Raw genomic sequence first — 71318 nt, forward strand, 5'->3', positions numbered from 1 at the left:
ACTGCCGAAAGAACATCATTGGCCAAAGAGCCTATGCCTTCCTCTGCCAAGCAAACGCCTCCTACCAGGACGGCCGTGGAGAAGATTCCGGTGTCGAAGGTTATTCCTCCTGGCGATGCCCCTACATCATCGGCCTCCCGTGATCACGTAAATTTTCATGTTGCCTTGTTTTGCTGAATTTCTCCTTTTATCGACCGAGTCTCCCTTCTTCCTTGCTGCAGCCGATTTATGTCACAGTCGACGCTATGGCAGATTTTGCCGAGCAGTTTACTCGACTGGAGGCTGAAAATGCCCAGCTTCGGAAGAGCGTCAAGTCCTCGGCTGATCAGGTGTTAGAAGCCAACAGGCTTGCCACCGATGCCGAGAACAAAAACATCTCGCTGAAGAGGGAGCTGTCGAGGCTGAAGCAGCAAATGAAGGATGAACAGGAAGCTAGGCGAGCGGCAGCGGTCGCAGTTGATAAGAAGGAAGGCATCCTCCGCGAATCCATCAAAGGCTTATTGGGTGAGTTCTTTGACACGTAACTTCTTTTTTGGTATTTTTTACTGGCTGCTGACATGTCTTTCCTTCAGAGGCTGCCAACATAACCGTCACCCGACGAGACCAGCTTCGGGAGGACTCCACATCCGATGCCTTGTCGCTCGCCGCCGAGTCAAACGTCCAAGTCCTTGGCCTTCTGCAAAAGACCAAGGGAGCTCTGTCGAGGTTGTACTCGATGATCTTCCCGAAGGTGAAGCAGGACAAGTCCCTTGGCGAGATGGCGGATGCTTTCCTTGTCGACTCTTCAGAGCCAGTGGAGGTATTGAAACGCCGTTCCCGATTATTCGGGGCGGTTCTTACTTTCCAGCTGCTAATGGGTCATGGGCTGGGGTCTGACTTGGAGAAGTTGTCTAAGGCATTGCCTGTGGATGATGACAACCACCTAGTCGACCTTGAACCTTTTAAAAGATCGGCAGTGACTTGTGCCAATCAACTGCTGAAGTTGGTAGACGAATCACAAGCCAAGCCCACTCCTGAAGCTGCCCCTGGCTCGTCGTCAGCGCCTCCTTGATTTTGTTTCTTCACTTAGTTGTAAACAAAGCCATTCGTGGCTGAACTTAGTCCTATTTATTTCGGCTCTGTTGCCAATTTCAAACAACCTTTTGGATGTAATATAACCGTCGACACTCCCGATGGGAGTTTTATGTTAACGTCTTTCTGAATCGAAGATTGTGCTGCAGATTCCTTCATCCTCTTCTCGTGCCGAACTTTTCTCGAATCCTTCGGCTAACGACGAATCTGACCTTGTTCGCCGCTTACGTGATCAAGTATCCCGTTTAAATAAGGACATTGCTTCCATTCGGGCTATGGTGGCGGTGGTGAAGAAAAAAGGAGAAATAGCGACTGCTATCGAAGAGTATGCTATTGATGGTCTTCAAGTTGCCACCGAAAGTTTGGGCTGTGAGTATTTTTCACATCTCCTGCTTCCTGGCGTAGCTCGGATGCTCTTTTTATCTGATATTCGTTCCTTTCCAGTTGTGTCTTCAGACAAATCCGAGGAAGACAGGAAAATCCACGAGAAGGTCGAAGCAATGACTGATACTGCTCATCCGAAACACGATCTGTGGCTACATCGTCCGAAGGCCGTGATCATGGCGAAGTTTGAGCATCGGGTGGAGAAGGCGCATTACTACTTCGACAAGTTCCATGCCCATCTCACGATGGTCTGGAATACTTTGTTTCCCCTGGATCAAGGTCCCGAAACCTTATCTGCTCTGTTCACACGATTCAAGTCGCCAAAAAGAATTCGGCAGTTGGTGCGGAAAGAGCTTCTAGCCGGTGCTGAAATTGCCTTTGCTTTGGTATTGGCGTGTCACCCATCCTTAGATTTAAGGGCCGTAGCGAACACTGATAAGAGTTTGGGCCAATATTATGATATTGCTAGAGGCCCCGCATATACCATTATCTCTCGAATGGAGTCTTGTCTTGAAAAGGAAACGAGGGGTCAAGGGAGCCAGGGAGCCTAGTCCTGAATGTAACATCCTTGTACCTGCATGAAATTGTTTTGTATAAGTTTACTGCGTGCGTTACACGCTATACCAGTTTGATAATTTATTGTCGAGGGCGGCTGAGTGATCAGTTCAACCTGCTCTCTCGACGACTTCGTTGAATTTTTTGCAATGTTATTGCGAAGCCGATATGTAAGTTTTTGTAAGAGCGAGACCCGTCAACTTAGTCGAGGGAATTAAACGCTTTGGCTTCGTCACACGGTGCACCGGTTTGAGCCTCATTTTGTGATAATATAACCATCGACTGCAGCACTCGAAATTTTTTCGAGGCCTGGATTGGTTGTTTTGGTTCGTCATTAATCTTAGCTCTCGTTGAGAGTATTTAATCAATGGCACTGTGTAAGCGTGTTCTTCAGGCCAACGCTCCCGATGGGAGTAAGAGCCGATTGTTTAGGGCCCCGAACGATATGGTCGGGTGATGGGGCCTGATTTAAGAAAAAAGGTAGAAAACCTGATTAGACTTTATTCATAATGCAAAAGTAACCTTAAAGGCTATAGGATGAGTAGAAACAATTGCTTCCTATGTGTAGAACCGTCGCAACTGTGCGATGTTCCATGGATTCCCGACGTCTTTTCCCGAAGCTGGATTTTTGAGCCGGTATGCTCCTCCTGGTATCACTTCAGTGACGATGTATGGTCCTTGTGGCACCCCGGACCAACTGTCCGAAATACCCGTTATGCATTCACTCATGATCCCATGATCAGTGTAACATGAGCACATAACCGAACTGATAATCAGAGTTACAACATCCATTACATAGTACCGAAATAATAAATAGTCTTACAAACGGTCTTATGACCAAGTCTTACACAAATGGCCACATCGGGCTGAATTCAAACATCCAAAAGCAGCGGATACAATCAACTTCGTCGGGCCCAAGTCATGCCTTAAACCCTACAGGCAGCTAACCGGGAAACGTCCTAAGTCGCATAGTCGTCCTGATAACCTCCATCATCTTCAAAATCATCTTCATAGTCTGGCCAAGTAAATAGCCAGGGACAAAGCCATGAGTACATTTTGAATTGTACTCGCAAACCATTCACAAGTAACATATAAAAGGGAACAAGGTACCGAGGACTAACTAGGAGATCAAGAGGGAATGACCACTTCTACAACAAGAATATGTTATGGAAGAGAAGAAGTGTTTTTAGTGGAGTTATCATCTCGACTTCATGGGTGAAGGAGATGAGAGATTATATCTACGACATCACTACTAGACTTATTTTAGGAAGATCTTTCACGACATAAACACTTAGGAAGGGTAGACCCAATTTTTAGCAATTTCTATCCGACCACCTCATTGTGGTCATCAACCATTTTTCCAGTACTCCAAGTACTCCAACACAAAATCCCGTTTCTTTCCTTTGTCAAACATTTTCATAAACAAAACACATCAGGCTAAGCAACAGCCAATCCAACCGTCCATGACCGCGGACACGGCTATTCGAATAGATTTAACTCTGTAGAGTGTGCGCACTTTCCCCACAAGATCTGATAAATCCGCCGGGATCGTCCCCGGGCCATCATACGAAAGTATGTGGGTATCGGATAACCAGTCAAAGCCTTTCGCCCATTCTAATTAGCAAGAGGTCCTACCCTATGGAGTATGTACCTCCCCGGCACCGTGACAGCTCACCTCCTTTTGAGCGTGGCTCCACCGCCAAGCCAGGAGACCCATAGTGTCTTCCGGACGGGTCAGCCCCGAAGGCCTCCCGTTATACTATTGTCCCAACTTCGACAACCCGGACTCGGGGGTAACCGTACCCTTGTATAGTTATGCGGTGCCTCATGCTAAAGAGAACGAACGTCGAGCTAAGCCCCGTGCCCATGTTGGAGTAATGTGGTTGCGCTATTTTGTTGTCATGGGTGAGTACTTAGGCGCCAAAGTTTTCGTAATATCCCAACCACTTTCTCATCCCCATCATTTTTACCAAATCCTTTCCTTTCTCAAATTCTCACTTGGGCATAACATTATACCCAAGGTTTTAACAAAAACTTTTACAACAAGGTAAAACCTTGAGGGTTTTCCCAACCTAAAGTTTATGTGTGAACTAAGATGTATAAATAGCATAATGATTGCCATCATAACATGAAGGGGTGTCAAGGTCATCCATACTCCAATTGGGCATGAATGGAGATGATCAAAAAGTAGAGCCATTTTTAATGATATTATCCCAAGTGCTTACTAGAATTAGGGTGTCAAATGGTGGTGAAAGGTGATTCACATACTTAGAGTAAGTACGCAAAATATCGAGATGGGACATTACACACTTGGTAGCAAGTATGTAAAAGAATCAAATTAAGCGAACCCAAAGAAACACAAGAAATCAAGAAATCAAGGATAGAAGGATCTCAACCAAGAACATGGATAATCAAGGAGTCAAAGTAAATGGCTTGCCTTGGCTGGCTAGTCCCTGGTCTTCTTCAACACCTTCTCCAAAATCCTCTCCTTCAGCTTCTCCCACGTTCGTATCTAGCGTCGCGAAAATAGAAGAGCAACATACAATCAACACATAACTCAAAATTCAAGTTTTAAAAGAATATGGTAAAGCATGCAGGGGTGTATGTTGTATCAAAGTAAAAACATGCATTGGCCAAATTTATAAGAAAAGGGTTGGGGTGGGAAATTAAATAACAAATTTTTAATGAACAACATTTCATGCGACACACCATTTTTACAAACGAACCAGAATTATTTCTTACAGGGACCCATAGTATTTTTCTGAGATGGACAACATTAAAACAAGATCATCACACTTGGAATCAGTCAAAAATATTAATTCTATGATTTTAGGATTTTTGTGGAGTATGCAGAGTACATAGAGCAAGTTTAATACACTAAAATTCGTATAAAAATCCTAAAAATACGAGGTCAGTGGCATGTGAAAGATATTGAAATTCTGGTTCTAACGCAGTTGGTTTCATTTGGTTTCGAGTTGTAGATCCCTGGTTATAAGTAATTTGGTTCACTGGTTTTTAGATACAAAAACTGAAAAGTTTAAACAGATTTTTAAACGAAAAACTGGGCGGGAAGGAGTTGGGCCGTGCCGTGAGGGAAATGGGCCAGCCCAGAGAAATTGCCACGCGGGCAGGAGGAAAATAAGAAGAAAATAAAAGAAAAGGGGGGGAGGGCCCGGGGTGGGCCAAGGGCATGCAGGCCATGCCAACTGCATGGCCCATGCAGCCATGCGATCGGGATCCGATGGCCCCGAGCCATCGTTTCCGTCTCGCCACGCAGGGGCACGGTCGGGCGGCGTGGCTCGGCAGAGAGGAACGGGCGGCGGCCGGAGAACTCACCGGCGAGCGGCGGGTCGTCGACGGCAGCAGCTGGGCGGTGTGGGAGCGTCGCGGGCTGGTCCAGGGGCGGCTCGACGGCGTCTACACCTTCTTCCCGGCCTCCGGCGGTTCCTCCTTCTTCACGGCGTCCGGCAGCAGGTTTGGACGCGGCGGCGCTCTCCGGTCGTCCTGGCACGGCGAGGGAAGGTTAGGGTGTCGAAGAGAGGGGCAGGGTGGAGCTAGGTGGAAGGGAAGGAGGGAGCAGCGGCCGATTGCTTGCAGCACCTCCGTCTTCTCCGTCGACGGTCGTGGCAGGGGACGGTGGTGGGGAAGTGGTGGCCAGAGGAGCGCCTCGGCGCCCTCTGGGTGATCTCTGGGTGGAGGAAAGGGAGTGGTGTGAGGGGTGGAGTGGCGTGGGCGGCCCCCTTTTATAGGCAGAGGAGGGCAACGGGCGGGCGATGGGCGGTGGCGCCGGCCAACGAGAGGGCGAGGGCTGGCGTCATCGCATGGGGCCGTGGTGACGTCGGGCTGCTGGCGTCAGCGGGGAGGGGAAACGAGGGGGCGTGCGTGGTTACGAGGCAGGGAGGGAAGGAAACGAGGCGACGGGCGTGTCGGGCGACTGCGCGCGCGGGAACGTCTCCAGGGCGTGCACGTCCGTGGCTAGGGTTTGGTGGGCTGGTGTCTTTGGCCTTGGGCCTAGTTGGAGAGGGAGGGGGAGTCCAGGGAGGGTGAGGTGCGGCCAGATGGGTTGGGCAGAGGGAAGAGGTGGTGTGTGGCCTCATGTGCCGGCCACATATGGGAGGGGGCATGGGCTCCCAAACCCCCGGCCATGCACAAGAGAAAAGAAGGGAGAGAGGTAGGAGAGGGGGTAGTGTCCCTCTAGGGTTTGCAAAGAGAGAGGAAAAAGAGGGGTACAAATTGGAGGGGTCATGTGGCCACGGCCATATGAGAGAAAACAAGGGTGCAAAGAAAAGAGAGGGGGAAGTGTTCCCCCTTCCTAGGGTTTCCTCCAAAAGAGAGAAAGAGAGGGTGACATGGTGAGTGGAGAGATGAGAGATGTCATGCTAATGCATGTGCACTCATGTGTTCAAGTATTTGGTGAAAAGGGCAATTTTCTAAAGAGAGGACAAAACAAGGTAGTCGGTGGTGGGGGTGGTGATGGTGTCCTACTAGTGATGTCATACATAGAGGAGACCATCCCCCACTTATAAAAAAAGATTTTGGTGCTAAAGGTATTTAGAGCGAAAAGTGATTTATTTACACACTACCAACAAAAACTTAGGCAAAACAATATACTATGCAACACTAGGTAGCAATGTATGAAAAGTTTTTGTTGGCCCATAATTTTAAAACTAGCAAATATGCAGGGTATGAAAAATGGGTTGTGACAGTCCTTCCCACGGGGATTCAAGTTTCAGGGGTCTTTCTTGCTTCAGCTGAAGTACCATATCTCCAACATTGAAGCTTCGGCTGCGTATTCGTCGGCTGTGATAGTTCCTCAACGCCTGTTGGTACACCGCCGTTCTTTCTAAGGCAATGTCTCGTGCTTCGTCCAGAAGGTCCACAACGTCCTGCAGCGCGATGTTTGAAGAGGATTCTGTGTATGCTGTCACCCGAGGAGCTTCGAACCGAACGTCGGCTGGTAGGACTGCTTCGGCTCCGTGCACCAAGAAAAACGGGGTGTACTGAGTTGACCTGTTAGGTGTAGTGCGCAAGCTCCATAGCACAGATGGTAGCTCCTCTTCCTGTGCTCCGCCGCGCCTGTAAGGCGTTTCTTGAGGCCATCCCCTATTAAACCGTTGATCCTTTCTACCTGCCCATTGGTCTGAGGGTGGCTAACTGATGCAAACTTCAGTTTGATTCCTCCGTCGTCGCAGAACTTCCGAAATTCTTTGGAATCGAAGTTAGATCCGTTGTCCGTGACGATGCTGTGGGGCATACCGAACCGACAAGTTATTCCTCTGAAAAACTGAACGGCTGTTTCAGCCTTTTGGTTTCGAACGGGCACTGCCTCGATCCACTTGGTGAACTTGTCGACTGCGACCAGTAAATACGTGTGCCCCCAGGCGACGACCTCGGCAGTGGTCCAACTTGGTCGAGTCCCCACTGAGCAAAGGGCCAGGCTAGAGGTATTGTCATTAGATCTGTTGCGGGGGAGTGCGGTTTTGTGGAAAAGCGCTGGCAGGGGTCACATTTCATGACTAGGTCTCGAGCATCCGACGCTGCTGTTGGCCAGTAAAATCCTGCCCCGAAGGCTTTTGCTACGAGGGCCCTGCTTCCTGCATGGTGTCCGCAGGTTCCTGCGTGTATCTCGCGTAGTAGTGCTTTTCCATCGTCAATGGCGATACACCTTTGGAGGACACCCGAGATGCTGCGCTTGTAAGGCTCGCCATTTATCACGGTGAAGGCCTTTGACCGCCTGATGATCCGCCTTGCTTCCACAGAATCCTCTGGCAGCTCTTGCTTCATTAGGTATGCTAGTAAAGGTTTGGTCCATAGCGGCTCAAGGAGGAGGACTTGCTCTGCTGACGATGGTGAAGGTTCTTCGGCAGTTTGCTGCTGGCCCGCCGCTGGTTCGGCAGTCGATGGTTTTGGAGGTGCCGAAGCTTTCTCCTTTATCGATCGTTGGGTAATGACTTCGTAAAAAACTCCGTCTGGAATGAGGGAGCACGTGGACCCTATATTTGCCAGAGTATCGGCTTCTTCGTTGCTGGCTCTGCCGATATGTTTGAGCTTGCATCCTTCAAACTTGGCTTCCATATTTTGGTACAACTGTCGATAGGCGATCATGTTGTCGCTGACCGCGTCGCACAGGTTCATTGACTGCTGCACCACTAAGTTTGAATCTCCATAGATTTCTAGGCGAGTTGCCCCGCATGCTTTCGCCATCCTCATTCCGTGCAGCAACGCTTCATACTCTGCTTCATTGTTCGTCGGCAAAGGGAAGTCCATACGTAGTATGTATTTCATCTTATCTCCCTGCGGTGATATCAATATCACTCCTGCTCCCGCGCCTGTGCTCCGCTTTGACCCGTCGAAGTACATTGTCCATGATCCCGACATGTCGGGTGCTGCTGGCGTCTGCGACTGGATCCAATCTGCCACAAAATCCGGGAGGATTTGGGACTTTATCGCCATTTGGTTAACGTAAGTTATGTCGTGCGGCGCTATCTCGATGGCCCATTGGGACACCCGACCTGTGGCTTCTGGGTTGGTCATTATGTTCTTCAACGGTGCTTCACTTACGACAACGATCGTGTGCTCCGTGAAATAATGTCGCAGCTTACGAGCCGACTTCCAAACTGCATATGCCAGCTTCTGGTGATGAGGATATCTCTGTTTTGCGGGTGTGAGCACTTCACTGAGGTAGTAGACGGGCCTTTGAACACCGTGGACATGTCCTGCCTCTTCCCGTTCCACAACCAAAACACTGCTAAAGACTTGTGCTATTGCGGCTATGTACATAAGCAGTTTTTCCCTTTCGCGCGGGGTGACGAGGACTGGGGACGTCGACAGGATTTTCTTCAGGTTGTCGAAGGACTCTTGCGCTTCTTTGGTCCACTCGAACTTCTCCGACTTTTTCATCAGGTTATAGAAAGGCAAAGCTTTTTCTCCCAGCTTGGCGATAAACTCCGTCGAGCGTCACAAATATCTCGCTAATCGCCGCACTTGGTGCAGATTCTTTGGCGGCTCCATGTCGAGAATAGCTTTGATCTTCAGAGGATTAGCTTCAATCCCCCTAGCCGAAATAAAGTACCCAAGCACTTGTCCCCCTGGCACTCCGAAGACATATTTTTTGGGGTTCAACTTAATTTTGTACTTGTCCAAGTTGTCGAAGGTTTCCCGTAAGTCGTCGATGAGGGTGGCGGCATGCTTTGTTTTCACCACAATGTCGTCGATGTAAACCTCAATGTTCCTCCCAATTTGCTCCCCAAGGCAAGCCTGCATGCAACGTTGGTACGTTGCCCCCGCGTTTTTCAACCCGAAGGTCATAACGTTGTAACAGAAAACGCCGTGCGGGGTGATGAACGCGGTTAGCTCCTGGTCTTCTTTCTTCAGTTTGATCTGATTATACCCGGAGTAGGCGTCAAGGAAGGAGAGGCGATCGTATCCAGCTGTAGAATCGACTGTCTGGTCAATGCGGGGCAGTGGGAAGTGGTCCTTTGGGCAGTGCTTATTAAGGCTGGTGTAGTCGATGCACATGCGTAGAGCGGTGGTGTTCTTCTTAGGTACCATGACGGGGTTAGCTACCCACTTGGAGTCCTTGAGCTCCCGAATGAATCCTGCTTTGCAGAGCCGACTGATTTCTTCGCCAATTGCTCTTCTCTTTGGTTCGGAAAAACGACGCATTGACTACTGCACTGGTTTGGCTGTCGGATCAACGTTAAGGGCGTGCTCAGCGAGTTCCCTGGGGATACCTGGCATGTCGGATGGCTCCCATGCAAATATCTCCCAGTGCTCACGGAGGAACTCGATGAGCGCGCCTTCCTATGCGCCGGTAAGGTCAGCCGACGTGTTGACCGTTTTCTTCGGGTCCGTCGGATGCACCTGTAGCTTCTTGACTTCCTTTGTAGCGTCAAACTCATCGGATCTCTCGTTTCGATTGTCGGCTGGTGGTTGCGTGTGATCTGTAACGGTGTCAATTGCGTTGATCTCTTCCCTGACTCCGAATTTCGAGGCTATCTTCTGGAACTCCCGGTCGCAGTTGTCCGATCGGGCAAACCTTCCATGGACAGTTATTGGGGTCCCGTTGTTGCCTGGCATCTTCAGCTTCAAGTATGCATAGTGGGGTACGGCCATAAATTTGGCGAACGCGGGCCTACCAAGGATGGCGTGATACTGTGACTCCCAGTCGACTACTTCGAATTCGATCTTCTCTTTCCTGAAGTTGCTAGGCGTGCCGAAGACCACATCCAATGATGTTTTTCCAAGAGAATAAGCGGGTCGAGTCGGTATAATGCCGTGAAATCCTGTATCGGATTCTCTTAACATATCGACTGTTAAACCGATTGCTCTCATGGTGCTGGCGAACAATAAGTTCAAGCCGCTTCCTCCATCCATGAATACTTTGCTCATATTGTATCCTCCGATCTGTGCTTCGAGTACAAGGGCTGCGTGGCCAGGCCTCGGGACGGCTTTCGGGTGATCCGCCCTGCTGAAGGAAATACTCTGATATGACCAGTTGATGAAGTCGGGTGTGTCGACCATGGCGACCTCCGCGTATTTTACTTCTCGAGAGAATTTCTTGATCTCTCTCTTTGAAAAGCTGGTTTTGTGGATCATATTAACTTGCCCGCATGGTTCCGGGAACACCTCAGCGGTGCGCCCATCCCGAAGCTCGTCTTCTCCTGATGGTACGTATGGCTCCGGTACGTACGGCTCCGGTGCATAACTGTAAGATCTTGCCCTTCTCTCCATTGCATGAACTCTTGATATGGCCTCGGCTCTGAGATCATCGCAGAACTGCCGTATCTCCAGAAAATGTCGACAGTTCCTTAACAGGTGGCTAGACTTCTCTCGACCGCCCTTCAGATCAATGTAAGAATGGAGGTAACATGGTGCCTCGAGCTGCTCTGTAGCCGATAGATACGGCGAACGGGTGCGTCCCTTGATTGATAATGTATCGTGGTATCCTTGCTCGACCTGCCGAAGGTGAGGTACTGTTCGTCTTTCCTCCCCATGGTTCGAGTCCCTACGTCTTTTCCTTCGTCCTGCTGCGACGTCGAGACCTCTTTGGTGATTTTCTTGTACGCTCCTGGATGGAATCCTTAGGGTTGCCACTGGAGGGATGCTTTCTGGGGCTGCGGCCTTCAGACCGGATACGCTGGCCCCGGGGAGGCGAAGGAAACCTCCAGAGTCGATGATGAAGTGAACACCACCGAAAGTAGCATCCATATCGCCAGTCGATCCTGCAGGGATCAAGTGAGGCACTTCGCGGTGCGGCACGAATTCGAACGATCCGCAGCGGATTGGATCCCTTCGTTCCACTGGCGTTGGCGACTCGAGCACGAACGCTGCGGACGTGACTGGTACTGCCGATGAATTGCCTGGTGCTGACAGGGTTCCCACAGACGGCGCCAATTGTCGAGGGTACTCCTCGGCAATGCCCTCCGTTTGGGGCTTAGGGTTAGCGGAATCCTGCAAGCTGACACGAGACATCGGTTCACAGACAAGCGGGGAGAGCGATTTACCCAGGTTCGGGGCCCTCGATGAGGTAAAACCCTTACGTCCTGCCTGTCTGTTCTTGATTATGGTGATAATGGGTCACAATGGGGTGCCGAATAGTTCGGCTGAGATCTCGTCGAGAGGCTAAGTGCTATGGTGACCTAGCTCTAGACTTTCTGGTGGCTAGTATTGCTACGATTGGTTCTGTCCCTCGGCAACCCCTCTCCTGGCCTTTATATAGGAGACTAGGTCTCAAGAGGTCTAACCGAGTACGACTAGGTTTACAATAGTTTTAGATATAATCTTTCCTTGTTCGGCTGCTTCCTTGCCTTGCCCGTCAAGGATTCCTCCGGTTCACCGTCCAGGTGGCCCATCTTGCCTCCAGGTGTCTTCATGGGCCTCCGATTAGTCAATACAGGATAGGGCAATATCGGTTACCCGAAGGGTAATGCCCACGTCAACCGTACCGAGGACTCTCCGCCCGATAGCCCCTACTTCTTCTTCCCTCCATGAGGATCCCTCCTCTGGAGTACCGTCGAATAGGCAACGACAACCATAGAGAACCAAATTGACCAAGTGAATAGTAGACTCACAAATGATCCACAACAATAAATTAATCGCAGTTTTTATCAAACCACCCTCATTTATGAAGCAGAGTAAGGAAACTAGACAACAATAATAAACTAAAAAGTAATCCAGGTCAAGAATAAAATGCCAAACTCATTGGAGTAAAGCAAAAGGCAAACAGAGCAATGGAAAGTAACCTTGAGACTAACAGTCAAGACTAGTTGCAATAATCATAGGTTTACATTCAAGATAAATAGCAAAAAAGTATAGTGGCAGCAATACATAAATATACAGCAATTGTATTTACACATCAAACAAAATAGGCTACCCAGTGAAGCAAGTAATCAACCGAGCCAATCTACAAGGGGATACATACATAAATGGTGGAAACTCAAACCAAAGGAGGACCACATGGAAGCAACATAGTCACAATATGCATGCATTGAGGTGTCAAGCCCAGAACAATAGTCAAAATGGTATAACGAGAAACAGTCGACAGCTGAACCAAAACAAGTACAATTTTCACTTTTACTTGTCAACCAATGCAGCAGGAGCACCAGAACCACTATTGGTTTACTCAAGAACACATCTCTAATCCAGAGATTATTTCCCAAACACAACTAGACCAAACCACCAGCCAACATGGTTACATGGATCATAGCAGGTGAAGCGGCTAGGAGGAGATGGCTATCCACAAGAAGCAGGTTTACCAGAGCCACAAGATTTGAGATTCTCTAAAAAAGAGCATGTTGAACTCAATCTAATAGGAATAAAGGCACTGATGTTGATCAAATGGATCACACACCATGAAATAGAGGCATAGTACTTTTCCAACCTATCTGGTGGTTGGAGAGGTATTTGGTTAGCATCATTTGATCATAAGAATCAAAAGCAAAGCAATGCAATGCAAATAAAATCACCTACTGAAATTATTTAGTGAAGCACTAAAAGCTTGTAGCACATTATTCAAAGGCATCACAAGCAATGAAGCACCAAATCTAAAAAAGGGCACGGAAGAAATATAAGCTAAGCTAAGTTTATCACCTTATAATCATCAACAAGTTATTTATTATCAATACGGTTAAGCAAAGTTGTGTAATTTTTTTATAGAGGCGTTGTAGAGTTGCTAATCTTTAACAAAAGAATTTACACCTAGTAAGAAAACCTCACTAGCACAAACACAAGTAAAAGGGGCACATGACAGTGAGCTAAGCAAGCTCAACATTTAAGAAAATAATAGCACAGTAGGGCAAATCAAGATTTACAGTGACTGTGCATTCAAAGCTATTGATCTGAACATATAGGCAAACAAAAGCTGGATAAAAGCCTCAATACATCAATTATGCATCACTATGGAGATGGAGATATACCAGATAGACAAGAATTATCATATGAGCTTTAACCAGATGAATCAATGAAGCATATGATCAGCAATGAGAGCATAGAAGGAAATTAAAGCTAAGTAGGGAGCTCAGCATATAAGCATAAGTTAACTAATGAAACTGAAGAATTTACACTTGATGTAATGAACACATGGGGCCACTTGAGCACGTCATTAGTTCATCAAATGGAGGCACTAGGATAAATTAAGCAGAGAGGTAACACAAACTAATCAAAGAGACAAGAACAAGCATAAAATATAAGTTGTTGGTGCACATAGGTGAACCCTAGTTTACATGTTTTGTGATTGACAAATTAAATGCTAATTTTATTCTGCATTTGTTCAAACCCATCTCGTACAAGTTTTAAACCGCCTATTCACCACCGCCCCCTCTAGGTGGCATCTTTCTGTGTGTGATGTGGTTCTCCTCTTGTGTTGTTATATCTTAATTCCCATACTTTTTTATAACTAGATCTTAATTTTCATACTTGGTAATTAACTACATATAGGGACTTTCATCATCAGGTTTTATTGTCATATATACCGATAATTGGGAGCATGGGCCTCAAAGACGACCATCTTGTTTTCGCTTTAGGGCCCATGGAGCCCCATAGAGTATGAGTTTATCAATGGCCCATAAAGCAAACCATATCCCCACTCTCATTCCTATAGAGTACATGGAACACTGCCCCATGGCCCCACTACCAATTGCCGCAATCACCTCTTCCTCCTCTGATCCCTAGATCTCACGCACTCATCTATCATCTTCAAACCGCACATATATGTGGATATCCTCTCCTATTAGTAGTATAGATATGCCCAAGCGGGCACTGAGAGGTCCCTAACACCCGATTTGCTAAAGATGCACAAGATACCTCCACCTCTCAGGTACATGTTCATTAACCATCGTGTTTTTTTGTTTCTTCTTTCATGTTTTAATCGCGCTTGTCTTTCTTTTAGATCCACCTAAACAAAGTTGGCAGGCCAAACCCCCATAGCAAGGATAGTGGATCAAACCCCCGCATGAAGAACGAAAAACCAAAGCCTGCACAAAGGATAGTGGGTGGGTCATCGGTGAGGTCATCAACTCATGTCAAGTTGAGGATGGCGGGCAAAACTGCCTCACAGGGAAGGGCGGGCAGGTCATCGGCGAGGTCATCAAAGCATGGCAAGTTAAAGCTGGCAAGAAGTAGAATAGGAACTAATATATATTCTAAAGAGGTTGTAGAAGATAGTTAATTTGATGCAGAAACATTCAGTTTAGTTTCATGTTTCAGTAGCTTAGCTACCCTATATTAAAGATTACCAACATTCGTAGTGTATTGTAATGATTTTTTGTGTAAACAAAAATATATTTTTGTATCTAAATGACATGGGAATCAGGCATGTGCCTCGGCGTTTAAAACCTCCAAGGTCGGCATGTGTTGTTATGTTATAGTGATCCGTATCCATTGTAGAAAGTTAAAGAAGGGAGAATAAAAACACGTGGAAGATCGTTTTGGGATTAAGCCTAGTAGTTGGATAGGTAAGACATTATCATATGGGGATCAATTAATTCTTATTAATTCAGTTCTGATAATTATGTTATATTTTCTACAATTGCCTAATGGGTACGGAACAGATCAGATTTCTACAGGTCTGGCCACAAAAAAGTACATACATACTAAGTGGAACATCATTTATCGTTCTAAAGAGCAAGGAGGCTTGGGTATTGAAGTATTGAAGTTAAAATATAAATGCTCCCCATGGCGACACTAGGGGCTCCAAACCCTAGCGCCGCTAGCGCTCCCCCCGTGTCCTCTCTCCCTCCGCTGATGTCGTCGGCGCTGGCCACGGTGGCAGCGGGACCCGGCACCAAACGTGCCCGGGGGGAGGGTGATGGAGGCGACGATCGATGGTGGCGGTTGGGGTGGCGCCCACCAGTTTCGACGGGCTCTGCGTCTAGGGCGGCGACCCTGGACGAGCGGCGGCAGCTCCTCCTCCAAGGCCTCCGGCAATGGATGGTGGTGGCGGTTGTTGGATCTTGTGCCCGCCGAGATCCATCGACGGCTTCAGCTGGCGGCACGAGGAAGGGGGCAGCGATTTGTGGGGCGAGGATGGTGTGGTTGTGGCGGCCGCCATCCACCGAGTCCTCATTCGTCATCGTTGGCCAGCGGATGGCGGCGTGGGGGCATGTTCGTCTGCTTCGGGTTTGAAGATGGTGATCCTATGGTTCTTCTTGTGCGAAGATGAAGACCTACGGATGCCGATCCTTTTTCGTATAGCCGGAGTGTTGAGTTCCAGAAGGCTCCGTCGGCGAATGGAACATCACATCTTTTGCCTGGAGTTTGCTGGATCGGGTGGTATTCGGTCGCGTCTACCCATGCTTTTATTCCGACCGTTTGGTTCTGGAGGGAGCGACGAGAAGCTCTTTTCTGTGTTGACACCAAGTGACATTGGATCCATGGTGAAAATCAGAAGAAGAGAATATCATGAAGGCATGATGGGAGGACTAGCTAAGGGAGACTCAAGTCTCCGCGTTGTTCTGTGACTTGCTTGGTGTTCTGGACTTCACAACATTGGTATGAAAGTAGGGGCGATATCACATGTGAAGTTCAGAGTCCTACCTTTTAGGGTGAAGAGCGGGGACTCTCCAGGGTGAAAACCTAAGATTGTTGGTCGAGCGACGACGGTGCTGGAGCACTGTTTCCTTCTTGGAGGCGTCGCTTTTGGAGAGTCTGTATTTCAGGTGTTATCTTGGTGGTGGATGTATTGCTGTTGTTAGGCCTGGGATACTGTAGGCGGACTTTTGTTTCTTAGTTTTCTTTTCTCTTTTTTAGTTGTGTGCATCCGTACTGACATTAGAGTGTTGCGTTGTTGCAGAGACTAAATGTAATTGGTATCTATTTTAATATTAATATATTCCCTTTATCGGGAAAAAAAAGCTCGTACAAAGCAAATACATGCGCTCGAAATCTCTATCTCAAGTTATTACACAAGTACGCAACCAACCGACTCACCTTTTTTGGAAAGATCTAATAAATAAAGGAAGATTTATCTAGAGATGCAAGTGGGATCCCGGCAAAACCTCACTTCTAGTTCATTTCGTGATGTTTTTGTTCTAAAGTTTGTCCCGAATTTTAAACTAGAAAATACAAAATAAACTATAGGCGTGACGATGGTGATATCTCACTTGACACCTTAGACCACATACGAGGCCCGCCAAAATTGTCACACGACCTGGTTCAAGCGAGGGTGGAGGTGTCACATGCTTCAGTACTCGCCAACGATAATTGCATGCTGCAATTAGTTGCTCATTAAGTAAATCACGTGTAAACAACGCTGTATTTCCAGTTTCAATTATGAGCGGATAATGACGAGGAACCTCTGCCTGCCCTGCAAAACCATGTACCGCTATGCTGGCAACATTTACTAGAACAGCAACGACACGATCCGGCCCCAGTCGTCTCACCTTTGTACACAGATCCATGGCGCTGCTGCAGGTACACGTGCTCACTATGTTGCTAGCCTACACATAATACGCCACACGCGAGGACCAGATGGTTGGATGTGCATGGTCCCAAGCATGGCCACATAATTCGTGGCATTACCGGCCATGATATCCATGATCCATGATTATACCGTACCGGACATCGCTTGCGGCTGGGTAAAGAGGCCAAATTTTCGAGATCGACGCGTGCAACGCGATTTCTTCGGGAGCTGTTAGCCGTGCCGGCCGGACTCCCGTGTGCCAACGCCGAGAACTACCGGACGATCGGTCACGCGCATCGCCCGCCCGGGAAACGAGGACAGTACTCTTTCCAGGCAACGGAAACAGATCACACACAATAGCCTGGCCAGCTCCCGTGTGGGCAACCACACGTACGTCCTAGCGAAGATTATACCGTACAAACATATTTCAGAATTTTAGAAATGAAATAAAATGTGGATGTAGTCAATGACGAACATGCAAAATATTCTTTAAAAAATGCAAAATCTCAATGAGAAATACTTTATATTCTATGTAAGACAAAAAAAGACAAAATTGTGAATCTATTTTTTTGTAAATAGTGCACATTCTAAAACTATAAGTTTTGTTATATATTTTTCTCTTTTTTGTAGCCCTGACTATACAGATTTTCTTTGAGATTTTGCATACTTGTAGGATACATCATTAATTAAATCCACATTTTTAGATTTTTTTTAAAATTGTAAATATTATTTTCATTTAAAAAATGTAGGGGTCCTAGAGCTCGGCCTTCGTTTATAAATTCTTTTAATAAGGTAATATGCATGTTATTCACGATCGTAGCAAGAGCTAAGAGAAAATCTAACATGGTCCACTGAAAACAACCTCCAACAAAGTTTTTGAGTCAAGAGCGGAAAATCCACTCAAAGAGGGGGATCCTCCCAACCCCTACTTGGCCCATCTCCTTCCTCCATGACCTCCCAACGCTACCATCCACCTTCCTCTCGCTTGCTCCCACACAGATGCCTACCTCCCACCACCCGACCCCCTCCTTGGTGTCGAGCCACATATGTCCCCCTCCTATGCTTCTTGACCTCCCCGAATCCTTCGGCTACCCCACACATCTCATGGGGCTCCCCTGCTCTACGACGCACCTGGCTTAGAGCTCTTATGAGGTATTCTTTTTTTCCTTTTTCTTTTGAATTAAATTTGACATTTAATTTGTATGAACAATGTATGTTGTATGTCAATGAATGTGTAGGTTGTGCAGTTCTTAAAGTAAAATTTATGACAATAATTTATTTGCATTTTCATGCAATAGTAAATTGTAAAGATGGTCATGCACTACAAGAAATTCGTTAACTAGTCACCCTTCATATTGGTCACTAAATTGTCACTGTTTCCAATTTTGACCTTTTTGTGACCAAAAACATTTGGCCACCAGTCAAGGTTCACTAGGCAGACTACAACAACCTTATTTTGTGAAATGGTCATAGACTATTATGACCAAAAGTTTAGTCACTAGCGATTTGCCTTGTCCACGTCAATTCAAACATGGTAAATCCTACGTGGAAAATTTGTGACCAAATCAAATGATCTTAAATCAAAGTTAGCTCGATCCATCTCTAGGGTCTACATGGGGAAATCCCAACAATTCTGACCTTTTCTTTTCTAAGATTTGGCTTTACAATCCATTCATTTAGTGGGCCAATCCCAAAACTTCAGACCATATATTTTTGGGTCATCGCATTTTCTTGGGCCTAACATTTTTGTTTTTTCGCTTTTTTACTTACAACATCTCCCACATGTCAGATGGTTCCTAGTTATAAATGTTAATTTCCTAGTGGTCCCACATGACATGTACAATTTTCTCACGAGTCATACTCGTCAAAATTCGATTTCTAGGACTAATCTTCATATTTCAATTTCCCATATATCCACATTGTTAAGTTTTAGTTTCCATGATTTGACAGTAAATAACCAATAGTTTCAAATGGACAAAGGAAACATATAAATAAATTTGAATAATAACAAATCAATGTATATTACAATCATTCGAGGGCTCCTATCAATCATGGTACTGTTGCAACCTCTAAATAGCTCTAAAAATACATTATATTTGTTGCGTGGCACTACATGCTTCTTTAAACTTCAGCCTTGAGTTCACATGGAAGAGGAACAACAATCCATAACTGGTAACAATAGAAAAATAAAGTACGAAAATAACAATACAAGTACTCGAGAGTAAGATCTATGAGGAATAAAGTTCACACAAATGAATGACTTCATAATATATCCATAGTCCAAAGTTTTACCGAAATCACTCCAGAAAAAAAGATAGAAAAAAATGAAGACTAAGGTTTTAGCTAAATAGCATCAGCTGGCTTGAGTAAGATTGACAGCAGAAAAATGAAGAAAGCACAAACGAAAACTTGAAAAGTTGAATCAAGATAAACTATTCCAGCTAGAATAATATACAATAACTGGTGAACGGCTCAATGTGTGGGTTCATCTGTCAGTGGTAAGTCAAACCTAGTGCTATCTAGACACGTCAGAGGCACTTGACACATGGACATAACACGCATGCGAAACTACTGACGTGGCCACCTGTTCATTTCAGGTCATCAAAATTAGCAGTAACGACCATTTAAATTATTCATAATCGGCTAAATTTAAGGCTGTAAACTGTATCATCTATTCTATGACCATCTGTGTTATAAAAGTACAACATTACTGACTAAAATGATTGTAATGATTTAGAGTTTGGGCCCTTCTAAGCTGCTTATGATTGTTTGTTGCTAAATGGCCATACATTTATGAACAATTCACTCACTCTCACTATAAAAATGTCACTAGTTAACACATTTCTTGTAGTGATGTTCGACTATATGACCACATTGAGCAATGTTGAGGAGGATTATGGAGATAATGATTACTACATTTCATCTACTCTATTTTTAACATTGAGCAAAATATGGGCAGAAGGAAGCTGAAAGGATCGTACGTGCGAATACAAGGTCGAATAGGTGCTACCAAATTTAAGTTTCTTCTCAATTTAAGGCTTTGACAAGAATATAGATTATCTAGATATGCAACAATATGGACAATCCTATATGGAATGATACAAGCAAGCAAGTAAATAACAAGATACAAGAAATAAAGGACATTAAAGAATAGAGGTAACCTGTAAAGCACAAGGTGACACAAGGGTTAATTTCCATAGTTCCTCCCTTTTTAGAGAAAATATGTCTAAGTTGAAGGGGTGTGTGCCACGAAGGCCAATCAACACCACAAAGGTCTCACTCTATTTTCCAGTGAGCATGCCACAAAGGTGGGCTCATGCTCCACTACACGATGACATTTAAGGTGGAAACCAAAACCTTTACACAAGGTTGAGGCAATCTCCATAACTCAATTGGAGGCTCCCAACAAAGACCACGAAGCTTTACAACCAAGCTCAAGCTTTAGGGAGACCTCTTCCATCTAGGGCACCAAGGCACCCAAGAGTGAAAAGATACACAATGAATTTAGATGGTGGTGACAAATCAGTTTAGTAGGATTATATGTCAGGGGCTTGGTGTTTGGATCGCTAGGGAGAAAGATTTACAAGCTTTGGGTGGTGTATTATTAGGGGAGAGAGGTAGGTAGGTTGTCCAATTCGAAATGGGGAAGAAGGAGAATGTTAGTTATAGGTGGAGGAAACTACTAGCCATTAGGAGGCAAAACAAGATTTTTCTCAATGCGCAGACTGGCCGACCTGGCAAGAACACTCCATCTAGGATAGTCTGGCTGGCGGGTAATGTACCTGGCCAGCCTTGACCACTACGGCGGGTGTTCCATGGGAAGGCAGGGGTGGCAAACCCTGGTCAGAGGTAGCCCATACTGGGGTTGGACAGCTCCAGCTAGGCCAGACTGATCAGCCTTGGCCGGACCACTCGGGTGGCAGGAAACGACCTTCCTAAAAAACATATTTCGCGACACCCAACAACATGAAATCGCATGAGACTTTTTGTATGGTGGCAAAAAGAGTATATATGATTTTTACCGACCATGAACCACCATGCCAAAACCTTTATGCGTACCCTCTTAATAGTAAGAGAAACCTAGGTACAAACCCATAAGAAAAGAGTTGGGCTTCCTTCTTCATTTCTTCTCAACTTAGGAGATCCTCCATTCCATTTGCTATTTTAAGATCGTCACACCACACACCGAGCGCCACGAAGGTGCCTCACCTTATTCTCCAGTGACCCTCACCACAAAGGCCTAGGTAACGGTTCCACTAAGGGATTTCCTTCAAGGCGGAAAGTTATTATCCAAGTGTTGTTATTAAATACCAAAACAAGATTAGGGGACAAAATGCCCTTTTATAAGTGTTTGGATCAGTATATTGAGTACATATAGTTTGAAGGGGCATGTTTGATGCTAGTCAACACTTTATGGATAATTAATTTGCAAGATCATCCTATGCACCCATCAAAATACTTACAGGTGAGGTCGGTAAAAAGAGAGAGGAAGGCGGTTGGGAGAACATATGGTGTTTTACAAGCTTGCTTTGCAAAGGTGAAGGTTCTTGCAAGATTTTGGAATAAAGAGAACCTAGACGGTACATAATGAAAACTTGTGTCGTCTGAACAACATGATCGCTTAGAATGAGTGAAGTGGAGAGAAGGACTTCGACTATGATCAAGAGGATAGAGAGGTGCCAAGGAAGGATGACAACCAACAATGTAATCCACTTCCTTCACAAGAGTTCCTTCAGATACATCAATGTATTGAAAGTAGGCAGGCACATGAGCAACTTCGAGATGATCGTGCGGATATTTTATGGTGCTTAGTAGTTTGTTTCTTTGCATCTTGTATGAACTACTTGTCTTGGACATCTTGTTGGTCATTCCGTGTAAACAATACCATAACATTAAGCAAGCTCTTATCGACTGCCTTCGAGCAGCCATCCAACATCAAGATCATTTTAATACGAATGGAGATTTTTGTTTCACTAAACCACTGATATGGGGGGATCATGTGTAGTGGATCTATGATTTAGTTATGTGAGGTGCATATATACTTCTCATACATATACATATTTTATTTAAAGGGCGGCAGATTTTGATGTGTTCTACAAAATTTAGGGAGCCACACGTGCATTTTAGAACCTAAAGTACTAAACATGTGGCACCTCACAAGCTAAGGTACCATGAATGGCCAACCTAAATGCATTTTTAGGCGTATAATTTTTTTCCCGAAGTCAAACCATGTAAAATATGATTAGATTTATAGAAAAAATTATCAACGCCTATGACACTATATAGATATAGTATGAAAACATAGTTATCGTGGTTTTAGTTCAGATTTCGGTACATTTAAACTAAAACTATAACATTTATTATGGATTGGAGGTAATGCCCCGCTGAAGCAGTCAATCACTCAATAACGGACCACCCATATAATTCAGTTGATTCAGTTGGTTTTGGGGAACATGGTATTATTTCTCAATGTGTTCTCAACTAGTTTTCGCGATTGTGTATTTGTTATTGAGACGTTGGGCTAGATTAAACCAAGCATACACGAGTATACACGAATTAGTAAAATTCATTTTCAGACTGTATGGACCACGTTGAGCAGGAAGGCCCGACGATCTGCTCTGATCGATCTAGGCATCTTGCCTTGCTAGCCAGGCAGTCAGATCTCTGTAGAAAGTAGTAAGCAGTTTATGTCTGCGGCTGGTCGATAAAAGGATGAACCAACCAATCGATCAAATGGTTGGCATTTTGCCGGCATGTAAGAACATAATACTGGGTGTTTGCCCCGGATCGAACTCCATTCCACTCATTTTCCTGCAGACCACAGGTACAGCAACAGTCGCTTCTTTGTCCCCGTGGATTAGATTAGCCCACAATTCTCCTCAACATTTTAGTACTGCTCCTATATGAGGAAGTTAGTTGGGGATATTGGCAGTTGTTGACTCCCTTGCTGGCTTGGCTTTGCTGCATCTGCAGGCCACTGCCCTGGATCATAAAATCCTACCCAGAAATCTTAGCAACGCCACACACATGTTGCAGTCCATAATTCATGGACTTCGATGGTGGTGGTTTATGGGCATTGAATCGGAGCACTGCAAAGTCTGCAATTGCATCGCAAGGACAGGTTGCAGCTGCAGTGCTTGTGCACCTGCTTTCTTCTGCACCCATTTACTCACGGTGGCAAGCTTTGCCTTGAATGCACCTGATCGACTCAACCAAAGAGGAGAAAATTAACTCTTGACTTGACTTGTCGTCCGTCGACTGCTTGCGGCCATTTGCTGGTGCTTACAAACATTTCATTGACCTCACAATTGCACTATGGCTTTCATTGTGTGTAGTGATTTCATCACAAACCTAACCTATGAACTATTTAGGTAGCCAAAAATTGTAAGACTAACCGAAATGAATTGAACTAAATTTAGGTAGCCAAAGATTTTGGTCAAATGTTGGCAAGAAGAATGAGGTAAAGTGAGCAGGGTGACATATGTATGACCAAACTTCGGCAATGAAGATGTATATTTAGTAGGTTGATTTTGGACACCAACCAAACATAAGCTCAAAAGCCCCTTTCCTTTAGGTAATAATAATTCAGGCATATTGAAATTGGTGTGTGTGAATTGTGAGCATGGTGCATGGCTTTGCTCTCCTTTTCTCCCGTGCCAACGCATGGAGGTGTTTTTAGGACTATACTTCCCTAGCACATCTGCGAGCAACCTGCTGATACTGCTACGTTTCCTCCCAGTCGTTCTCACAGCATTGATGCGCCGCTAGAGCACATCGTTCTCACATGCTTCTTTCCAGAAAAGCAGAGGAGAAAAGGATGGCTCTTATTTCCTTCTGACAGATGGAAAAGAATATTTCTTTTTTGGATCACAGAACGGTGTTAATGTCACGAGCATGCAGATGGCATATCCCTGTGACCGCTCAGTGTAGCGTACGTCCGATGAAACGGGCTGAGAGTGACTGGAGAAACTGGTAACCTAAGTAAGCTCTGATGTCTCAGCATCATGTTATCATGTTGTAGAGAGGCAATTGAATTTGCAACCACTGGCCAGTTAACAATCTCTGTAAGCCTTTTACAGGTGGACTGGTGACATGAGTATTCAGGTTCACTAGTTTCATTCATCAGTTATGTCAGCTATATAAAAAAAAAACACGTGGGTGCTTGCGATCACGAGTATGGAATCAGCCCGAAAAATCATACTAGTAAGTGTCAGAAAAATTTTGAGATAAATCAAGCAGATAAATTATGCATACCAATTTTCAAGGGAAAATATATATGTATCTGGCTTCCACAAAAGAAGAGAAATTGAAAAACTTGCACTGTAAAATCCTTTAACTTGGATTGTTCATCTGCTACTTTATCTTTTTTACCTGTAACTTTTGAATTTAAGCTTGTAACTTGGTACGCACATACCTACATACATCCTCTACATGCAAAATTTGGTTCTGTATTTTTCTGATTGTATTTAGTTTCTGTTTCATTTTTACTATTCATGCACGTACCTATGTTCCAAATATTCCTTCTCAAGAAACAGCAGTTTTCAGTTTTTTTTTTTTTAAGAAAGGAAAAAAGCTTTACTCAATTGTATTACTCCCTTCGTCTATAAAACGATGTCAAAGATTTGTTTAAATTTGAATGAATTTATACACTAAAGAGTGTCCAGATGTATTTAAATTTAGAGAAATTTCCGTCATCCTTTATGACAGAGGTAGTAATTAAATTAAGGAGTTCTCAGTTTCGAAGCTCTGATGGAAGTAACTGCGAGGCAAACCAACGCAGAAAAAGACGTTCGATCAAGCTCAGCAACATGTCACGGGATCATGCTATGGAGAGATAACTGGATCTACAACCACTGCTGACATAACAATCTGCGGGGCCTTTTAGGAGGTTGGTGTAACTTGGGCGACCTAGAATTAAAGCAGTGTGTCACGTTGATTATGCATGAATACATTGTCTGAAGCATAAATATCTAGATGTGCACAATAACACGTGTACCTTTTCTCGAGAGCACTGTCAAATATTTAGGTTTAACCGGTGTAACCTGTTGAGGTCCCGGGTTCCGTGTTATATAGGCTGGAAGAACCCCAGCCGTGGTGTTTACATGAGATACGGGCTGGGGCGGTGTACTACACCGTACCCAGGCCCATACAGATATAACAAGATCTAACAGCCCCCCTTAATCTAAACTACGAAGAAGATTTAGATTACGTCTAAACTCATGAAGATTCTTAACTGGAAGAGCTTTAGTAAATCCATCAGCTACTTGATCCTTGCTAGACACAAATTTTACTCTTAGCTTCTTGTTTGCCACTCGTTCTCTGACAAAATGAAAATCAATCTCAATATGTTTAGTACGTGCATGGAAGACTGGATTTGCAGAAAGATAAGTAGCACCAAGGTTGTCACACCATAAACATGGTTTTTCCTTTAATTGAACTCCAAGCTCTCTAAGCAGTGCTTCTATCCAAATCATTTCTGCAGTTGCATTGGCCAATGCTTTATACTCAGCTTCTGTACTTGACCTTGAAACTGTAGCTTGTTTTCTGGCACTCCAGGAGACCAAGTTTGGTCCTACAAAGATTGCAAAACCTCCTGTAGATCTTCTATCATCAAGGCAACCAGCCCAATCAGCATCAGAAAAACCACTCAAGAGTGTAGATGATGATGGCTGAAAAGTGATGCCAATATCAACAGTATCTTTCACGTAGCGCAGAATTCTTTTAACAGCAGTCCAATGGACAGTGGTGGGAGCATGCAAAAACTGACAGACTTTATTCACAGAGAAAGCAATATCTGGCCTTGTAAGTGTGAGATACTGCAAGCCTCCAACAACGCTGCGATAATTTGTGCTATCATCGGAACCAAGAGGGTCTCCATCCATGAGGGACAAAGGATCCGAGACTGACAATGGAGTAGGCGCTGCCTTGCACACACGCATCCCAAGTTTCTCAAGTAGATCAGTTGCATATTTCTGTTGAGTTAACAGTAACCCATTCCGTGTTCTTTTCACCTCTATTCCCAAGAAGTAGTGTAAGTCACCAAGATCTTTGATTGCAAAATTATCATTGAGATCTTTAACCAGTCTAGTTATAGCCAAATCTGAAGAGCTTGCAACAATAATGTCATCAACATAAATTAACAAGAACATTGTGATACCTGGCCTTTGAAACAGAAATAATGATGTATCTGCCTTTGATGGTGTAAAACCAAGACTGTGCAGTTTGGAGCTAAGCCGAGAATACCATGCTCGAGGGGCTTGTTTAAGACCATAGAGAGCTTTGTCTAATTTGCACACAAAACCAGGGGCTTTGGGATTTTCAAACCCAGGTGGCTGTCTCATATAAACCTCCTCTTCCAGAACACCATGTAGAAACGCATTCTTGACATCTAGCTGCCTCAAATGCCAACCTCTGGAGACTGAAATAGCTAAGACAGTTCTTATAGTGGCTGCTTTAACAACAGGGCTAAAAGTGTCCTCATAATCAATACCATATCTTTGCCTAAAACCCTTTGCAACAAGGCGAGCTTTGTACCTGTCAATGGTTCCACAAGACGTCTCTTGATGCGATACACCCATTTGCAGTCAATCACATTTTTATTGTAGCTGGGTGGCACCAAATGCCAGGTCTTGTTGTGAAGCAATGCATCATGTTCCTCCTCCATTGCTTTGCACCAATTCGGATCAGCAAGAGCGTCAGTGAGAGAGCGAGGCTCCTCTGCAGACACAAGCATTCCATAGCAAACAGTTCCATCTTTATAAACTTTTGGGTTTCGAATACCTTTTTGAAGTCTGGTTTGGATTCCAGACACAGGAGCGGCTGCAGCTGTATTTGGCGCAGAAGATCCAGTGGGCGGACTGGGAACAGCACCAGACCCCACAGCAGGCCTCGTCACAGCTAGATCCCGTGATGGACCAATGGGAGAGGAAACCTGGGCGCTGCCAGTCGGCGACGAAGCTCGTGTCGGAGAGAGTGTGCGTGGAGGGACCCGTGACGGGCGACGCGTGTACACGCGCAGAGGTGGAGACAAAGCAGGGGACCTCTGGTCGCCCTGCTCACCCTCGGGAGCAGCATCATCAGCAGAAGGCGGATCCTCCTCGGGATCGAAGCCGTTAGACTGGGCAGGATCTTCCTCGGGATCGCTGTCCAGGTGGTTTGTGTCGTCAGATTGAGGAGAATGGCTATTCTGACTCGTTTCTTCACCGTTTTCACTCAAATTTTCACCAGAATCTTCACTGTTGATTGTAGTTTCAGCCAAGAGAGGTGTTCCCTGTGTAGTATTAGTAACAACAGGAATAATAGGCAAAGACATATGATCATCATGTTGAATATCCTCATGAGTACATGCATTATTTTCTGTGGGTAGGAGAAGAATATCTTGGCTAAGACGTCTACCAGCATTTGGATGCAGGGATGCAAAAGGAAAAACATTCTCATCAAAGACAACATCTCGAGAAATATACACGCGACCAGTGGTGATGTCTAGGCATTTCACACCTTTACGAAGGGGACTGTATCCAAGGAACACACATTGTGTAGATCTATATGCAAGCTTTCTTTTATTGTAAGGACGAAGATTGGGCCAACAAGCACACCCAAATATCCGAAGAGAGTCATAGTTTGGTTTAGTATGTAGGAGGCGTTCAACAGGGGTTTCTGAGTTGATTACTTTGCTAGGGAGGAGATTGATTAGAAAGGTGGCTGTAAGGAAGGCTTCATCCCAAAACTTAAGTGGCATGGATGCATGTGCAAGAAGAGAGAGACCTACTTCCACAATATGACGGTGTTTGCGTTCAGCGGAGCCATTTTGTTGGTGAGCATGAGGACAAGACACATGATGAGTAATGCCAATTTTCTGGAAATAGCCATTAAGTTTCTCATACTCGCCTCCCCAATCTGTTTGCATAGTAATGATTTTCCTACCAAACTTGCGCTCAACATAAGCTTGATAGTTAAGGAAAACTTGAAAAACATCAGAACGGTTTTTAAGCAAGTAGATCCATGAAAACTTGCTAAAATCATCGATAAAGCTTACATAGTATGAGTGTTTGCTTACAGAGGCAGGTGCTGGACCCCATACATCAGAGAATACAAGTTCAAAAGGAACTGTGGACACACTGGTAGACACAGGATATGGCAACTGGTGACTCTTAGCTAATTGACACGAATCACAAACATAAGGATTTATTTCAGGAGTGTATGCGAGCTGATTTTTCCTAACAATCTGTTGAACCACAAAGGAGGATGGATGTCCTAAACGGCAATGCCATGTAGATGAAGAAGGCTTTATTGTAATGAAGGCTTGCTTGGATGATCCAGTAGACAAAGGCACTAGCGGGTAGAGACCACCATGGCATGGTCCTTTAAACAGAGTTCTTCGCGTTGCCTGATCCTTAATCAAAAAGAACCATGCGTGAAATTCAATATAGATATTATTATCAAGGCAAAGTCTATGAACGGATGCAAGATTTTTGGAAGCATTTGGGACATGAAGGATATTGTTTAAATGCAATGTACTATGAGGAGTATGCAACAAGGATTGACCAACATGTGATATAGCCATACCATTTCCATCAGCGGTGTGAACGCAGTCTCGGCCCTTGTACTTTTCAGAGGTGTTGAGCTTGTTCAATTCGCTTGTAATGTGATCAGTGGCTCCAGTATCGGAGTACCAATTGCTGTCGACGCCATAGGATGCAGCATGGGCACCCTTCTTCCCTCGTCCAGAATCATCATCATCACTGTCATCCTTCTTGAAGCGCCACCAGCAGTCGGAGGCGCGATGGCCATGAATGGTGCAAATTTGGCACGTCACATCCACATAGGGGGTGGGAACGCGCCCGTGCCCACGTCGGCGACGGTCATATCCTCCATCATCACGGCGGCGCTCATAGCCACCATCATCACGCCGTGCAGGACGACGATCTTCCTTGCGCGCGCCATCACGCCGGTCGTCCCAGCGAGCACCATCATCACGACGACGGTCACCGTCATCACGGCGCCGGTCGTCCCAGCGCTGCCCGCGGCCACGGTCACCGCGGTCTGGTGAGCGCGCACGGCCACGGTCACCGCGGTCTGGTGATCGCGCACGACCACGGTCACCACGGTCCTGTCCGCGACCACGACTTGCAGCGTTGGCAGAGGAGGTGAACCCCGCTGCTTGGCCAGTTTCGGAGAGCATTTCCTGGCGCATATCATGAGCAATAATTTGATCATAGACATCATCTAATGTAATGGCATTGTTACCGTTTACAGAGGCAGCAACATCGTTGTAGGATCCATCAAGTCCTCCAACAATGTAGCCGATCATCTCATCTTCTGGAACAGGTTTCCCTGCAGCAGCGAGCTCCGATGCAAACCCCTTCATCTTGGCGAAGAAGACCGAGGCGGAGAGCTCAAGTTTCTTGGTGCTAGAGAGAGCACCGCGCAGCTGATTGATGTGTGAGCGAGAGCGAGACCCGCAGATGTTGTTGATGATTGTCCATACCTCGGCTGTCGACTCGACGCCGATGGTGTGAGCAAGTACTTCCGGCGAGAGGGAGTTGAGGATCCACCCAAGCACCGTTGAATCCTTCGCAACCCATGTAGCATAGGCAGGGTTGGGGATTTTCTTCTTCTTCCCATCACTGTCTTCTACCTCCAGATGAGTCGGCGGCGCTGCATCCGTGCCGTCCAGCAAGTCCAGGACTTGCGCGCCGCGCAGAGGAGGGAACACCAGAGTTTTCCAGAACAAGTAGTTGGCCCTGGTGAGCTTCTGAGAGGGAGGTGCCCCCAGGGAGGCGGCTAAAGCCGGAGCTGACGAGGAGGACGCCATGAACCTGAGGCAAACTTTCCGATCTAACGATCGTGACGTTGGGTTTTGGTGTTTTCCGATCTACAGATCGTGGGTTTTTGGTTTTGGAGGTTTTCCGATCTACAGATCGTAGGATTTCGGTTGTGTTGTTGGGGTTTTTGGGTTTTTCCGATCAGATCGATCGTGAGGGAGATAGACGATGGGTTTTCCGATCAGATTGATCGTGGGAGGAGATCCTCGGCGGCAGCTAGGTCACGGGAGAGGAGAGCTCTGATACCATGTCAAATATTTAGGTTTAACCGGTGTAACCTGTTGAGGTCCCGGGTTCCGTGTTATATAGGCTGGAAGAACCCCAGCCGTGGTGTTTACATGAGATACGGGCTGGGGCGGTGTACTACACCGTACCCAGGCCCATACAGATATAACAAGATCTAACAAGCACATCATTTATTTTTGAAATTACAGCATATCCTTCTTATAAATCTTGATTATGTGTTGAGGTTCAGGTTCATGAGTACATTCAGGTTCAAATGCCAGAAAGCACTTGGTTCGTCCGTCAGAAGTAGGAATTCTGGGAAAAACAGTCTGAGGATGGAATCGCAATCAACCCACGGTTCATCTCTAAGGATGTATCATTCCAAGTGTTATTATATTTCACATATCTTTCACTTTCCAGTGACCTGTGAGAAAAAAATGTTAAAACATGTTTGTGAAAACCTTGATGAAAAATATGTTTCATTTGAAGTCAATTCTGAAACGAGTGAAATCTCAGTGAAACACTTCTTTATGAAATCTCTCTAAGTAGAGTGTGAGGTGATATTTGTAATATAATGGTGTGTTTGGTTGCACAGAATTGGCCTCTGTATTGAATTGGCAATGGAATACCAAATCTACGATTTCAATGGAATACCATAATTGTTGTTTGGATGCGCATGGTATTCATCTGTAGAATCGAAGCAGCAATGAAATTCTAAATCTTGTTTGGATGTACCTTGTGTGGAATTAAAAGTTTTTTAACTTTTAAACAATATAAGCTGTGTAATATTAATGAAAATGACATAGATTTGTATGTAGACTAGCTAATTTTGAGTTATTTTCCGAAATCAATTTCCGAAATTGCATACACGCATCCTATCTTCACCAAACTAGCACTACCTCCATTTTTGCATCACGAACTAGCAGCTGCCGAGCTCGGGGAAGGAGGAGTCCAGGCTGGAGGAGGCCCTGCCGGTCAAGGAGATCGAGCAGCTGCCGAGCTCGGGGTCGACGGACGGACGCATGCGGCGTCGACGGACTTGGGGGCAGGTCGCAGCGGTGGTTGGGAGATTGACTGGAGCGAGCTCGAGCTCGGCTCGATGGGGGCGGGCTGAGCGAAGCAAGGCAGGGAGGCGGGGACTGGAGCAAGTGGAGAGGCGGGAGGTGGCCGACGGCGACCGGCGGCGGTGGAGGAATCGGCGATGGGGAGGCGGGGACTGGAGCGAGCTCGAGCTCGGCTCGATGGGGGCGGGCTGAGATGGGGAGGCGGGGAGGCGGCCGGCGGCGGGGGTGGAGAGGCGGGGAGGTGACCGACGGCGGTCGGCAGCGGTGGAGGAATCGGTGATGGGGAGGCGGGGACGCGAGAGGAGCTGAGCGAAGCGAGGTGAACCAATTCGGAGCAATACGGAGCTCCAGACCTCTGAATTGGGCCACGGGTAAGTTAGGCGCCTTAGGGGGTGAGCTCGGAATTGGGCCCGAATTCCACGCCCCAATTCCGAGCACAACCAAACAGCGGAATTGGTCTTTTTGGGGCTCAATTCCAATTTCGAGGCCCAATTCTATGCAACCAGACACTGCCTAAGATTCTACATGCAAGTAACATATACCTAGAATTAAAGTAGTGTGTCATGCCGATTCTGATGGATGAGCACAATAACATATACCTTCTCTACCGATCACGGCAGAATGCAGTATTTAAATTACAACATAAGTTTCTTATAAATCTTGATTATGCATTGAGATTCAGGTTCAAGACCAGAAAGCGTCTGGTTCGTTCGTCAGTAGTAATGCTGCCATGTCGACTATAAGAAAGGGTAGTTTTCAGTTTCCAAGAGCTCTGATGAAACTGCAACTAGCAAAGGGCACAGACAGCTCTCGCAAAAGAGTAAAAACACCTTATAATTCTTGTACTTTACTTGTATACAGTTGCTAGGCATAAAGTAAACTTAAATAAGGGATAAGTACCAGACGGAGAATTATGGAATGGGGCTGGATGGCTTTTATTCTACCCCAATTACCCACACTGACCGATTGCCATGTCCATTGGGCAGCTCCAGCATGGTGCGATTCTATATGACATAAGAACTAGGAAACATGATCCTTTCAATCCCCTTAAGTAATCCCAGCAAAATTATATCGCCGAAAAATTGGACTTGTGCGGTTTGAATCTAGAATGTATTTTTACTGTCTGATGGGCTGTTACTGTACCATTCCATCGGTCACCAGTTGTTGCAAACCCTGCCTCAGCCTCTCGCCAGCGAGCCTCGTCTCTGCCTCCTTCAGCCCACCAAAGGAAACACGGATGAACCCAGGACCTCCGCTGGCGCTCCCAGGTATCACAGCGACCCCGTGCTTATTTGCGAGCCATCTGACAACTTCAAAATCATCTGAACAGTTGTCTGGTAGCTTAGCCCAGAGGTAGATGGCACCCTCCCCACCCCTGACAGCATCCTCACCAAGAGGAGACATTGCCTCCACAAGCAACTCGCGGTTTTTCACTAGATCTTTCACCCTTTCTCTGATCCACTCTGGACCAGCCTCCAATGAGTAGAGCGCCAGGTGCTGCCCAATGATGGAAGCACATATAGGGATGTTGTCTTGCACTTTGAGGAGCTGCGCATGGAAACCATCGACTTCACTTGGATATGCAATCTGCAGCAGTCAAACCGATTAGCTCTTTTAAGACTAACTGATCATCTCCTTACTAACACAGAGTGCACAGTGAGCCAGTTACTTATACTGCACTCACTGTTCCAGAAGTGTCTGGCGCACTAGCAATTAAAGTGTGTGTGGGAGATATATGAAACCGAAAGGGGTCAGTACTGAGTCCTAAACCAGCAACTGAAGACAAAGCAAAAGATCGACAACAAGCATGGCACACTTACGTATCCTACACGCCACCCCATCATTCCATAAGCCTTTGAGAATGAGAAGAGGTTCACAATGTGATCATCCTCTAAGCAGTAATGCTCCATTCCATCATACATAAAATATCTGAAAAACAGCAACCAATATTGCAACTGAGTTCAAGAAAGTCATACTGAAGCAGAAGTGTAAATACAACAACTGAATGCAAGTAGCATGCCAAAATGATTCAGAAAATCAGTCATTTTCTGTGCATTAATGAGTCAAGCCATTGCAAAAGAAAACATGTTTCGATTACATTATTCGCTAACATGTTTAATGTGCATGGAATAATACAACTTGCCTAAAAAATAGGAGGACTGAACTTTTCCAAATGGAACATTTTTGTATATCCGCCTTTACAGGGTACAAATGTCAACCTCTTCATTTCAGAAATTTTTGACAAAAAAGGACCTTCTGCGCGACTGTAATGACAAAAAGAACCACCTGTGAGTCAAATTGGCAAATCTACTGTGGCAGCAGGCCGGCCAGGTGACACATGGAGCTTGCCGTCACTGCCGGAGGCGGCAGGGCCTGCTGCCACGGCCTGAGGCAGCATGTCATGGGTGGAGGCGGCACCCATCACTCCAGCCAGTGCACTATGAGCAGCACATACCTAACCTACGCAAGCATGTGCACGCAGATGCAGTACGAATTGAACCAAAGTGTGCACAACAGCTTTGCTGGGCGCTGATTCCTCTGATCTTTTCTGCTATGCGAGGGTGCCGCTGGGGCTGGTGGCGGCAGGGCCACCTCAAATAGATTCCGTACGTTAACACGGACATGCCGCCTCAGGCCATGGTGGCAGGCCATGTCGCCTCCGGCAGTGGTAACACGTCTCACCTGGCCGGCCTGCTGCCACAGTGGATTTGCCAATTTGACTCGCAGATGGTCCATGTTTTTATTACAGTCGCGCAGGTGGTTCTTTTTGCCAAAAAATCTCAGTTCAGGGAGTAGAATCTTTAACACCAAAATCAGGGAAATGACAAGCAAAACTAAGGAATTTTTTTATTAATCAACAACTCGAGACACTCAAGTAAATCTGTAGACATGATATGCAATGTAAAGAAATGACAGATAAGTGAGAAGAAGAAAAAATACTGATTGCCCAGTCAACGGGCTAAAATAGATCACGTTCCTTCCAATACCACTTGCTCGCTTAGTGGTCACCACGCTGCTCGAAACTAAGTCTAGTTTCAGCTTACTTTCTGGAAGATGAAGGGGGAAAACTCTGTACTCAAGTTCAACTCCTATTTTATTTTTTGTAAGCCACCCTGTAGGTTAACCTATTCTTCGCTACACCTTTAAGTGATTTAAGTGGGAACAGTAAAAGAGACTTTCAATAGGTAGATATGCTGAAATGGACTCAAACCCAGAGTCGAGGACAAAAGCAAGACTTTCCAAAGCTTATGAGCAGGAGAATGTAACCAAATTTGACAAACGATCATTGCACAACATAGATTTCCCTTCTCTTAGCAGGTTCAGACTGTATTGATCTGTTCTTCAGCAATACCATTACCCAGAGACTTTACCAATATAGTTTGCGGTTAGTTAGCCTGTATACTTCGATTTACAGATAATCGCAAATGCCATTTACAATCTGATTAAGTTATTTCTGGTGTACTCTGAAATAGCTTAATGCTTTCACATTAAAATGCATTCTATAAGTCATCCTTGTATAACTATCAGCGAGGATGCCATGTTGGACTGAATTTCAAGAAGCCATAGAGTGGTTATTTAGTTGCTGATAATGACATGTCCCCCGGAACTCTAACCATGATTTAAGGTGACCATATCCATGTGAGGTTCTTTGTTAGTTCCATGTCTGCACTTTCTTAAAAAACTTAAATATGAGAGAGGATTGATTATGTTTAGAAGGAACAACAAGGGAAATGGTCACGAGTATAGCATTTGCATTTGATTAGTATTAACTTACTCGTAGGTATTGTCAACCAAAAGCCATGCACCAGCACTCTTGCACAGGTCTGAAATTCTCTGAAATGATAATACAATATTAGGACATAGTCAACGCCAACTCCACCTGTGTAGGCGTGTGCGTGCGTACAAGCATGCCCGTGTGAGCGAATGAGGGAGGAGGGAGGAGGGAGGAGGGACAGAGAGGTGACCTGGAGCATAGGCTTGGGAATAAAAGCTCCTGAGGGGTTTCCCGGATTTACAACAGTAACAAGTTTAGGGATCGGGTCATTTCCTTTAAGAACCTTCTCCAACCAATCTGCAATTTAGGCACAACGTAAAGTATGCTTCCAAAATGGACTAATTTTCCATGCGGTCTGTATAGAAATTTTTTTTACCACATGCATAGGTCACAGCATAGGAAAACATATGGGTGGAATCACTTAATCTAACAGATTAACGCCGTATTGACCTTGTAAGCTAATCATGGAAATTTATTTTAGATTATGGATGGTAGTCATATTACCAATATCAGGATGAAGCGTCTTTGGATTGCAAGCACCAACTAATATGTCAGTGACGCCTGTCATCTGGAATGACATGTAGGCATTGAAATAATATGGTGCAAACATGACAACTGAGTCCCCAGCATCGCAAAGGGTGAGAACAATATTTACAAAGGCCTGCCAACAGAAATCGATGCAAGAGATCAATTTATTTGATAAACTAGTTGTTAAATAAGATATTGGTATAGCAGCCATACAAGGAAGTACAGTCTTATATAGAACTAAAACAGAGATAAACTGGGAGGCGAACCTACAGTCATAATAGCTCCGGAGCTCCAGGGAGCTTGTTAAAAAAAATGAAAGCTGCATTTTGAAATCTCAAAAAATCTGATAAAAGTATACAGGTACATATAGGTGTGCAACATCTACATACAAATTTTCATCAACATATCTCTTTATTTTTTATTTACATTACAAAGACAAATATGTGGAGCAAAATAGACCTATTTTGCATTTTTGGAGCAATAAATTTGTTTTTTTTGTAGCCTACAAATTAGCAAATTATTTAACAACAAATTACAGATATGCAGACCACTTATATGTACATGTAAATTTCTTTGGAATATTTGAAACTTGAAAATAGTTTTTTTTAGATGAGGCACTCCACAAAAAGATTATAGTAAACCAGATGAAAAGTATGTATTGCACCTGATTTGCACCAGCTGTCACCATAACTGATGACTTAGTTAGCTTATTCTCTCTGTGAAGCTGCAAACAATTTAAAAAATATCAGCACAGGATAATTTAGTTGTTCATAATGCCAAGAAACTAAAGAGAAATCGAGGATCGTGTTAATGTGATTCGAGTTAAATAATAGCAATGCTTTTAGATTTCCAAAAACAGAACTTATCCCGATAATAATCAACAAACAACGAAATAAACTTTGAAAATGAAGAATGTCCTGTTCTAATTTCAAAACCGACAAACGAAGCATTGGATATGAAGTCCATGTGATGTTCTATAGCCCTCAACTCCATGAGTTTACCTACCAAATTTTCAAAGGGGGTCATCTAAGTTGATTCATACAAACAGTTACCGATAAACAGTACAGTAGTGATGGGATATAGCTCACCCTTCAATCCACTGTAATGAGAAGACAAACATACATTTTGAAACCTTTGGTTTGATAAAGTCTAGACATTGCATCGGTTACATGCAGTTCATTATATTACTCCCAGCACTACGATCAAATATCCTCTAGTAAAAAATTCTCGCATGCACATGGGTGGTGACGACATTGTGGCAAGGCTTGGTAGCATCATGGCACAGTGATCTAATGTAAGGAAACATATATAACCCGAGATGGAAAAAAGAGGTACCTTCTTGAGAAGGGCTTCTCGAAGTTCCGGAAGGCCATCATCAGCGCCATATTTACTGATTGATGGTTCCCGTATGATTTTTTCCACCTTGCTCAGAGCTGCCTCAGGAGGTTGCCAGTAAACAACTCCCTGCAGTCAAGACTTAGCATAAGCACCATTTCAGGAAATCCAGCCAGGGGAACTCCTGAAAACTACTTAGCATATCAATCTGCGACCATCCATGTATGATAGATAAGTCAATGGTCAATATAGTACGTTATACTTCACATGTACCGTACCCCTGAATTAATTTAAGATTTGGACGAGTTACGGAGACCATGTATGGGACAGTTCTTAACAGAAATGACGAATACTGTACACTAAGTTTTACTGCTTTCTTTGCTCAATGAAATGCAGTGATACGAAACTATTCTGCCATTAGAACCCAAAGTAAATGAAGAGGTCAAACCAAGAATTGCGGGCTGGTTTACCTGCGCAAGCGACATCACATCCGTGGCCCCTCGAAGCAGTTCTTGTATCTGGAAGAAAGGAAAGAGGGCACCAGATTAGACCGGGAAATTAGGGAGAAGAGAAAGAGTCCGACGAGGTGGGAACGGTAGCAGGGGCTGTATCACCTTGACCATGACCGGCGCCTCCGTCTCCAGGGCCCTCTTGGCCAGCTTGGCGATGCTGCCCATGCCTGCCGCCCTCCTCTCCTCCAAGAACCTAGAACTGGAGAATAGGGAGACAAATTTGAGGCGGAGATCCAAGAAGACCAGAGAACAGCGGGAGGGGTGAGGCCTAAATAATTCCCGGACAACAACCTCAGAAGGGAAGTCGCCAACTGATCCCGAGCTCACCAACCCTTGTCACTCACACGACCCCAGAGCGAACAAGAGAGAGCCCAAGACACGGGAAAAACTAGTGGAAGATTCGACGGGGAGTATACTATTTTCCGGTTCTTTTTCTCTGTCTCTTTCTCTGGGCTTTTTTGGCTTACGTTACAGGACGAGGACGTGGTGGGGCCGCTAATCTGGAGGGAGAGGATAAGCATCGAGCTCTCTCACTGAAGGACTAAAATTATAGAGCTTTTTTTTCAATTGAGAGCCTTAAAAAGACAGGAACTTGTGGATAATTTTAGCACCGTTTTTATTTAATGTTTTGCTAAGTTCTGAGCCGACTTCTAAATCATAAAATTGCATTGTGGTTCGTGTGCAACAACAATTTTACTGCCTACAAATTTGTTGCAATTTTAGAAAAGTTATACACCATTAGATTGTCTCACGATTTGTGCTAATCATGAGTCGTTGCAACTGTCTCAACCATTGAATTGGTTCGTAATTTGTGCTACTTAAGGCACGGGCAACGGTGGCATAGAAAACTAGAAGTTGTCAAAATCAGTATGATTAATTTTATCTCTCCAATAAAAACTGCAACTTCACGTAGAAAAAAGAGATAAAGGGTCACACATATAGAGCAACACATGCATGCTATGTAGTGTCTCTTTCTTGGAAGTGGAGTTTTGGCTCCCGGGTGCATTTGCACCTGACAGCTGAACCATCGGATATTGCTGTGAGATTGGTGTTCTATGGACAACACTCTGACACAGCAGCAGCAGAAAAATAGGATACTGTGGTGGAGCATTGTATAGTCGTAGCCATGCTGGGCTGAACAGTAACGAGCGGTCACGGAATAGAAAATGCAGGATTACATGGACCGTGGTACATGATAAAGGTACAGATATGAATTCTCCCGGGGATCGAATATTGGCCATTCAACCGTGTGTGTGTGAGCCAAATAAGAAAATGCAGGATTCGAGTGTTGAGGATCTGCGCCTTGCAGTGGCAAATATAATTGTAATTAATTTGCACTTCAAAGTCCAACTCCAATGGGCTGCTACATCCAGACATTAGACGTCCGTCGCGGTTCGCGTGGTTCAAATGCAAGCCCCAACAGCCAACCTCATACGGATCGCGGGGTCGTTCACATCCGCATAAGTCCATTTCGTACACATTTATACGCTCAGTTTACAGTGGTTGTGGATGGCGCACATATCCGCGCGCGTCTTCCCGAGAAATGGATAGGACCGCGCGTAAGTAGCGTGTCAGTAGCCGAGAGAGGCAAGGAGGCTCAGGCCCACGCGCGCTAGTCTTCTTAAATGAAGGTCACCGGCCACCCCTCACTCTAGTCCCTACTATCGTAGAACCTTCCCAAACCCCCCGAGTTCCTCCCAAACCCTAGCCACCTCCAGGCCATGGCGAAGAAGGGAGGTGGTGGTTGGTTCCGGCCCGGCCAGAACGACCACGAGGCCTTCGAGTCTTGTTTCGGTGGCCCGCGTGCGGCAATGGCGATCGCCAGAACGCCCCCGCGCCCACGGCAAGGACACCGCGACCTCCTTCGATTCCTTTCTTGTGACCACCTCCCGCGTCGCGTGCTAGCATGAACGTCAACATGCCGACGACGTGCCTGTATGCCGACATCGAGGCACCACTCCCCTTGCTAGACGCGCAACTCCCACATGGATGGCACCTCAACCATGCGCACGTGCCGGTGCCCGTGAACCCGAGGAACGGCCTCGCGCGTCGCCACAAAATCCTCTGCCGATGCGCCCACATGCCGCCAGATCTACAACATATCCGGCATACGCCGTCGATTCCCTATTATGGGCGCGGTGGTTCGAGGCCGAGCACGACGCCGGCGCAAGATTGTCGAGGCCCACCTCGATTGCTGCGTCAATGAGGACGTCCACTACGAGGAGGCCGAGGCACCCTTCAAGCCCCGTGGGGCTACACCAACCCCACGTCACGCGCTGACCACACCGACTGGTCCCAGTACCGAGGGCGTAAACCTAGTACCGGGGGTGTACACCTACTACGCCAAGCCCCTCCCTCGGGTGCCGATGTTTCTGAGTGTCGTCTACCAGCATGCGACGGCCGAGGACCCGCTAGAAGACGACGACGACCTCGACTACCGGACAATGGAGGAGGAAGTCGCAAAGTTGACAGAGGAGGAGGCCATCGCGCTTAGGTCATCTCCTTGGCAGAGTAACGTGCCAAAAGGACCCTCGTCGACGAGGTCATCCCGGCCTCCTAGGAGGAATAGGCAGGGTCAGCGCCACCGCCAGGATCGGATTACTTGCCACCGCCTCCTACGGCAACCAATGTGTGGCCGCCGCCGCACATCTTCATCGACCTCGGCGACGATGACTAGGAGGCGGCCGGCAAACTAGGAGCTTTGGGATCCCAAATTTATGTAAATTAATTTAAAGTATATGTGAGCACTTAGGGCTACCTCCGGCCGCAAACGGCCCGAGGCATACTTCGTGCCCGCAGGCCGTCACATCCGGACCCAAGTAGACAAAAAAGCGGTCCGTTATGCGACAACCCGTTGGAGATGACCTAATAACATTGATCTCCATTTAACAATGTAGAGGGCATAGGCTTACAAGAGATTAATTGTACATTACAGGTAGCTAACACGCCATGCGGCCTAAGTAGAGGACACCATAAGGAAACATTTTCAGATAAGCTGCCGCATGAACTACGAAGGTTGCAGTGACTAGTTAATCTGAAAATATTTGCCTTACATACTTCAATGGTTGCAGATCCCAATAGCACGCTAATTAGGACGACCAGCACGATCAGCGTAGGCGTAGCCTTTGCGTTGATGACGGACATCTGAAGAGTTGCGCGCGCCAGATTTTGGTAGTAGTTGATTTTGGTGATGCAGGCTGCGCAGCTGCGGGCTGTTCGACGGCTCCATGACTGGTTAACTTGGTCCAGGTCTCCAGGATGTCAGCCCACAGTCTGTACCGGCAATAGCGAACGTCTAGCGAGTGCGAAAGACACCGTTCAATACTTTTTATACTTAGATCAATACAGAACAGAGTACGCACACGAGCTTCCACCTGGCATAGGCTCGTTGGTTCAGGAAGCGGGAGTAGATAGACCCGGGAGCCAAACTGCATTTCCGCTCTTTCTTTCTCTGAAACCATGCCTATTCTTGGAGGGGAGGCTGCCTCCTCATCCAAGCCTAGGAGTTGCAACTAACATTCGATGATGTCATAAAATTAGGTTAATTCTCAAGTAAGTGACAATTTGTCACAACCTTTTATTTAAGCTAGTGTCAAACTAATAAGAGGCCACCGGGCACCCGCTGCTTCGAGATCCCAGGGTACCACGCGCATTAACAGATGAGTACCCTTTTTCTTTCCTCTGTGTGTAGATAAGGGCTAGTTCGGTGATCGGAGGCGTTTCTGATCGGGACGGAACGAATGGTCGACCGACAGCACGACGAGATGAGGTTCTCCGTTCGAAGAGAAGTGTAGTGGCGCTAGATCTCTGGTGAGAAGGCTTCCAGTTTCCAAGGGAAAACGCAGGGGTAGACTAATTAATCTAGGAGGTGCGAACAAAAACTGGCTCGGTAACGGAGCGGCGGATCAGATCCCCACGCACGAGCTCGCGCGCGCGCATCCACTAGCCCACGCGACGACACGCGATCGATGGATCCAACACGCACGAGAAGAACGAGGGAGGAGTGTTCTGGTTCGCGGGGGCTCTTAAGGCATCTCCAGCGGCGCGACGCATTTCGGACGTCCAAACGGACGCGTCGTGTCCGTTTGCGTCGGACGAAATGGTCGAAAGTGTCCGGGTGTCCGTTTGCGTCGGGGGTGGCTCCAGCGGCACGACGCATAATTTTTTTTCATTCATACGCCATAATTTACATGATAATAAAAAGGACATAAAAAAGCCAGAAAGGGGTGCTAAAATAGGCGCCGTTCATCGGTCGTCGTCGGCCGACGAGGTCAATCAGCTGGCGTCGGCCATGGAAGCGTGTACGCCGGCGGTGGAGGAGGTACCGCCGCACGGCGAGAGGTCGTGGGCCGGGGATCCCACGCTGAGCAAACGGCGTGAGCGCGGACGTTGAAACGCGTCGGCGTGGCCGGAGGAGTCGCCGGCCTCCCTGCGCGAGCGCCGACTCGCGGAGTCGGATTGCGAGCCCGTCCCACAAAGCGAGCTCGTTGAGCTCGTCTGCTCGTTGTTGGCGAGTGCCATGGCAATGGCCTCCTCCTCCGAAATGTCCGTGGCGGTTCTCGGATCCCACGCCGGTCCGCCGTCATCGTGGTCGTACTGCGGCATGGTCACGTCGCTGTCCTCGTCCTCGTCGTCGTCCTCGTCCGCGTCCTCGTGGTCGTTCTCTTCTTCTTCGGCGGCGATCTCGCGCTCGAAGTAGTCTACGTCGGCGAGGTAGGCAGCGCGGTGCCGCGCGTCGAACTCCCACGCCCCGAAGGAAATCCAGTTGTACGAGTTTAGCGCGTACGCCGGATCCTCCCGCAGATCCGGCGGCAACACCGTGCGGCGGTGCCGCACCTCGTCGCGCTACTCTCGGCCCGAGCGCGGCACGGGGGGACCGGCACGCGCCGGGAGTTCAGGTACCAGCCTCCTCCCGGCAAGTTCGCGTCCGGCCATGGTACCGGCCGGTTTTCCTCCCATAGCTGCCGAGCGAGGTCAACGCGGACGTACCGGCCGACCCGTGCTTTCTTGCCGGAACGCGAGCCGCTAGCCTCCTGGTCGTTCTTCGTCTTCCGGAACGGCCAGCATTTCTTCCCCATGGCGTCGGTGTGGTGGCTACTGTGGGATTTTGCCAATGGTTTTGGTCGGGGAAATGGGCGCCGGCAGCGTCCTTTAAGGCTCCAACGCCATCTCGCCTTCAATGGCCTACCAGTGCAACGCCTACTAGCTGTGCACGCTCGCGGAAGCCGAGGCATGCCATTAACGCGGCCCCTGCAAAGGCTGCAGCGCGCCGCCCAGAAGTAATACCGCGGAAGACGAAGCAGTTGTGCCGCTGCCAGGCGGGCCCGGTGGGGAAGCGAGCGGACAGTTTGCGCGTCCGCCGAGCGTCCGCCGAGACGCAAACCTGGCGCATATTTGGGCCAGGTTTGCGTCTCCGCGGACAGCCCGATCACTTTGCATCACCCCGTTGGAACAGGCCCCAGACGTATTTCCGGTCACGACGGACACAAACGGTCGCTCAACGTCGCGCCGCTGGAGATGTCCTTAGCGCGCGCGGGCCTCGCCGGGAGGAGGCCAGGCTGGTCGCCGTTCGCCCGCTCTTCCCTCTCGGCTGCGGCCGGCTGCCTACTCGCTCGTCTGCCTTTTGTAGTGAGTTCGACCGGGATGGGTGGTGCCTCTACCTGGTGCGTCGTCCTTGGGTCAGGTCCCTGTCGGCGGTAGTGCATGAATCGAACTGTCTCGGAACCTTGGAGCCTTGAGACAGCGGTGACGAGGTGACGCCGGGCATAGGATGCGGCACCAAACTGGAGGTTGGAGCAGTGTGGCGAAATGGCTTGGAATTTTAGGTTCAACCAATGTCTTCTACTCCAAGAACCAATGCGAAACCATTTTTTCTCCATGGAGTTAGAGGTTGGAACTCCTCCTATGTCTTTTCCTATAGAAAGAGTATCATTTTTGGGTGCCTCATCCAGCGACCTTCGTAGCGTTGGGGTACGGTTTTCAAAGTACCATCGGCTTTCCTGATATAAAATAACACCACAACTACGAGCATGCGTGTATTTTTTTTTTTTTTGAAACGGGAGCAAAAGTTTTGCCCTAGTCTATTAATTAAGCAAAATTTATTTTATAAGAATGTAAATAATAAGCACTACTCTTTTGGTAGTATTTTTTTTATCAAAAGTTTTGCCCTTGTTGAAAATGTTGTAGCTAAATCCAAATGTCTACAAATTGTTAAGCTTGAGGCCAAAGGAAATCCTGTCGTGTACGAATTGCGTTGTCTTGGAGGGATTTCATTTATCGGCCAAGAATATGTATAAGATGCGATGCAGTATCAAAGGATGGTGATTTTTCTGGGATCAAGCCTCTTTTTCTTATAAGAGTGAAACCAAGACCTCAGTCTATTATAATTAAGTATAAGAAAATCATCCACTTAGTTAGCATGACACAATGGCAAAAGCCACTTCAAATCTACAATAGGGAAGTCATTAGAATCCCAGTACAAAATCCTCTCCAAGTTGTTTTTATTGTAATACATGATAGCATTGGTTGAACTAATACATGATGTCTAGAAGAAGACAACAGTTGCTTCCGTGACGGTCGCCTTCATCTTTCTTTTCCTCAAGGCAGTGTCTTCAATTCCATTAATTGGAGACGACCAACTCAATTTAGTCTTCACAACAACAAGCTCTCAAAAGCCACACCTACCATGCAAACCAATTTGCTACCTGAGTCAACGATTTTGATGGAGAACAATTTTAAAATATGCAATGTTCTCAGTAAAGATGATTGATGAACTTGTACCTCCCTTCATTGTTATTGCCTTAGCGACGTGCACATGCCACAACCTTTTACCACAACTTCGAAGCTGTTGCAATGCAAGCCACCAATCACCAGTCCCCCTTCCCCTCAACTGATAGCGGCCATGTTAACAAGGCCTTCGTAGGGGAAGTGGCACAAGAACACTACCATTTTCTGATCGGCGAAGACTTAAGCATAGAATTTTTTAGTTTACTTACATATGTTCACGAACATTCCTAGAGCTTGGTTGATCTCAACACACCAGGAGGGGCCACATAGACGATCATGCTAATGTTTAAGGTTTGACTAAACCAAACAACAAGGTTAACACTTCACACCAAATCCGCTTTGATTGTCACATGTAGATTATTTGATGTTATTTTGTTGCTGATATGTATATTGGGTCCGCTAAAATCCATCAAAGAGTAAAAAAATGAATAGTGTACTCCATGTTAACAAGGAGAGATAAAACATGACAAAAGTCATGACTCAAATCAAACACATCACACGTGAATCCCTGCCTGAGTTGTAAGATGGACTGTAACTAAGCTTTTCTTTTCAGTGGGATTGTAACTAAGATTTTTTTGTTTCAATTGTAAATATGGATGCAACTAATAAAAATGCTCCAAACCGCTAGATTTGCTTCGTGATTTAAGCTAGTTATGAGTTGCAACATGGAATGTAACTGAGATTTGAATATGTCATTTGCTAAAAACAAAGTTAATTTTGAGTCGGCCGAGAACTAGTCACAGGCTTTACAGATTCTATAAACCCGCTTTCGCTCTTCGCCCGCGGTAACATCCTGAGAGCGCCTCCTCGTGTCCTAAGCTTCCAAGTGCCTAGCCGTGACGCAAACCCGCTCGCCCTGACCTCGCCGCAAAGCAGTTCACCGCGCCGGCGACGATGGCGGCGGAAGCGCCCAGCTCATCGGCCTCACCCGAAGTGGAGATGCTCCTGCGTCCCCTCGCCGCGCGCGGCTGGCGCTTCCGTGACCCAGCGGACGAGTCCATCCAGGCCCTCGTCCACGCCTCCCCCTCCGCGTCGCCGGAGGCCGTGGAGGCTGTGCTCCTCGACACGGACCTGAGGCTCTTCGGTGGAAAGACCCTCCCCGACCGAGCCTCCGCCACCTCGGGGAAGCGGCTCTCTTATCTCCACGGCCCCATCGTCCTGCAGGTTAATCACCGATCCCAACGCCTGTTCTTAGTTTTCAAGTGGGGGAATGTCTCATTTAGAAGCCGCTCTTAGTTTTTCTCTCAGTTACATGTGGCCTGGAATGTCATTGGCTGCTCTATGGTCGCCAGGGGGCAAACTTGGTGTGGAACAATGCAGTCTATCTTGTCGAACTGTGATCCCATTACCTTGCATCTAGGCTGAGTCTGCATTATCCCACTGCTTGAATTGAGCATATGCTGTTCTTGCCTCTGGGATGCGTAGACGTATTTGGTTGTTTGATCCTCTTCCCGCTTGAACCTGTTCCGTCGAATTTATGCAGGTAGTTTCTGTAAGAGACATATATAGCAGCAATGTTGATGCTTCCTTTAAGAACCCGCAGCAACGGCGCCTTCTGCGTTTTGCTCTCACTGATGGTGTTTCTGAAGCAGTGGCCATTGAGTTTTCCCCTATCCCGTTCGTCACTGAAGAGATAGCTCCAGGTACCAAGGTCAGTTCACCATAAGGTTGTTTATTCGCAATTTCTTTTGGCTTTGTCTTATACTAGAGGCAACGTGCACAGTCGCTGTATGTAGTTTAATCTTGTATTTTGGTTCTCCTAGATAGTTAGTTCAATCTTGTGTATCACTGCAATTTGGATTAAAGGCTGGACACAAGCCTGGCAAATACTTCATCAAACACTGGGGAGAAGCAGGATGCTTAGTGACTCATTGCATGTAGTTCTTCCACTCGTCTAGCATGAACCATAAGCAATCATTGGAGAAGACAAGATACTACTCTATGTGAGCAGTGTGAAGTAGAACACTTTGAAGTGATATGCTGCAGCATGAGCTTGGAGTTGGGATATAGTATTACTGATTCCCATTAGTTTTCTGTCCCACAATCTGTTCGAGTTTGCTTCATTAGCATTTTTAGGGGTACATCTTAAGTTTCGACTTTTGGTTAGGAATGGTCGAATATGATATTTGCCACTTTGCTGGACATTATTTATTTCTCAAATCTGCTACACTTAAAATAACATGCAATATCTGCCACTTAGATGCTTTGGCTATCTATTTAATACTGACATTAGTCTGTATTTTCTCCTTTGCTTTCCCACTCTATAGATTCGTCTTGAGAACAAGATTCCAGTAAACCATGGCATATTGTGCTTGAGTGCAAAAAATGTGAGTGTCATCGGGGGAACTGTCCAATCTTTGTATGAAGAATGGAAAATGAACCAAAAGTACTCAGGCATATCACGCCCGTCGTTGAGGTTGTCCCAAAATGACGATGGAGTTGGGCCTCCACCGTTCGAGAAATTAGATACTGAATTGCGTCCAAACAGAACATTCCAGTTGCAAGCATACCCCGGTAACGATTCATATTTCTTCTCTTTCTGTTTACGCTTGTATTTGTATGTTCACTAGAAACCTGCCATTGTGTGCAGCTGTCTACTTGCAGGAAATGATAGCAGCTTAAGTAAATATTGGCATAATATTTTGTATTGCAGTTATGAAATCCACATGCTGGCAGAGTATGCTGGTCTGAACTATTTCCTTTAAAAAAAGGATTCCTCTATGTTTGCAGTGAACATTTTTTTCCATGTACATAGTTGTCATTTTTTACATTTTCTGGATCTGCATATAAAGTAACCTGGTAGACAATTGCATGCTTTGCAAAACTTTTGGTGATGTACCTGTTATTTGTGAACCATTCTGACCTATTTCTTATGTCATCGAAGATCGTAAATCTAGGGATCTGGGAGTCGCTAATGACCGTGCATCGATTAATCCCATTGGCAAACCTGTGAATGAAGCTTCAGCTGACGTGAACAAGGAGAATACAGAAAGTAAAGTTGAACCCAAACAAGCCAGTTCAGATATCAGACCAAAAGAAGGTTGGCCTCTCAAACCCTCAGTTTATTTCATCCAAATTTGTAGACATAATTTTTTGGGCACAGTTAGAACTTACAAACTTCTTCATCTCCACTATGCAGTAAGCGAAGCTGTCCCTGTTCAAAACCAAGCTGCCGCACAGAAGCTGCTGCAGAAAATGGCAATGCCCGAAGATAGGCATGGTAGGGGTCATAGATTCAAGGGCAAGAACAAGCAGGATGATGCTCCAGTCTTTACCCTCGAGGAATGGGAGAGGAGAAAAGCAGTTGGTTCAGTGTCCACAGCAGAACGCCATATACAAGATACTAGTCGAGATGAGGAGCTGGCAAGACAGCTCCAGGAACAACTAGATATGGAAGATTCCCATGTTAGTTTTACTCCCACCTCATATTGCTTTTCTCTTAAAAGCATTCAGTAACACCAGTCTGACAACACTATTTTGTCATGGCAATGCGACACTTTTCAGAGAATTCCGGTCAGTTCAGAGGCGGAGCGCTTACGGATGAACATGTTCAGCTTCAATGGCCCCGAAGAAATGGGTGGTGGCGGGAGAAGAGATTTCCGAGGGCGCGGGCGGGGAAGGGGCCGAGGGCGAGGGCGGGGCAGGGGGAGATTTTAGAGCTATTCCGAAACTTCAGATTTGTAGGGTGCTCCAGAGATGCATGCTGGTAGTAGCAGTGTTATGATCATCATGATCTTTTTTTGAACTGGTTATCATGATCTTTTGAAAAGGAGGTAGCAGTATGATGATGTTCATCTTAAAGTGTAGTACTAGTTGTTTTATGATGATGATGACGAGCTTAACTCTCCAAGCATGTTCGTTTCCCTCTTTTCACCCTCCTGATGCTAGCAAATGTCCGGGTTGAGAAACATGTACATTTTCCATTGAATTTTTATTTTACCCATAGATCTAATTAGCGTATGATTTGAAGTCTAAACTTCGCGAGATTCTGTTGCCAATTCGGAACAATGTCAAGGTGGTACCATACCTAAAAATATGGTCACGGATTACAATTCTAGACAACGTTAAGGTGGTTCCTGAGAAAGTCCCAGACATAACGACTTCCGGCTCTGAATTCTTAAACCTGAAGGAATCTCAGGACAGCGAGCCACGAGCGCGAGCAGCAAAGCCACCTTCGCCTCGCGCTGCTGCTGCTGCAAAATTCTCGCTAATCGATCCAGCGAGCGGCTCCAGAGAGCAACCGGGAGTCGGGGAATCGGCGGTGTTTGTAGGATCTCCACGACGGACGGCGGCGAGGTCGCCGCGATGGATCAGGGCGGCGGCGTCTGGATCCGCGGGGCGGTGGCTGTCGCCGCGGGCGGCGCGATTGCGGCGCGCGCGGTCCGGCGGAAGTCCGTGGACTACACCGCCGTCTTCGTCGGCGTCCCGGCCATGGTGGCCCACACCGTCGCCGGGTACAGGTGAGAGCGCGCTACCCAAGCTCGGAGATCTTTGAGAGGGGACTCGTTCGTGAATCGTCACGGGATCTCTCTGGCTCGAACGTTTGCAGGTTCGCGGGGCTACTGCTGGTGTTCTTCTTCACGGCGTCGCGGGTGACGAGGGTCGGCGAGGCAAGGAAGCGCGCGCTTGATCCCGAGTTCAAGGAGGGCGGCCAGCGCAACTGGTGAGCGAGATCGCTGCTTCTCTTGCTTGCTTTTTATCATCTACCCCATTGACCTAGGAGATGCAGTGGATCGATAGATACTCTGGAGAGATGGGAATTTCTTGAAAAGCTTTTGTCTGTGTTGTTAGGGGTGCTTGATTTTGATTGTTTAGTATAATTCAGTAACAAGGTCTTTGCAGGATCCCGAGATGTGTATGGTGGATTTAACTGGTTTGAGATGGCCTTGGATGGGGTGGTTGAACAAAATTTAGATGGTTTACATTGACAGAAGAAACTTGGAATGTGTTTGGTTCAGATTGTGTTTGCAGAGTAGGATGATGATATAATCTCTCTAAAGAGAATTCACCGCGTGGTGCGAAACGTCTGTTGAACAAAGGAATCGAGAGAATATGAGTTGTGTTATCGATTATGTCAATGTGAGTCTGATCATAGAGATAAAAGAAATCAAATATTATGAGAACAAGTCAGCCTTCTTCTACGGAGAACTTAATTAACTTGTATAGTCCAGAACTTATGAGGCCTTTAATTATGCTGGTTTCAGTCGAAGAGTAATCTTGAGGCGTGGCTATTCTCTTTCAGCCCAGTAGCTTTATTATTGATTGCTGCACAAGTTGAACCCTGCATGAACTTTTGGCAGAAAACAGACCAAAAAACCATGAATATTTGCTACTTTGTTTCTGTTACACCTTCCCTGAAATTTTCTCCAGTTGTTAGATTTAACTAGATATTTTTAATGAAGAAAATAACTCAACATATGTAATGAGATGAGGAAGATACCTGTGTTTCTATATTTCCTAAGTTTGATAAATGTTGCGATCACTGTTGTTGAGAAGATGCATTTCGTCTTCAGAAAATTCCCTTCTGAATCTTTCTAATGCAGGTGCGCACCACTCTTATTGGCAGGAAGCAAGTATTGTCAAACAGCGGTATTGCGACTGTCTTGGCAGTCCTTATAACACTAATTACTGGAGGTAAAGACAGATGCTTGGATTCAAAAGAGTCGGGTCTTGTAACTGCCCTTATCGGTGGTGTTATCGGACATTATTCTTGCTGCAATGGTGATACATGGTCTTCCGAGCTTGGCATACTTAGCAAATCCGAACCACGAATTATCACCACATTCAAGGTATGCATTAAATCTTATTTTCTAATTGAACAACTTCATTATGAACATAATCTCATGTTTTCTTTTGACATGAAACTTCATTAGAGGGTGCGGAAGGGGACCAATGGCGGGGTAACCATTGATGGAATTCTTGCAGCAGCAGCAGCTGGATGCTCGATTGGGCTTGCATTTGTGTTAATAGGATTCTTAACCACTCAGTGTGCTTCTGATGTATTTTGGAGGCAGCTGCTTGTTATACCCCTAGCTACAGCTGCTGGCCTATGTGGAAGTCTGATTGATTCGTTGCTGGGCGCAACGGTTCAGTATAGTGGGTACTGCAGTGTTCGCAAAAAGGTATGAAACTCAAAGCAATGCAAATAACTACATGTTTAAATACCCTATTCACTTGCGATCCATAATTTGGTTATTTGATCTTATTTTATGATTATGCAGGTTGTTGGAGTAGGCGGTCCTACCGTAAGGAGGATTTCTGGAATGAACATACTGGACAACAATGGTGTTAATGTAGTGTCTGTGTTCTTTACAACTCTACTTACTGCCTTTGCATGTACATTCATCTTCTGAGGTCTAGGTGAGTGGTAGTGTTAGCAACGCATGACCCTGGGTAACTAGGAACACAGGTAGTCAATTAGAACACCAAATCTTGAATAGTGCCAGCCATTGTCCATTTTGACAGTTGTTTTAGCATCAGTATTTCATGGTAAGCGCTGATTTTTTAATGTAAAAGTTCACTTGTAGTTATCCCATTCAGATTTTACATTGAATATTCGGATAGAGGAATGTCTGTATCATAATATTGATTCACTCTAACTATTTATTTTCTATGATCCATTTTATCAGTTCATCTTATGGATTCTGTAAGCTCGCCTCTTCAGTTAATCATAGCCCAAGTTACTTATTTATATTTACAACATAGCCGGAGGATTGAATCATGCTTAATCTCAACCAAACTCTTCATCTACCAAGTGTTCAGAAAGTTTGCACCTACCTTGAAGTGGTTGCACTACTCCAAGACAAAGATAGTTGGAGGCTTGTAGCCCACTGGTTAATGTAATTAACAAAATCACAAGACCAAATAACCACAAGAGTTCATTACAGATACAAGTAGCCACAAGAACTTCAATTAAACACAAATATTCGTTGTGATCAGGAGCAAAGTTCATTTAAGCTGCCGCAGCAGAGGCACTCCAGATAATAACAAGACCTTTAACTAAACACAAATCTTCATCGTAGTCAGGAGCAAAAAACATTATTAGCCGCAGCAGCAGAGGCAGCACTCCGCAGGTCTCTTAGCAGAAGAAACAGCAGCATACAGTGAACAGGCTGCAAAACGAAATCACACGTCTCTGTGAAAAACGAAATTAAAATAAAAACAGAAGGAAATAACATGTTAAAGTCAATAATGCCCTTTCTCACATGAACCCTACAAGTAACTAATCCTCTTCTTAGCCTGAAAGAGTGAATACTAGAGCTCTACAAAAAATAGTGCAATAGATTGCACCTAAGTGAGAGGAAAAAGGAACCAATTTTTTTTTTTTTTTTAAAGGCTGGTAGAGACACCATGGAAAACTGAAGCATAAAAGTGAGGAGCCAGAGCATGTGACAAGAAGAACGATATTACTCCTACCAAGAATAGATGCAACCTTTTTCCTCATGGCGCTTCTGGACATGGCCGTAGTAGCCGGAGGGTTATACATATCCCAAATTTTCTCCAAAATATCAAGCTAGAAAAGGTAGAAAATGTGGGGGGCACACGGCACGCATGGTTGATGCCTTGATGCTTCTTATATAGTGAGCTCAGCTCAACCTCAAGTGGTTAAAGAAAAAGCTCGAGCTCAAACATTCCAAAAATATCATGTGAATATTGGTTTCTGCTCTGCAGAGCTAGGTGGGTAAACTTGGCTGTAGCATATTCTATTGAGAATGATAGATGGACAAGGATTTTGTGCACATGGGAGTCAGTGCTCCCTTTAATTTTGAATTTTTGAAAATTTCAGATTCTTATATTTTTCTGCTTTCAAGAATTATGACATTAAATATGTAGATAGATGTGTATACGAGGATTGGAATCAAAAAAGTCTCGTCAAAAAATACGTTATATTTTGGGAGATGCAAAAAAGACAAATTTCTGACAGTAAACTAACAAATTATACGTACAATTGTACTACTATTTATAGTCAGAAATTTGTCTTTTTTATATTTTTCAAAATACAAAGTATTTTTAATGGGACTTTTCTGACTACACTCCTCGTGTCTAAATCTATCTACATATTTAATACCATAATTTTTGAAAACATAAAAGAGCGAGGTTTTGAAAATTTTCAAAAATCCAAAAGTCCAGGCAACACTGGTGCTCATGTGCACATGGTACTTTCCGATGATAGAGCTTCTTCTATGATAAAAAGAATCATATTCTATTGAGAATGTGCTTGTCATGTGTTTTCCATGAGATCACATGCGCACACGAAAGACACAAGGGTAGAGCAAGTAGATAACCTAAAACACAACAGTTCAAAAGTGATTTTTATGATATTTCAGCAACTCTTGTTTTCTTCCTCCATCTACTCTAGATTGTTTTTTGTTTACAGTATATATTCTACACCATATTGCTAATTGAGTAGAAAATAATAGAAATGAACATGCATAGGTTGTTAGACAAGCCATTTTGTTCACAATCAAGTGAATCTGACACTATATTACACTGTCAAGAAAGAAAAGATGCAATTCTCACGTACAAAAATTGGCTGCCAAATTGCCATCCTCACGTACAAAATCACTAGTGTTCACTCTTGAAAGAACACTAAGGTAGAATCAACCAAGATTTTGCCAAGAAGGCAATGCCCATTACTCGAGAATTCGCCGCAAAAAAATCAAGGAATTCATTGTCTTCAAATCGACAACTATTAATTACAGACTTTGGCACGGTGGGGTTTACAAAGGTAACAAAATGCCTTCTGTATCCCAGAGAAGCAAACAACTTCATCTAGCTAGCTAGGGAACAAAGGAACTGGGGATGGAGTATATTTGGACGTGTGTCATGTAACTGTGGGAACTACTGGAGGGGCCGAAGAAGGGGCTGCTGGAAAGCTCGTGTTAGCTGGTTGGAATGCATCAGCATTCCGTTCCAGCTGCTCCCATGTAAGCCTTCGACGCTCCTCCGTTGCGGCTCGCTTCTCTTCTTCCACTTGGAAGTTGCTCTGACAAGCCAGGAGCAATCTCTCGTCCATGTCGAAGAACATTTTTCTCACATTCATCGTAACATTGAGCACTGATTGGTTCCAGTGCAATCGGGCATTTCTCTCCAGAGCTGGGTATACGAGCGGCACGATCACTTGACGGTTTTGGGAGATCATATCGAACAAATGTTCATTATTCCACAAGAATAAGGCTCTCTCAGCAACCTGCCAAAGACGGGAAATAAGTTAACCCTTTTGTTGGGAGAAATGAAATAAAATAGAGAGCTTGGCCAACAACTGCAAGAGCGAAGACCTGCAATAATTATTCAAGAGCATAGTCATGAACCAAGAAAACAGTATTAGTGCTAGGTCACTTAATATTACATCTACTGTACATTTCTACATCTCCAATAAGAAAAAGAGGGGCAGTTCTCTCCAGAGCAACCGATGTTGCCCCATTTTAGTAGTTAACCATTGATTTGTTTCCTTTGAAACGTTGACCTGTCACAGGATGTTCTCTTTTGTGATTTTTTATTTATTTCGAATGACACTCTTAATCAATTGATGGTTTTATTATCAGCTTAAAACAATGCCACCAAAGTTACTAAAAGGTGGATAGAAGGAAACATGATCCATATTGCAGATACATGCCTGTGGTTTGCATATTCCATACATTTGATTATAATCTCCAATGAAAAGCAGAATTCTACCTAACTGATTGTCAAGCTCTGAAAAACTAGGTATCTAATTTATTTGGGCGGTTGCATAGTCATAATTCATAACATGACAGCAAGTCCAAAACTTACACCAACATATTCCAAAACATTAATTCACCCAGTTGCATGTTATCTGCCTTTGGACTGGGGATTTAGCGTTATTGTGACTTGGGCACACACCGAGTATAAGATATAACTGAACAATAGCACGGTATTTCCTATATTCAAATGTGAGACCACCAGTTGCACTAGAACCGGCAACTGAGGTGTTTGGTCCCTCTTTAGGCAACAAGGAATGAGTTGAACCACTGATCAAATATCTTAAAAATAACCACTATACCATAAAAGCTGCAGGGACCATGCAAGGGGCATTAACAAATTTAAAAAGTACAAAGAAAAGAAAATTGTTCCACTAAAATATAAAACAGGCAATATATTGACCAGTATACAGCTTTGAGACTACTCTGTAAAACAATGGTGATGATAACTTCCTACCAGAAGGGACTCATGCTAAATTCCCATACTCATGTTTCTGAAGATTTTTCTTGTTTCTTGTTGGTTTTTCTAACCCTAGCAATTGTTCTAACACAAAAGATCATGCAACGGAGATACAGTTAGGGAGAAACATTAATCAATGGCTTGGGCAAGAAACTTACCTGAAAATGGGAGCTATTGAGGCAATTTGCAATCCTACGGAACAATGGTACCATGCACTTCTGGAACTCAGCCATATCAATCAACTCAAGCACCTCTTCCAACTCCCCCAAGAACATCATCTCCTTCTGACTATTTGTAACTGGCCAGTACTTCAACAGACCTCTTATCACAGTTCCTGCAAGCTTCGGTTCCTTCTCAATAAATTGTGTTATGCAGTACGTCAGCTGTGGCAGATATACACCCACTGTCTTAGGCTTGTGAAGCGGAATTAACGCTTTCCATAGGAACAACTTATGCTCCTCCTTCAATGGCTTTGCAAACCCGCTTATTACACTGCCAAACACCTCCAACAGCTCAGCTATCCCATTGTGATGATCTGCCTCAGAGACGAACCTATAGAAGATATTGCTCACGGCCTTACGGATGAACGGTCGATTTCCCATGAACTTTCCATATATCCTGTGCAAGACTGTCTTCAAGCAGTCCCTCTCTCTCGGATCATCAGAATCAAACAGGTCAAGCAGCTTCGAGACAAATGAACTGTCCACATACTTCCTAGCTACCTTGGGATCAACAAATGGCGAGGTCACAAACCGAAGAAGCAATTCATATACAACTTGCAGATGGTACCAAGAGGGGTCAAAGAATGGCTCGTCCTCCTCTGTCTCTGATGCCCCCACGGTGGCTGATCGGACCTTGGGCGGGAAGACCCTGAAGAGGTTAACACGGAACATGTGCACGCATGCCGACATCATCGCCTCCGTGAGGGGCTCCTCGGCGGCGCCAATGGAGTCGACGAGGGACATGAGGACCTGCCGCTTCCTCTCTTTCTCCGGCGAGTCCTTGCCCCGGTCGGCGAAGTCGTACACCGTGCAGCAAATATCCACCTTCTGAATGAAGGCGTCTTCCCTGGATCTCCCCTCGCCTCCCGCGACCCCTGAGGGCGACCTAGGCGAGGCGTTCGGCTTTCCCACGCTCCCATTTTCCCTGGGAGACATGGGATGCGACTTCGCCGTAGGCGAGCCCCCGCCGCCGCCGCCCCCGGAGCTTGATTTCAGCGATTTCCACGACAGCTTGCCAATAAATTGCTTCCACATGGCGGCAGAATTAGGCAGCACCAATACCACATCAAATTCCCCGCAATCAAAGAACCAACGCAAGAATCCGGCCTCCCGAGAACGAATCCGTGCTTGCAGATCCTCGGAAAAAAATATGTAAAAAACGCACCTTGCAACAGCAACAGGAGATTGCAATGACAGGGGGATTTCGACAGCAACAGCAAAAGGTAAGCAGAAGACGAAGGGAACGGATCAATTTCTTGCCCTCGGACAGCTCCACCGTCCAAATGCGACGGATCAAGAACCAATGAAGGCACCGGCCAAAAAAAGGGAAAGGACAGGCGGCCTCAATAAACGGGGTACATATAAGAGACAGGGGACGCGACGGCGGGGAGGGGGGATGATACCACCGGAACGGATCCAGCAATGGCGGCCTTCAGGGCCAGATCCGGGGGCGGGAGGCGGCCATGGATGGGATCTCGGGAGGAGGGAGGGGAAAGGAGTGGGGAGAAGTGGGGAAATTTTTGGCGTTTTGGAGGGTGTGGTACATACCGGACGACGACAGTGCAGGTCTGCGTGAGAGAGAGCGAGCAGGGAGAGGGAGAGAGATGCATGGATCAAAACTGGTCCATCTTGGCCGTCAGATCAAGGGGTCGAGGTGTCCCAGCCGTCGGATTGTTGTGCGGCTGGTGTTTCCCTTAATTGTTTACATTGTGTGATGGAGATATTATTATTGGATAATGGGAGATCAGATGCAACGGTCGTGAGATGTCGTATCATTCTGTAGTTTAATTTTCATTTATTAATATGAATGTGATTATGATTAGCTTAGTTTATTCATTAATTTTAAGATTGTTTGATCATTATCCCATGGATTATTACTTGGTGATTAATCCTGATTTCGCGGTGGTAACCAAAAACGTAAGTTTATTACAGTTATGTGATTTCTCGTGTTTAATGTTTTTGCATGTTCTTGGTCTTCCCGCAGATTCAACGACTAAGTGATGGTCCGACATCTCACCTTGCATCCCATGAGTTCCTAGCCATATTTCCCTTTGTGGCCTTAGGTTCCACATCTTGGAGTGATCATGTGAAGTTTTAAGATCATTGAGTTAAATGTGGTTTGTGCGAATTTTGTTTCCTATGGATCTTGTGTTGGATGTTGGGAACACTAAGTGCATGGGATGGAGCAAAAAAATGACTGAGTTCAGAGATCATTGTGTTGTGGGAGTAGCTAATTCCATCCACATGTCCCACTTAGTCCTACAAAATCTGAACACCTATCCATTGAACATGTAAAATAATAATATATAATGAAAGACAAGTTCAATATGAGGGCCAAATTAAAAGGGGCACACAACCATAAAGTGATGAGTGGGTTAGTCAACCAAGGGATATGCACCTAGTGTACTTATGAAACAAAGTTTATCTATTTTCCCGTCCTACCTACCTCGACTTGGTCATTTGTCAAGAAACACTAGCCCATAAATAGCTAGATGGACATGTAAATTAGTCAATCGTACTTGAATCAACTCAAAAGCGATGGGTATAGAGTGAAATGTTGAGGTCTATCAACAAGAGGGAATGGATAGGATATTACCAAATGTTAAGAAAATTATATCTATTAAACTAAAGCAAGAGGCAAAACTTGCAAGATATAACACAAATAAATATCACAGTAAATCCTGCAAGTAAGTAAAAAAAAAGGTATATGAGAAGACACCAAATGTTAGCCCAAAGTTCAAGGCGCTGGCATGACCCTACAGTCTTCATTAGAGAGGCTTGGACATGTAGCAGTGCAATCACTTAGACTTCACTTTCTTCTTCTTAAGCTAAGTTCATGAAGAACTCGCCCAATAATCATGGTGGAATTGCGTTAAATTCATGAACTTCCTGAGGGGGATACACATGATGGAGGCTCTCAATGGACGCCTAACCGACTAGAAGATGTAAAATCTTCAAATGTAGTAGATTAAGATCTTTGTTGGTTCGAAGTTGCTCATGCTCGATGCTCAACTAAAGGTGAATCACACTCACCAAGTTTTCCTCTCTTAATATGTTACTCAAGAACTAGATGATACTTTCACATGAAGTGTATGAGCGATGGATCAACATACTAGAGTCCCACCCGATCCCAAGGGGCTTGGTCCTTTTTATGTGCTACCAACATTTTAAAAAAGTAGTTGATATACACTATTTAATGATCAATCGAGATGATTTGTTATGAAGTAGTACCTCCGTTTCAAAATGCATGCTTTTTTAGAAAGCTAATTTAGCTTTCCAAATAAGGCTTCAATTTTTGAACGGAGGTAACATATGTTTATACAATGTCACACATTTATGAAATCACACATAACTCGAAACCTAAGAAGTTCACTTTACAAATACTTGTCAGATCGAATGGACTTAGCATAGATACATAAAAATTGTGTAGAATTTATCTTGGTCTGAGAGGGGAAGGACAAGCGAGCATCAAAGGAGAAATTACGGGGGTTTGAAAGCATGCTAGTAGTATAGACATGTTGAGGTACTACTGCTATAGCCATGTTGGGGATGGTAGAGAACCAACAAGAGATGGCAGGCTTGTTGTGGGCATGCTACAAAGAGAGAATGGGAAGAACTGATGGTATTGATATGCAATTTGACTTATCTTGAATCATTAAAAGGGTAGAGGGCCTTGATGAGATCACTACACCTTTTCAAAAAAGGAAATGGATGAGATTGTGGAAACTAGGCTTCAAGGAAGAATTTTGAAATGTGTGCACAAGAATCAGTATGGTTTCATAAGGAATAGATCAATCCATGATTGCATATGCTGGTCGTTTGAGTATCTTCATTTATGTCACACTTCAAATAAGCCAATAATTATCCTTAAATTGGGTTTTGCCAAGTCATTTGATACCATTGAGAATGAAGCCATTATCCAAGTATTAAATCATATGGGCTTCAATCAGACATGGTTGGACTGGTGGCTGCTCTGCTTACCTATGTTACTTCTTTCAAATTGTTAAATGGTATCCCTGGAAAACAATTTGTCTATAGGAGAGGAGTTAGACAAGGAGCCCCTTTCCCCATTACTATATTTCTTGGGTTCTGAACTATTACAAGTTGTCATCAATGATCTGTTGTATCAAGGAATAATTAGTTTGCCTATTCAGATAAATGATCCATAGTTTCCTATTATTCCGTACGCAAACGACACACTGCTTATCTTACCAGCAGATAGAGTTTAGATTGTGGCCCTCAAAGAGACTTTGAACAAGTTCTCCAAGTCCACGGGGTTAAGGATCAATTTTGAAAAATACCAGATGGTGCCTATAAATGTGCCTGATGATGTGGTGACATAACTTGTTGCAGATTTGGGATGTCAAGTTGGGTCTATGCCTTTTCACCTATTTAGGGCTACCTTTGGGTACAACCAAGCCAACAATTCAAGAGTTGATGCCTTTGGTCTGCTGTGTTGAGAGGAAGTTATCATCTAGCTCTAGCTTTCTGTCTCAAGGTGCAAGGTTGCAGCCCATCAATTAGGTTCTTACATCTATGCCTTTGCACTTCCTTTGCTCGTTGCAGCTTCCTCCGGTCTCACTATTTAGTTGGACAAAAATCTAAGGCAGTGTTTGTGGAGACATAACACTAATATTCCAAAGCAGTCTCTAGCAAATTTGGAATTGATTTGCAAACCAAAGAAAAATGGTGGTTTAGGAATTATGAATTCCCATAAACAAAATGCAACTCTTTTGATCAAGCACTTGGAAAAATTATACTCCCTCTGATCCATATTTTGCCTAATGTTAAAGAGGATGTATCTACAACTAAAATATTTCTAGATACATCTATATTTGCATCAAGTAATATGAATCGGAGGGAGAATAATAAAGTTGATGTTCCCTGGGTCATCCTAGTATGGCATTCATATTATATAGATAAAGTGCCGCATGCAGAGAAGCTTTATAGATCCTTTTGGTGGAAGGATACTTTGAAACAAGTAGATAATTTTACATGAGTATCTCACATGAAGCCTGGTGTTGGTGACACTTTACTTTTTTGGGGAAGACAAGTGACCAATTGGCGATTCTAGGCCGCCCCTCAAACTAAGATTTCCTAGGCTATTTTCTAATGTGCAGAATGCCAACCTTTCTGCAGCCCAACTTTTAAGTTTTTGACTTTTAGCAGCTAGAAGATAGGTTTTATTGATGAATTGCAAACATTTAAAATCTGATGATGGAGAACCCATTAAGCGATCAAAATGATGTTTGGACCTATATATGGGGAGAAAAATATACACCGTCGCAATTTTATGGTAAAATAGATGAGCACATCACTATCCCGTTTCATTGGCTATGGAAATTTAGCTGTGTGATGAAGACCAAGGTTTCGCTTGGCTTTTATTGATGGATAGATTGAACACTCAAGATCTTCTGCAACGTCAACATTGGTAGGTTACATATAACACACATTGTGTGTTGTGTCCCACTAGATCTTACGAAGATAGAATTGACATGTTCTTTAACTATAACTTCAGCCAGCACATATGGAATTATGTCCATATTGAATGGCCTAAAAGTCATGATCTACAGACGGTGATAGGTGGAGCTAGAAGAAGTTTTAACATACCTTTTTTTATGGAAGTCCTCGTTGATGCATGTAAAATGCATACATGAACTTTGTAGTTTATTGCCACATATTACCACATATTTGCATCTTATCTAATGTTATTTCCATGTTTTATATTGTTTTTGGAGATTTTCTAAACAATCATCTCTCCTCTGGTTTTAACTCTCTCTGGCAGAAAACACCTTATGTTAGTATATTTGACTTTCGAAGAGCTATGGGACTCGAAAAGGGAAAGGTCAGGGGCCACACTTCAAATTTTTTGAGATGACAAAATGAGATAAAGTGGGACACCAGGAGTTCAATGGGCTGGGAGAAATGGCATGTGGCACGCCCTCCCCTGATGGGCATGCCACCTGTGCTAGTTTCCCCCTTGTCCGTCTGATTTGCCTCAATCTTGTGCCCATAGACTTCGTTTGACCTAAAAACCCATATATATATCACTCCAGGGTTTCCTCGAGACTACGGCGGTGTATGTGAAAAACACATAAGCAGAGAGTCAACATGCCGCCGTCGGCTGAGATCAGAGGGGGGGAACACCATCGGAATCGCCTCCGGTGGACTCCACCCCCTCCGGCATGGTCATAATCATCTTCTTCATCAAAACCCTCAGCACCATCTTCATATACCCTTTGTAATCTCTTGGAAAACATGATGTGTGAAGCAATCTATCGTTTTCTCATGATGTATTGTACCTCTATGTCATTTTTGAGTAGTGACTTGTTCTTGGAAATTATGAGATAATTTGTTTATGGTTGGATATAAGTATTTGTAATCTTCTATGATGATCTCCTGTACCGATATATGAGTGCATACATATGTTGGGGAATGCATGAGGTTGTCACCATTGCATGATGATAGGAGGAGGAACAGCTGGAGCTTGATAGAAACCATGTCCCAATTCTATATTAATTCATGGTTAATCAATGGGGGTATAACTATAGAGACCTTTAAACTTATAGCGGCGGTTAGACTTTTGTGTTTATCATTCCCTTGTTTGCTCTTAACTAGCCTTGTGATTAATCACTAGGGGTGTATTTGCTCATATCTATGGCTACACATATCTATAGATTCTCTCTAGAAGAAACACCAAAAAGACTATACTGAGCTTCACTAATGGTGACAACCACACAAATAAAATAGCAATTTTCCTCAACATTTACTCCCTTGAGTTATTCCACTTTACTTCACCTCACTTCACTATACTTTATTTTCTTGCATTAGTTTCATTTCTTGCATTTTATTTTTCGGCACTTATAGTTTTATAGTAGAAAAATCTTCACACATAGACACACATTATAGTTCCTAGCTTTGCATAGAAGGCCATATAAGTGGGTTATAGGGTTTTAGAGAATAGATAGTTTAGATTTAGATCATCGTGGGTTCGACACTCAAATACTTATCGAATTGTAATACGGTGATCCCCTGCACTTGGGGGTTATCACTTATGACAACTTGTTGGCATATTTGGGTCAGGAGAAACATGTTACTTTTTAGGCAAGAGAGACCAACTTTTACTTGCTGGAGAGGTATTTTTATCCATGACATGTCCATGATTAAGCATCGGATTAAAAAGAAATACCATATTGGGATTGGTGCCCAACGACATCACTATCTGCATTGTTTTCATATTGTAAGGTCCTATTAATGAGCTATTGCATGTACCGTTGGATATGATCTGGCTATGGAACTATGTTCTTAACTAGTTTATACATATTCTTATCCTTAGTCGTTTGAGGTTGTTCTAGACACACTACTGTAATAACCAAGAACATAGGAACATCGAAGGGTAGATTTAGAATTGGGATGTGCATTTGATCGCAAAATGAGGGAAACTTTTACGCCTTATTGCAACTTAACCTAAGAGGGATCGAGGTTCTCTCTCAATTGCAATTAGGGTTAGGCAGTGTGAGTTAGGAATTTCAACATGATCTCTTTTGTAACTTGTGTATTTGGGAGTTGATTTTGATTTGACAAGTCATATTGAATTTAAAACTCAATGAGTAAAATATAAACAATATAGAAAATGAAATATGAATTCATAATTCAAATACATTTCATAATTCAAATCATTTTGAATTTCAAATTGCAATATAAATATACAAATCATTTATAAGTAAATGATACAAATACAATTGAGCTCATAAGGAAAATTTGAGCTTTATTGATATACACACACATACAATGTCTTTACAGTGTTCATCATACACAAAAATTAGATGAATTCTAAACAGAATAAAAAGAAGATAACATCAATTTGATCCTATACTAAAATCCTGAACTAATGTCTTGGAAGAATTGCTTCCTAGATTATCTCCATCCTTGAAACCTGTAAAATAGAGAGAAAGCACTATACAGGGGGATTAAAAATCAAGTCAGTAACTAGCCATGGGTGGAACCAAGTGTCAATGACACTTGTGCATGTCCAAAACCTGGACAGAACCATGATAAGATGCAGCAGACCAAACCTAGACACACAGAGGGGCTTAAGTTCCACCAAAGGAACCACACACCTCATGGAGCGGCCGTGCAAGCAACAACACAACAAGCACAGCTTAGTCACCAAGCCAAGTTTTGCTTGTGTGTCACAGCAAGAGGAGAAGCACAGTAGGTATAAAAGGGTAGAAACCCTAGAAACAAGACACCGGTCGACCAGATCACCATTCATGAAGCAACCAGCCAAGAACAGGAAGAGTTCATCATGTTCTTGCTCAAGAACAGCACCAACAACCACTGAACCCATTTATCCATCCAAAAATCCAACCAACCAAAACCAGTAGCAAGATGGGAACTTAACCAAGATCATGAGGAGCTAGGAGGTGAAGGACAAGTAACAACATCATCAAGCAACTGCTCAACAACAGTTGAGCTTAACCATCTAGGAGCTGGAACAAGGTATACTTAATACCTGGAGAGCATCCAGTGGATCCAATCCATCATTTCTGCATGACACAAGTCATGGGTTGAGCAGATGCTCAAGGGATATCATCACTTGGTGTTGACCAAGGATCACTGGCAGTAAAGAGAGCTACTAGAGCCTAAAACCATCCAGACACCATTTCTGTGCACATAAGCAAGAATAGATGCACATATATGCACACCAGTAAGCACACATGCACATATAGCACCAGTAGAAGGTTTACAAGTATAGCAGCTACCAAGAACCACCTAGTGAAAACCCTAGTCACTAAACCATCAATAAACCCTAGATTTCTTCACAGGCAAGCATAATGGCTTTCATATCAATTATGATTCCCTATTATGCAAGCAAAGGTGAGTAGCCAACGAGAACTAGTCAACTATGTGAGCAACCAAGCAGTAGCAAGGCTACTGAGGTCACATCAAACACAAAACCATCAATTTAACCAAGAGTATAAGTCATCATCATCATCCAGGAATGGATTCAGACTTGAATTATTTCCAATTATTCATGGAGATACTAAATCATGCATAACAAGGCAATTAATCAACACAACATGAGCAGTTCATCAATAACTAATCCATCTAGACACGAATACATCACAAATCCATGCATGAATCATGCAAGAGCATCACTGAGAGGCAACAACAGCATGCACCATTGCATCCTAGTCACTGGATCAAGTCCAGTGAGCTATGGAGAGCAACAGCAGCACACACACATATGAATAAGCATCATAAGCATACATGAGTGACAACAATAGCCAGTAATCCATTCATTTAGCAAAGGAATTAACCAGTAATTAGCCACTAGCATGTAATTGATCAAATAGATCAAATAGCTCAAGCACAAGGCATATCAGAGCATCACAGACAAGCAATGATCCAAGGATTGGATCAACTTGAGCCTACACAGGGCATGGGTGAGCATCACTGACACCCCAGGTGTTAGTAGTGCTAACCTAGGCCAACAACAAGTTCAATAGGCATACGCACAAGGACCAATAAGCAATTGCACAACATATAGAAATGAACACATAGGATGAGCACATCACAGTGAGCCAGTAGGCATAGGAATAGTACCATGAGGCTTAGGGTAGAGCATGGCATGCACAGGAGCACATCAGCATAGCAAGCAAGGCAGCAGGATGGCATAGCAGCAGCATACGCAGGGGTGCAGTAGGCACAGATCGAGATGAAGTAGAAGGAGAAGAGGAGGTAGCCGAAGGAGAAGGGGTTACCTGGTGAAGAACGGGCGACAGCCAGGGCAACATGGTGGCACGGCCAACCATGGCGGCGCCAGACCGCGGCCAAGCCGTGCCAGGCCACGCGCAGCACCAGAGAGGGCGGCGAGTACCCAGGGTTGGCGAGGAACCCCAGATCGACGGGGATCGTCACGAATCCATCGGCGACTGCGGGGGTCACACAAGCACACGCACGGTCGAGGACGAAATGGACGAATCTACGCGGACAAGCAGATGCGTTGTCGTGCGCTGAGTCGCCTGAGCACCACGGCAAGCCCTAGCTCGGTCGGAGTTGGCCGGAGCAGGCGGCGGCCATGGTGGCGGCGGTGTTGCCACCGAATCGCCTCGGGCGCTAGGGTTTCACGAGTGAGAGATGAGCGAGAGAGATTGAGGTGGGCCGAAGTGGTTCGATTCCACCGAACCGTTTTGGGCAGGCTTAGTGGGGTGCCCAAATGGGCCACGTTGGTGGGCCAGCCTAATTGGTCTAGGGGTATTTTTGTCTTTTTATTTTTGTAAATAACTTGTGAGTTCTACCGAATAAAAATAACTGAAAAATACCTCTAAAAATGCAAGAAAAATAGGTTTAATGAATAAGAAATTATTTTTAACAAGAATAAAATAAAAATGGAATTTACTAAGAAATTTTGAATTTTGAATTTTTTGAATTTAAATATGAACTTTAAATTTGAAATTGCAATTTTCCTTGGATTTAAAAATCAAGGAAAAATTCTTAATGAATTCAAATAATTGCAAAAGGAATTCTATTATTCCAAATCATTTCTTTTAAAAGATTAAAATTTTCCAAACAGGGAAATATCTTAATAATTCAAAATTCATTAATATTTCCAAAATGTGGAAAATCGTATTTTCCAAATTCTTTATTTGGACCCAATATTTTCCAAAGGAAAATATCAATTACTTTTCAATTATTTTCTTGTTAAAAAATAAAACAAGTTTAAAATACTAAAGAAGTTATAAATTACCGCCAAAGGCACAAATACTTAACTCAACCCTAAATTCGTAATAATCCTGTCGGGGAAAGGGATTCAACATGAAATAATACATCCATGCATGCATCATTTGGATCTTATAACATTTTCTTTACCGGACAATGATGCTTCTTTACAGAACCCGAGGTTCAGGTTCAATCCAACACATCGAACTGCATTATCTCGCAGTTACCAGGCAAGTTCACCCTTGCTCATGTCATCTTGATTATTTTATATCAATTTACCCGCAAAAGTACTATACTTATCATTCCTGCATTGAAAAAGTAAATGTTACTTTTCCAATTATGAATATGACTGTGTGGTGGGCAATGGAACCATGGTATGTGTTGATATGGTGGATGTTACATTGCAAGGGTTCTATTAATCTAGGGCTAATCACCAATGTCGTCTAGTGATTCTAGCGACGCATAATTTGCGTTAACCATGAGATCTATAATGGCTCTGGGGAAGTCAGCTGTATCTTTTAAAATCCCCATCCGTGTGGATGAGAGGCTCTATCGTCTATGAGGGATTATCCATAGTACACCGGGGGTAAAGCCGTATGATCGGGAGATGTCTACCGGGGGTATACGGATGGACAAAATGGTGGGTATGCAGGGTCGCGGAGAAGGCAATGATTGGCTTGGATCTTACACCTGGCCCCACACCAAGGAAGTGTGGAAGAGAAACGCGTCTCGGTTGGTATCAAGGATAAGTTCTCTTATGGGAAAAGTAACGCACCTCTACAGAGTATATCAAAATTGTGGCAGTCACTCCCTGTTCCGGGAAGGGAACTACGAACGCGGCAGGAAATGAACTCCGTGAAGTTCTGTTCAACCTGTGAAGACCGGCGGGCATAGTTTTCAGAATAAAATCAACCTTTTGAAGAAATGTTTTTGAAACATGCATTGACCTGAGATTTTCTGATCAATGGTTGTAGCTAGTGCATCAAACACATTTTCTCTTTTGAGCTTGCTGAGTACCTCTGTACTCACTTTTTTTCGACACCCTTGCTAGACTGTGAAAATGAAGTGGAGACCACCGATGGAGCTCCGGAAGGAGAATACGAGCTGGTCTACGAGGAACCTGATCTGTCCGGAGGAGTGGAAGGCGTGGACTGTGGGATAGTCTACGGGCCAGACAACAATGAGGCGGAGTAGTAATGTCATACCCTAGTATCATAGAGCCGAGCAGCGTAGTATATTACCTAAATAAGCTGATGAGGTCAGTTTAATCTTTATGTTGGTTTGTAATAAGTCTTTAGTAGTATCTTAGGGTGTTCTCATCGGACCTGTGAGAATACCAACTTGTTAAGACCATTTTTGTAATATAATCTCGAGTCTTATGACCTGCAATGTTTCTGTTGTACCACTCTGAGGGATGTGATATTTGTGAAGAAGTCCCTTCATGAAGATCATATCAACGACTTGTATACTACAACATGCAGTGGTATGCTGGGTCACCGCAGCTGGTATCAGAGCAAATGTTATGGCCTTAGGTTGGAAAAAAACTAGTATAACGGAAAAACTTGTAGGAGTCAAGTAGGAATAGTAAAGAATTCTCTAGAAATATGGTGTTTATTCACTTGAGAATAGCAAAATCATATCTTTTAGTGCGATAATTCTTTATTATAACTATCATGATGCATCATCACTATGTCATCGTCACATCATTGTTACATCATCACTACTAATATTCTACTCTTGTATACAGCCAAAATGGCATACACTTTTTCGAAGAGGACTTTAAGGAAGGTTGAAGGCTGGCTTGGTGATTATGATGGAAGTCTTACAGATCTCCTGCGTGGGATGCTGAAGGAACTCCATTGTGAGACCAGGATTCCTATTCTCAAGTACATCTACTATGATGGCGAGATCGTTGCCAAGTGTAGAGTCTCCGTACAACTTCCTGACACACTGCTGATGAGTCGAATTATGCTGTATGGAGAAGCCAAAACACTCACCACGCCGTACCATATGGGTATCTTCAAGGCAAATCTCGAAATCAGGCAACACAAATCTGTCGAGCTTTTGTGTTCACAATATTCTCATGTGCCTCATGCCGAGGAAGATGAGGATCCTTCTTTGAATCATCTACTCATGACACACGAACATCCTGAAGTAGCAACCCAACACATGGACAGTTGTAAGTCTTTATTGACTTCGATGTATCTACTTCACATGAAGATGGTGGAGGAGGTTACACACATGCTAGCTGAGTTCACGGACCCTGACAAAGTCCAGGCTCGAATGCATGATCTTAGGGCACAACCACAACATACAACACCTTTCTTTAGCCTAAACAGCTATGTAGATTTGAGTGACCAGGTGCCAAAAATAGAACCACTCACACCCAACTTCGTTCCACATTATCCACATGTGTCAGCATCATATGATTCATGATATAGGGAGACGATTCGAGAAACCTAGCTTGCTCGGAGACACCAATCGAGAACTCGTCTGGTTGCCATTTCAGGGAACCATTTGGAGATGAAGAAGAACCCATCACCTGTGATACAGATGATGAAGGAGGCGAGGTTAACCAAAACTATGGGCAGGAAGAGAAAGATACCAACTCCATTTCTCTGGATTTGGATATGGGGAGCTCCAAAACATCTCAATATGAGGTAGGTGAGAGTTCTGGAGTAAAGAAGAAGAAAAAAGAAGAAGATGAGGGGGCAAGTTGATAGGAACCCTTCATGTATGGCGAATGAGGGAGGTGGGTATCCTACTAGGGATACATACTAGTCACTATCCAGCTATTTCGGCATGATAGATCTCTGTCTCGGCACTTCATCCGACTCGGACTACATTCCAACTGGAAGGACTTATGTTCCGGATGGTGTTCGGAAGACCAACCGCTGTACCGGATGGACTCCAGGCATGTACACGGAGGCGAACGAATATGATGAGGAGTAGTGCTCGAGAGAGGAATAATGTAGTATAGATGGTATTGTAGTAGGACGTAATTTTTAAATTCTGTTGGCTTGGGCTTTGAGCCAAATAAGTGGTTATATATGCCACAAGTAATATATGTGTGTAATGTTATGTTATATACGGTGTATATACATAATAAATGTTTGCTTTGGATTTGCTTCTTGATTTCATTGTGTGACTAGTACTGGGCAATGAGTTGAGCTCAGAAAACATTTGCATGGTGTAATTATGAGTAATCACTCTTTGTTACAGGACTAGGGGGAAATGGCGTTAGTCGAAACTGAAGAGGCTAGAAGAGAGCGGGAGGCGAAGGAAAAGGAAGAAGCAGATGCAACAGCCAGAATGGAGAATGCACAACCACCACCACATCCTATGATGCATTCAGACTTTCAGCAATACATGCGATCAATGGAAGAAGATAGGATAAGGTACCAGGAAAGCCAAAACAAGAACATGCAAGATTTCTTTGCTCAAGTTATCAATGACAGGGGCAATGAAGGCATAGGTGTAACCTTATCAGACTTTCAGAATGCAAGGCCACTACCTTTTGCATCGGCTCCAGAACCAATGGATGCCGAAAATTGGCTGATGGAGACAGAAAAGAAGCTAAGGACCGTTGGATGCAACGATGAGGAGAAAATCAGGTATGCCACCTATCTGCTATCAGGACCAGCGGCATCATGGTGGGAGAATGTCGTCGCTGTACATCCTCCAGAAAAGGTGTTTACCTGGGAGGAATTTAAGAAGAAGTTCCAGGATGCTCATGTTCCGAAGAATGTGGTGGAGTTAAAGAAGAGGGGGTTTGATGAATTACACCATAACACTGCACCAATCATGCAGTATGTTCGCGATTTCAACAGACTATCGACATATGAACCTGAGGAGGTGGATTCAGATGATAAGAGAAAGAAAAGGTTCATGAAAGGAATGAATCCATACCTAAAAATTCAACTGAGGTTGGCACGGACGGCGAAATTCCAGGAACTGATTGACGCGGCAATCACTTTCGAGGATGACTACAAGCAGGTACAGGAGGATATGAGGAAGAGGGCTCGCATCGAGCCAAGGAAATACCCACGAAACCAACACTAGACAAGAGTTTCAAACCAAGGTTTGACCTACCGGTAATCAGTATAACCATGGAGGTCAGAACCAGAACCCAAGAAACCAGATCATATGACATAGCTGTCGGCAGAGAGGACATGTGCAGACTGTCTGAATCCGAGGATCATATGCTATGGTTGCGGGAAGGAGGGACACATCAAGCCAGAGTGTCCGAACAAGGCATCGTGGAGTGGACAGAACTCAGGAGGAGGACGAGCTGGAGGTGGAAACTACAACAACAACAACCGCAACAACAACAACAACAACAACAAGAATGGCAAACCGTATGGAAAGCTGAATTGCACAACTTTGAAACAAGCTGGAGAGTTGGATCAAGCAGTTCTAGGTACGCTCAACATTCTTACTCATCCTGGCAAAGTATTATTTGATACAGGAGCAACTACATCATTTCTTGCACAGGAGTTTGTGGAAAATACGGGATTAGATGTTCCAAACTAGAATATCCCATAACTGTCTTATCTGCGGGGGAAACGATCTTAGTAACCCACGTGAAAGAGGCACAGGTCATCACTATATGTGACTGTGTTTATTTCGCGGACCTTTCCATCATTCCCATGAAGGATATATCAGTCATCCTAGGGATGGACTGGTTGACGGAGAATGGAGCAGTGATTAACTGTGGAGACAAAATAGTATCACTCCGCAATTCCATTGTGTAGGATAACGTTGCATAGAAAACAAAAAATTTCCTACCGCGAACACGCAATCCAAGCCAAGATGCAATCTAGAAGACGGTAGCAACGAGGGGTTTATCGAGTCTCACCCTTGAAGAGATTCCAAAGCCTACAAGAGGAGGCTCTTGTTGCTGCGGTAGACGTTCACTTGCCGCTTGCAAAAGCGCGTAGAAGATCTTGATCACGATCGGTTACGGCGCCACGAACGGGCAGCACCTCCGTACTCGGTCACACGTTCGGTTGTTGATGAAGATGACGTCCACCTCCCCGTTCCAGCGGGCAGCGGAAGTAGTAGCTCCTCTTGAATCCGACAGCACGATGGCGTGGTGTCGGTGGTGGTGGAGAAGTTCGGCGGAGCTTCGCTAAGCGTGCGGGAAGTGGAGGAGTGGGGCGGCTAGGGTTTGGGGAGAGGGGGGCGCCGGCCACTATGGGGTGCGGCCACCTTGGTGGTGTTTGAGGTGGCCGGCCCCCTCCCCCTTGGCCCTCTATATATAGGTGGAACCCCAAGTGTTGGTCTCCAAGTCTTCGAATAAGACCCGAACCAAAAACCTTCCATATGGAGGGGAAACCTAGCCAAGCTAGGACTCCCACTAGAGGTGGGAGTTCCACCTCCCATATGGGGGGGTGGCCGGCCCCCTAAGGGGGAGTCCACTTGGGACTCCTCCCCCACTAGGGTTGGCCGGCCATGGAGGTGGAGTCCCATGTGGACTCCACCTTCCTTGGTGGTTTCTTCCGGACTTTTCTAGAACCTTCTAGAACCTTCCATAGAACCTTCCGCGACATTTTAATTCACATAAAATGACATCCTATATATGAATCTTATTCTCCGGACCATTCCGGAACTCCTCGTGATGTCCGGGATCTCATCCGGGACTCCGAACAAATATTCGAACTCCATTCCATATTCAAGTACTACCATTTCAACATCCAACTTTAAGTGTGTCACCCTACGGTTCGTGAACTATGCGGACATGGTTGAGTACTCACTCCGACCAATAACCAATAGCGGGATCTGGAGATCCATAATGGCTCCCACATATTCAATGATGACTTTAGTGATCGAATGAACCATTCACATACAATACCAATTCCCTTTGTCACGCGATATTTTACTTGTCCGAGGTTTGATCTTCGGTATCACTCTATACCTTGTTCAACCTCGTCTCCTGACAAGTACTCTTTACTCGTACCGTGGTATGTGGTATCTTATGAATTCATTCATATGCTTGCAAGACCTTAGACGACATTCCACCGAGAGGGCCCAGAATATATCTATCCGTCATCGGGATGGACAAATCCCACTGTTGATCCATATGCCTCAACTCATACTTTCCGGATACTTAATCCCACCTTTATAGCCACCCATTTACGCAGTGGTGTTTGGTGTAATCAAAGTACCTTTCCGGTATAAGTGATTTACATGATCTCATGGTCATAAGGACTAGGTAACTATGTATCGAAAGCTT

The 71318-nt window shown here is 44.8% G+C and overlaps 4 protein-coding genes across 6 annotated transcripts; 2 read left to right on the forward strand and 2 right to left on the reverse strand.

Annotated features, from left to right (window-relative positions):
- Window positions 1-31837: 31837 nt before the first annotated feature.
- On the reverse strand, window positions 31838-37602 carry LOC127341709 (aromatic aminotransferase ISS1). 3 transcript variants are annotated; one of them, XM_051367639.2, is made up of 10 exons: window positions 37464-37602; window positions 37275-37365; window positions 37131-37178; window positions 36661-36789; window positions 35990-36049; window positions 35302-35458; window positions 34988-35094; window positions 34798-34856; window positions 32843-32951; window positions 31838-32609 (listed from the first exon to the last, which is right to left on the reverse strand). In XM_051367639.2, the coding sequence occupies exons 2-10, from the start codon at window positions 37335-37337 to the stop codon at window positions 32157-32159; spliced, it is 1185 nt and encodes a 394-aa protein (XP_051223599.1). In that variant the 5' UTR covers window positions 37338-37365; window positions 37464-37602; the 3' UTR covers window positions 31838-32156. The 3 variants fall into 3 exon arrangements, with proteins under 3 accessions (XP_051223599.1, XP_051223600.1, XP_051223598.1); XM_051367640.2 differs by having other exon boundaries at window positions 37275-37371; window positions 37464-37586; XM_051367638.2 differs by having other exon boundaries at window positions 37275-37577.
- A 7156-nt stretch (window positions 37603-44758) lies between these two features.
- LOC127341707 (uncharacterized) lies at window positions 44759-47808 on the forward strand. Its single transcript, XM_051367636.2, has 6 exons — window positions 44759-45122; window positions 45442-45609; window positions 46226-46472; window positions 46843-46998; window positions 47098-47363; window positions 47463-47808. Exons 1-6 carry the CDS (start codon window positions 44853-44855, stop codon window positions 47613-47615), a joined length of 1260 nt encoding a protein of 419 aa, XP_051223596.1. The 5' UTR covers window positions 44759-44852; the 3' UTR covers window positions 47616-47808.
- Window positions 47809-48079: 271 nt separating this feature from the next.
- Window positions 48080-50603, forward strand: LOC127341708 (protein PGR). The gene is made up of 5 exons (XM_051367637.2): window positions 48080-48418; window positions 48508-48621; window positions 49525-49747; window positions 49832-50080; window positions 50180-50603. The coding sequence occupies exons 1-5, from the start codon at window positions 48264-48266 to the stop codon at window positions 50309-50311; spliced, it is 873 nt and encodes a 290-aa protein (XP_051223597.1). The 5' UTR covers window positions 48080-48263; the 3' UTR covers window positions 50312-50603.
- Window positions 50604-52555: 1952 nt separating this feature from the next.
- On the reverse strand, window positions 52556-55935 carry LOC127341706 (serine/threonine protein phosphatase 2A 57 kDa regulatory subunit B' kappa isoform). The gene is made up of 2 exons (XM_051367635.2): window positions 54296-55935; window positions 52556-53148 (listed from the first exon to the last, which is right to left on the reverse strand). The coding sequence occupies exons 1-2, from the start codon at window positions 55391-55393 to the stop codon at window positions 52783-52785; spliced, it is 1464 nt and encodes a 487-aa protein (XP_051223595.1). The 5' UTR covers window positions 55394-55935; the 3' UTR covers window positions 52556-52782.
- Window positions 55936-71318: the final 15383 nt, after the last annotated feature.

This window comes from Lolium perenne, chromosome 3 (genome assembly GCF_019359855.2).
Source record: "Lolium perenne isolate Kyuss_39 chromosome 3, Kyuss_2.0, whole genome shotgun sequence".
Lineage (NCBI taxonomy): Eukaryota > Viridiplantae > Streptophyta > Magnoliopsida > Poales > Poaceae > Lolium > Lolium perenne.

Excerpts from the sequence above, each read along its gene's own strand:
- LOC127341707 (XM_051367636.2), top strand. The coding sequence starts at position 44,853 with ATGGCGGCGGAAGCGCCCAGCTCATCGGCCTCACCCGAAGTGGAGATG. Across the intron at positions 46,999-47,097 it reads AGATATCAGACCAAAAGAAG|TAAGCGAAGCTGTCCCTGTT; the intron begins GTTGGCCTCTCA and ends TCCACTATGCAG. Across the intron at positions 47,364-47,462 it reads TAGATATGGAAGATTCCCAT|AGAATTCCGGTCAGTTCAGA; the intron begins GTTAGTTTTACT and ends GACACTTTTCAG.
- LOC127341708 (XM_051367637.2), top strand. The coding sequence starts at position 48,264 with ATGGATCAGGGCGGCGGCGTCTGGATCCGCGGGGCGGTGGCTGTCGCC. Across the intron at positions 48,622-49,524 it reads GAGGGCGGCCAGCGCAACTG|GAAGCAAGTATTGTCAAACA; the intron begins GTGAGCGAGATC and ends TCTTATTGGCAG. Across the intron at positions 50,081-50,179 it reads ACTGCAGTGTTCGCAAAAAG|GTTGTTGGAGTAGGCGGTCC; the intron begins GTATGAAACTCA and ends ATGATTATGCAG.
- LOC127341709 (XM_051367639.2), bottom strand. The coding sequence starts at position 37,337 with ATGGGCAGCATCGCCAAGCTGGCCAAGAGGGCCCTGGAGACGGAGGCG. Across the intron at positions 35,095-35,301 it reads GACGCTTCATCCTGATATTG|ATTGGTTGGAGAAGGTTCTT; the intron begins GTAATATGACTA and ends CCTAAATTGCAG. Across the intron at positions 32,610-32,842 it reads TGGGGTGGCGTGTAGGATAC|ATTGCATATCCAAGTGAAGT; the intron begins GTAAGTGTGCCA and ends TGACTGCTGCAG.
- LOC127341706 (XM_051367635.2), bottom strand. The coding sequence starts at position 55,393 with ATGTGGAAGCAATTTATTGGCAAGCTGTCGTGGAAATCGCTGAAATCA. Across the intron at positions 53,149-54,295 it reads TCAATAGCTCCCATTTTCAG|GTTGCTGAGAGAGCCTTATT; the intron begins GTAAGTTTCTTG and ends CGTCTTTGGCAG.